Source organism: Schistocerca serialis, chromosome 2 (genome assembly GCF_023864345.2).
Source record: "Schistocerca serialis cubense isolate TAMUIC-IGC-003099 chromosome 2, iqSchSeri2.2, whole genome shotgun sequence".
Lineage (NCBI taxonomy): Eukaryota > Metazoa > Arthropoda > Insecta > Orthoptera > Acrididae > Schistocerca > Schistocerca serialis.
This window is the reverse complement of record NC_064639.1, coordinates 1,021,530,888-1,021,602,976: the sequence shown is the minus strand read 5'-3', so window position 1 is coordinate 1,021,602,976 and position 72,089 is coordinate 1,021,530,888.

Sequence of the window (72,089 nt, the reverse complement as noted above, 5' to 3'; positions counted from 1 at the left end):
GCTACTCAGATTGTAAATGACTGCATCATCTGCATGCAGTCTAAGACGGCTACTCAGATTGTCTCGTAAGTCGTTAATATAGATCAGGGACAATAGAGGGCCTATAACACTTCCTTGGGGAACGCCGGATATTACTTCTGTTTTACTCGATGACTTTCCGTCTATTACTACGAACTGTGACCTTTCTGATAGGAAATCACGAATCCAGTCACACAACTGAGGCGATACTCCGTAGGCACGCAGTTTGATTAGAAGACGCTTGTGAGGAGCTGTGTCTGGAAATCTAAAAATATGGAATCAATTTGACATCCCCTGTCGATAGCACTTCTAACTTCATGAGTATAAAGCGCTAGTTGTGTTTCACAGGAACGATATTTTCTGAATCCTTGATGACTATGAGACAATAAACTGTTTTCTTCGAGGTACTTCATACTGTTCGAATACAGTATATGTTCTAAAACCCTACTGCACATCGACGTTAGTGATATAGGCCTGTACCAATAATTCAGCGGATTACTCCTACTTCCCTTTTTGGGTGTTGGTGTGAATTGAGCAATTTTCCAGTCTTTAGGTACCGATCTTTCTGTGAGCGAGTGATTGTATCTAATTGCTAAATATGGAGCTATTTTATCAGCATACTCTCAGAGGAACCTGACTGGTATACAGTCTGGACCGGAGGCCTTGGCTTTATTAAGTGATTTAAGCTGCTTTGTTACACCGAGGATATCTACTTCTATGTATCTCATCTTGGCAGTTGGCACTTTTGGAATTCAGGAATATTTACTTTGTCTTCTTTGGTGAAGGAGTTTCAGAAAACCGTGTTTAATAACTCTGCTTTAGTGGCACTGTCATAAGTGACTTCACCGTTGTTATCGCGCAGTGAAGGTATTGATTGTGTCTTGCCACTGGTGTGCTTTATGTATGACCAGAATCTCTTTGGGTTTTCTGCCAGATTTAGAGACAGAATTTCGTTGTGGAAATTATGAAAACTATCTCGCATTGAAGTACGCGCCATATTTCGAACTTCTGTAAAACTTTGTCAATCTTGGGGATTTTGCCTTCTTTTAAATTTGGCATGCTTTTTTCGTTGCTTCTGCAACAACGATCTCACCAGTTTTGCGTACAATGGGGGATCAGTACCATCACTTATTAATTTATGTGGTAAATATATCTCAATTGCTGTTGATACTATCTCTTTGAAAACATTCCACAACTTTTCTACACTTACATGATCAGATCGGAAGGAGTGAAGACTGTCTCTTAAAAAGGCGTTAAGAGCACTTTTATCAGCTTTTTTCAAATAGATATACTTTGCGTTTCTTTTGATGGTTGTAGGTGTTCCGGTATTTAGCCTAGCAGCAACTGCCTTGTGGTCGCCAATCCCTGTATTCGTCACAACACTCACTATTTGTCCAGGATTATTTGTTGCTAAAAGGTCAAGTATGCTTTCGCAACCATTTACGCTTCGAGACGGCTCATGAATTAATTGTTCAAAATAACTTTCTGAGAAAGCATTCAGTACAATTTCGGATGATGTTTTATGCCTATCGCCGGCTTTAAACGTATAATTTTTCCAGCATAACGAGGGTAGATTGAAGTCATCACCGACTATAATTGTGTGAGCGGGGTACTTATTTGAAATGATTCACGTTTTCTTTGAACTGTTCAGCAACTATGTCTTCTGAGTCGGGGGGTCGGTAAAACGACCCAGTTATTAGCTTAGTCCGATTGCCAGGTATAACCTCTACCCATACTATTTCACATGAACTATCTACTTCAAATTTCGCTACAAGGCAGACCATTACTGACAGCAATAAATACTCCACCACCTACTGTATTTAATGTAACCTTTCTGAACACTGTTAGATCGTTCGAAAAAATTTCGACTGAACTTATTTCCAGCTTTAGCCAGCTCTCTGTACCTACAACTATTTGAGCTTCAGTGCTTTCTATTAGGGCTTGGAGCTCTAGGTCTTTCGCAACACAGCTACGACAATTTACAACTACAATACCAATCGTTTCTACAACTACCTTACTGTGTTTTACCTGCCCACTTTCTGACGGAAGCCCCTTCTGTGATTATCTGACATCCTCTAATCTAAAAAAACTGCCCGGTCCCTTCCACACAGCCCCCGCTACCCGTGTAGCCGCCTGCTGTGTGTAGTGGATTCCTGACCTGTTAATCGGAACCCGGAAACCAGCCATCCGATGGCGCAAGTCAAGGAATCTGCAGCTTACACTGTCACGGAGCCGCCTGAGCCTCTGATTCAGACCCTCCACTCGGCTCTGCACCAAAGGAGCACAGTTGGCTCTATCGACGATGCTGCAGATGGTGAGCTCCGCCTTAATCTCGGAAGCAAGACTGGCAGTCCTTACCATTTCCGCTAGCCACCCGTAACCAGACAGAATCTGCTTCGACCCAAAGCGGCACACGTCATTGGTACTGACATGAGCCACCACCTACAGTTGGATGCACCCTGTACTCTTCATGGCTTCCGGAAGCACCGTTTCCACATCCGGAATGACTCCCCCCGGAATGCACACGGAGTGCAAACTAGATTCCTTCCCTTCCTTGGCAGCCATTTTCCTAAGGGGCCCCCATTATTCGCCTAACGTTGGAGCTCCCAACTACCAGCAAACCCACCCTCTGTGAATGCCCAGACCTCGCGGGCCGAGAAGCTTCCTCTGGAACAGGGTGGACGACTGCATCCGGCCCAGAGACATCGTTAGCCACAGATAACGCTCGAAACCAGTTCGTCAAACGAACCGGGGAGGCCCTACGTTCGGCCCCACGGAAAGTTTTTCTCTGCTTGCCAGACTTTGAAATGATCTCCCACTCGACCACGGGTGAGGGGTCAACCTCAGTGCAGGCAGTACCCGGGGGGGGGGGGGGGGTCACAGCAGTGGACAGATCGGAGGACACGTGGGACGTGCTCGACGTCCCTCGCATCCCCGCGTCCGATCTCCCACAGTGACTTCCCTTGGCAGCAACCTCAAGCTGTGTGATGGAAGCCAACGCAGCCTGAGGCTGTGAGCGAATTGTTGCCAGCTCAGCTCGCATCTGTACACAACAATCACAGTTCCTGTCCATTAGTGCACTCCTCCTGTTTGAAGCTCGTAAAAATATGTAAAAAGTAGTAGCAGGAACTAGCGATGCGCTCTCTCTGACGGTCTAACTGACACTGATCTGTTCTAACCAAACAAACAAAAGCCTGCACGATACGAGAGTCGATACAACGGTCGATAGCAACGGCGGTATTGTACACTGCACTGTTATTAAAATAAAGGTTTGTGCCTAGTAAGCACTCAAACACGCATGAAATTAAAGAAATAAATTAGTAACTACACAGATAACTGAAAATAAGTCGCTCCTGTTTTAATCTCGTAAAAATATGTAAAAAGCGAAAGGTGTACTTGCCTTAGTAGTAGCAGGAACTAGCGATGCGCTCCCGCTGACGGTCTAACTGACACTGAGAAACTTCCGCTATGCCTACGTGATACAAGTTGCCTGTCTTTCAGAACCGAAGCAGTTCTGTCCAGTTAAAGCTGCTGGCAAGAGACGGTTTGATCCTCTTCTGAAACTGCTAGCGAGTTCACACCATCGGTTGCAGCCAATAGCGTGCGTCGGGCCTCCGAAATAAAATCACAGTCCCGTAACCATCTCTCATGAAATGCGGAGGGAATTGTACACGGTGACGGGTAATATTGCTAAATTTTTCTATTGTCTTGATCTTTCGTCAAAGCCTCAGGCAGTGGAGTGAACAACTACGTTAGCTACTGTGCGGTATTTGCGGTCGGCTCTGACGCTATTTCGCGGAGATACGGACGCCACCACTGTATTGCTGAGCGAGAGACGCCAGCTTTCTGCCACCAACCCGCAGTTGGGGGCACTGGTTGCCCTCACCTGAGGTACGCATGAGGGTCGTCGAGGCAGTGGCCACAACAGCGGGTCACTCTCTTGCCTGCCAGCTTCCTCAACCTCTGGACATATCCACCATTCCTTCCTTTTTTTTTGGTCATCAGTCTACTGACTGGTTTGATGCGGCCCGCCACGAATTCCTTTCCTGTGCTAACCTCTTCATCTCAGAGTAGCACGTAGCACTTGCAGCCTACGTCCTCAATTATTTGCTTGACGTATTCCAATCTCTGTCTTCCTCTACAGTTTTTGCCCTCTACAGCTCGCTCTAGTACCATGGAAGTCATTCCCTCATGTTTTAGCAGATGTCCTATCATCCTGTCCCTTCTCCTTATCAGTGTTTTCCACATATTCCTTTCTTCTCCGATTCTGCGTAGAACCTCCTCATTCCTTACCTTATCAGTCCACCTAATTTTTAACATTCGTCTATAGCACCACATCTCAAATGCTTCGATTCTCCTCTGTTCCGGTTTTCCCACAGTCCATGTTTCACTACCATACAATGCTGTACTCCAGACGTACTTCCTCAGAAATTTCTTCCTCAAATTAAGGCCGGTATTTGATATTAGTAAATTTCTCTTGGCCAGAAATGCCTTTTTTGCCATAGCGAGTCTGCTTTTGATGTCCTCCTTGCTCCGTCCGTCATTGGTTATTTTACTGCCTAGGTAGCAGAATTCCTTAACTTCATTGACTTCGTGACCATCAATCCTGATGTTAAGTTTCGCGCTCTTCTCATTTCTACTACTTCTCATTACCTTCGTCTTTCTCCGATTTACTCTCAAACCATACTGTGTACTCATTAGACTGTTCATTCCGTTCAGCAGATCACTTAACTCTTCTTCACTTTCACTCAGGGTAGCAATGTCATCAGTGAATCGTATCATTGATATCCTTTCACCTTGTATTTTCATTCCACTCCTGAACCTTTCTTTTATTTCCATCATTGCTTCCTTGATGTACAGATTGAAGAGTAGGGGCGAAAGGATACAGCCATGTCTTACACCCTTCTTAATACGAACACTTCGTTCTTGATCGTCGACTCTTATTATTCCCTCTTGGTTGTTGTACATATTGTATATGACCCGTCTCTCCCTATAGCTTACCCCTACTTTTTTTCCGAATCTCGAACAGCTTGCACCATTTTATATTGTCGAACGCTTTTTGCAGGTCGACAAATCCTACGAAAGTGTCTTGATTTATCTTTAGCCTTGCTTCCATTACTAGCGGTAACGTCAGAATTGCCTCTGTCGTCCCTTTACTTTTCCTAAAGCCAAACTGATCGTCACCTAACGCATTCTCAATTTTCTTTTCCATTCTTCTGTATATTATTCTTGAAAGCAGCTTCGATGCATGAGCTGTTAAGCTGATTGTGCGATAATTCTCGCACTTGTCAGCTCCTTCCTATTGAGGGCGAAACGCTCTTTCCGTACCCTGTGCGGTTCACTCTGCGGCCGTAGCCATTTTTCGTGAATATTGTACCTCGTAGTGATAGTTCTGGGAAATAAAACCCATATTTCTTTGAATCCTGGAATTTCTAAATTTACATGTAGGAAAAACACCTGAGTTCCTGTCTTACGATCTATACATAGCGATCTGTGCTAATTCACATTTCTCTATTACATCTGCTTCACAGTGGACATTAATGGTCATCAAACTCATCCGTTTAACTGGTATATTGTACGTCAGGTTGACAAATGATTTACGCACTGTTAAGCATGGGATGTCCTGGCGGATGGCCAGAATAACTTTGTCTTGAAACCCCCAAGAGTAACACCCATTCGTCTGTGACACTTTTCCCCTCAGATAAATACTTACAAACATAAAGTGGCTAACACGAGCAATGGCACTGTGACATAAAGTAATTCCTCTTATCGCAGTTGAGCTAAGCATGGACCACAGATGGCTAAACTCATCAGTGCTCATAACGCGTTATCCTCCGTCAGTTTCAGTTATGGGAAATAGCAATACTTTGAAGCTTGTTGGAACAAGAAAAAAATGGTTCAAATGGTTCTGAGCACTATGGGACTTAGCATTGGAGCTTATCAGTCCCCTAGAACTTACTTAGAACTACTTAAACCTAACTAACCTAAGGACATCACACACATCCATGCCTGAGCAGGATTCGAACCTCCGACCGTAGCGGTCGCGCGGTTCCAGACTGTAACACCTAGAACCGCTCGGCCACTCCGTCCGGCGCTTGTTGGAACAAGACACATCTCTTCATTTACCCCACATTCGCTTAAGAGCTAAAGAATAATCACTCGGTCATATTTATATTTACAAGATATTTACAGATGCATCTCTGTAATTTTATAGTACTCTTTCTCCAAGTCTCTCTAGTAGGTATCTCTGACTAAAAACTAAGAGTCAAGTCCAAGCGTATGCAATAAGTTATTAATTCCTTATTTCCGTGGAATATTGTTTCCTCAACGTAGTTTTAAGTTAAGGTCGGATGTATAACGTCCTCTTAAAATTACTATTTATAGTGTCCAGTGAGGGCCTTGATTTCCCTGATTCTTTCTCTACTATTATGAAAAACCTTAAATTTAAAGAGACTGCTACAGTATGCGTAATAAAATATCTATTATACAAGGAATACCTACATATTAAGGTTTATTTGTGCTGCACCATTCCTTACTAGATTAGGTAAATAATGCACAAGGAATAACGATAATCTCTGAAAAATACATATGTAATACATAAAATTAAATGGCATTGATTGCTTAGCACTACATTACTATTAATATCTTTTAAGATTTGAAAAGGGATGTAGTCCTTTTACTTTCTTGGTTTCTTGTAAAGCTGTTACAATGTGGTATTCATATTATTTTATACAGACAAGAGTGTCACAATTGCCAGTTATTATATTTCTGATGCCATACAGAACACTTAAAATGTGTCTTTAAGAGTACGAGGTCACCTATGATATATTTGTGAGTCTGACCAAGATGCCTATCATGATATTTGTTGTGCAACGTTGCGGCATCCATAAGTGCAACCACAGTTAGCCTTAACTTGTCTTCCCAAGGTATGTCAACCATAGGAAGCTTCGGCAGTGGGTCTACCCACGCATTGCTCTCTTTCACCTTTTCTCTGATTTCGGTTAGAGTGTATGTAGTTGAGCTAATTGTTAGTTGATTTACTGTTTCTTCAAAAAAGGCCAAGAAAGTTACATTCTGTCTGTTGAATGGCCACTGAAGTTCTAATAACACGATTAAATTCCTTAAGTACTCTTCCAGCTAGGTTCACTGAAGGGAGATAAGCACATGCTTAATCCAAAGTTCTTTCAAACATTCTCTCCATTTACGAATAGTTAAACTGGCCGCATTGTCTGGCAGTAGGATGTTAGGTTTCCCAACAGATCCAAAGTTGTTATTCATCTGGTGCCTAATAATGAGAGCTGCAGCTGAGGAATTGCGGGAATGAAGCTTAACATATTTGGAGAAAATATCATAAATGGCTAAGGTATATTTGATACAAGTCTACTTATGGAGAGGGATCCTGCAAGATAGACAGGTTCTATATTGAATGGTTTTGTAGGACTAGGCTGGAGTTCAGTTTGCCTGCTAGTATTGGTGGATGTAGTCCTTTGACACAACGGACAGGTTTTCAATAGTTCAATAGTACCTACTGATGTTTGGGAAATAACAATACAAGCTTATTTTCTTTGTACACTTGTTCACCCCATAAACTCAAAATGAGCATGCCGAATCAGCTTATGTTTATATGCCTCTTGTATACATACACAACAATTGAAAGACAGAATGTTACACAAATAAAAAACCCGTGCTGTATTGAAAAATGTTTTCTAATTATGCCATCTGGTTCTTGAGTGGCCGGCCATAGTGGCCGAGCGGTTCTAGGCGCTTCAGTCTGGAACCGCACGACAGCTACGGTCGCAGGTTCGAATCTTGCCTCGGGTATGGATGTATGTGGTGTTCTTAGGTTAGTTAGGTTTGAGTAGTTGTGAGTTCTAGGGGACTGATGACCTCAGAAGCTAAGTCCCATAGTGCTCAGAGCCATTTTACCATTTTTTTTTCGTTCTTGAGTATTATGACACATTGCAAGAAAACATAGTCGATTCTTAGTATCTGCAATTAAGAATACAAGAAGTTCTGAAACATGCTGTAAAAATCAGAAAATTCCGGAATGCCTTGAGGTTGATGGGATAGGGAATATGCGCCTGTGTTGTGTTTCCAACTGATATATATGATTTCATAATCATACTCTTGAGGCAGTAAGGCCCATCGAGCAAGTCAATGGTGTATGAACTACCAAGATGCCAGGAAACTAAGGGTCTGATGGTCACAATTCACTTTAACATGTTTTCCTTATGCAGAATATTTAATTACTTAACTGCCCAACCCGTAGCTAACATTTATAATTCTGTGGCTGAGTAAACGCTTACACATTCTGACAGTTTTGTACTCGCAAAACTTATGACATGAATTTCCTGAGTGTCCTTGTAAATTTGTTGCCATTGGAACAAACAAGCCACCAGCCCCATGGAGGAAGAGTCAAAGGCAATTCAAAATTCCTTGGACACTATCAGGGTGATGTAGTATGGGAGAACTTGCCAATGCTTGCTTCAAGTTGTTATATTCCTCCTGATAGTGCTTACTCCAAACCCAACAAGAATTTTTCTTTAACAGGTTCAGCAGAGCATTAATATTTATTTTAGTTGTAAGAATAAGTTTCGATACCTTTGATTTTGTTGGGGTGAGATGTGATGCTCTCAAGGGGAATGGTATGACCCAGAAATTTGATTTTATCTTTGCTAAACTTGATTTCTTTAAGTTCGACATCACTCTTGTTTGTGAAAAATTTTCCACAATATTTCCCATGTAAAGCCTCAGTACACAAAAGATGTACTATAAATTCTTGGCCCTTAGCCAACAGCATTTAGTTGAAGAAAGGTCAATCTCTGCGTAGCTTTCTCTAAGAAAATAAGGCCTGAAAATGCACCCTGTAATCTATTTATCTTCTGCAAGAAACGAGCATTCAATTACTCTTTTTCCAAATTCTACTTTTATCCAGACTTGCGACCTTAAAGATTGTGACCTGCTGCCAAAAGTACCAACAACTCGACAGTTCTGTACTGGATACTTAGGGGCTTCATTACTATTATTTATCTTGTCAAGTAAGTCCTGGGAAGCCACACCGATAAGTCCACCTCTATCAAGAATGACAACTCTAGGGGTATTGCCTACCACAGCTTAGTTACTTGCTCGCACAACGCTTTTGGCTTTCTCTACACTGTTATTACATCCTTCCAGAAATTCCTGTCTCATATCGGAATCATCACTGTATCACAAAAGATTAACATCTTTAAGCATTTGACCCTCACTCCATTCCTCAGTCAACATGTGAGCGTAACATCTAGGCTATTTTAGTCCATCGAATTATTCACCTGACGACATGACTCCTCAGCAGTTTGTAGTATGTTTGCCAGTTCACTTAGAGATTGCCAGTGTGGACTGTAATTGTTGCTCATCGCTGGGTTATGCACCATGTGGACATTACTATTATTATTGGTTTTCTCTGGTATATTTCCTTCAGGAGGACACCAATATTGACCATAATTACCATTGTTACTACTACTATGCTAGGAAACGTCGCAAAGTTATGAACTGTAGATTAAAAATGAAGAAACTGCAAAAAGTTGGGAATGTAAGGAGATGGGACCTGGATAAACTGAAAGAAAAAGAGGTTGTACAGAGCTTCAAGGAGAGCATAAGGGACAATTAACAGGAATAGGGGAAAGAAATACAGTAGAAATAGAATGGGTAACTTTGAGGAATGAAATAGTGAAGGCAGCAGAGCATCAAGTAGGTAAAAAGACGAGGGATTGTAGAAATCCTTGGGTAACAGAAGAGATACTGAATTTAATTGATGAAACGACGTAATACAAAAATGCAGTCGGTGAATCAGGCAAAAAGGAATACAACCGTCTCAAAAATGAGGAAGGAAGTGCAAAATGGCTAAGCAGGGATGGCTAGAGGACAGATGTAGGGATGTAGAGGCTTATCTCACGAGGGGTAAGACTGACTGCCTACAGAAAAAGAGACCTTTGGAGAAAAGAGAACCACTTGCATGAATATGTAGAGCTCAATGGAAACCCAGTTCTAAGCAAATAAGGGAAAGTAGAAAGGTGGGAAGAGTATATAGAGGGTCTATACAGGGGCGATGTTCTTGAGGACACTTTTGTGGAAATGGAAGACCATGTAGATGAAGATGAAATGGGAGATATGATACTGCGTGAAGTGTTGGACAGAACACTGAAAGACGTAACTCGAAACAAGGTCCCTGGAGTAGACAACATTCCATTAGAACTACTGACAGCCTTGGGAGAGCCAGTCCTGACAAAACTCTACCGTCTGGTGAGCAACATGTATGAGACAGGCGAAATACCCTCAGACATCAAGAATAATATAATAATTCCAATTCCAAAGAAAGCAGGTGTTGACAGATGTGAAAATTACCGAACTATCAGTTTATTAAGTCACAGCTGCAAAATACTAACGCGAATTCCTTACAGGCTAATGGAAAAACTGGTAGAAGCCGACCTCGGGGAAGATCAGTTTGGATTCGGTAGAAATGTTGGAACACGTGAGGCAATACTGACCCTAAGACTTATCTTACAAGAAAGATTAAGGAAAGGCAAAGCTACGATTCTAGCTTTTGTAGACTTAGAGAAAGCATTTGACAATGTTGACTGGAACACTCTCTTTCAAATTCTGAAGGTGGAAGGGGTAAAATACAAGGAGCGAAAAGCTGTTTACAATTTGTACAGAAAGCAGATGGCAGTTATAAGAGTCAAGGGACACGAAAGGAAAGCAGTTTTTGGGAAGGGAGTGAGACTGGCTTGTAGCCTCTCCCCGATGCTATTCTATCTGTATATTGAGCAAACAGTAAAGGAAACAAAAGAAAACTTCGGAGTAGGTAATAAAATCCATGGACAAGAAATAAAAACTTTGAGGTTCGCCGATGCCATTGTAATTCTGTCAGAGACAGCGAAGGACTTGGAAAAGCACTTGAACGGATGGACAGTGTCATGAAAGGAGGGTATAAGATGGACATCAACAAAAGCGAAATAAGGATAATGGAGTGTAGTCGAATTAAGTCGGGTGATGCTGAGGGAATTAGATTAGAAATGAGACACTTAAAGTAGTAAAGGAGTTTTGCTATTTTGGGAGCATAATAACTGATGATGGTCGAAGTGGAGACAATATAAAATGTAGACTGGCTATGGGAAGGAAAGCGTTTCAGAAGAGAAAAATTTGTTAACATCGAGTATAGATTTACGTGTCAGGAAGTCGTTTCTGAAAGTATTTGTATGGAATGTAGCCATGTATGGAAGTGAAACATGGGCGATAAATAGTTTGGACAAGAATAGAATAGAATGTTTTGAGATGTGGTGCTACAGAAGATTGCTGAAGATTAGATGGGTAGATCACATAATTAATGAGGAGGTATTGAATAGAATTAGGGAGAAGAGGAGTTTGTGGCACAACTTTCCAAGAAGAAAGGATCGGTTCGTAGGAAATGTTCTGAGGCATCAAGGGATCACCAATTTAATACTGGAGGGTAGCGTCGAGGGTAAAAATCGTAGAGGGAGACTAAGAGATAAATACACAAAGCAGATTCAGAAGGATGTAGCATGCAGTAGGTACTGGGTGATGAATAAGCTTGCACAGGATAGAGTAGCATGGAGAGCTGCATCAAACCAGTCTCAGGACTGAAGACCACAACAGCAACAACGCCGCAAGGTTGAGATGCCAACCGCGGTAGCCGCGCGGTGTAGACGGGCAGTCTGAGGCCTCTTGCCTCGGTTCGCGCGGCTGGCCCCGTCGGCGGTTTCAGTCCTCCCTCATTCATGGGTGTGTGTGTTGTTCTTGGTGTAAGATGATTTAAGTTAGATTAAGTAGTTTGTAAGCCTAGGGACCGATGACCTCAGCCGTTTGGTCACGTAGGATCTTACCACTACCAAGTTTGAGATATCCCGAATGAAATCTACCGTCAGATATACGTTCTTTATAAGAATTTCCCGCACTCAATTGAGGGGGTCTGAATTCTGCCACACAGGATTGAAAAACCTGCCCACCACCGTTCACAATGGGAACAGGTGTCCTATACTAATAGTAACGTGGTGAACATGCAACATTTTGATAACCTGAACCATTACCATTAGTACAATCACCATTTCGTACATGTTTCATATCGTCATAATACACATCAAGGCAGTCAAGAACAGAAAAAAAGTGTGGCACATCGGTTATGATTTCATTGATGAGCTCTTTCATAGTATCAAATATAAATTAGTTCTTAGTATCGTCAATCATCTCGTTGCGAAATTGGTTCACTCCAATATTTTATCTTATTTAGATACCCCTTAAAATCTTTCCATAAATCACCGTTCTTGATATTGCATCTCTCAGGCTTGAAAACATGTTGTCACAATCAGTGGTTAATAACTTGCGACAAGTACTTAGCAAGAAGATCTTGATCAAACCGTTCAAATGATTGACAGTATTCAATATTTTCAGTTGCTCAACCTCCATTGAGTAAGGCCTGCCACGTATTGTATTTTCTGTCGCTCTGACCACAGATTTACTAAACTACCCCTAAATTATCCTATTAACACTGCAGGCTGCATACTACGTGTTTCAGGAATGAAGATTTGTGAGTGAAACTTCTGTAAAGGGTTTCGTCCCGTAGCCCAGAAGACAGTGTTGGCTTTGCCGCCATATTGTATGCAGGAAAAGCAGGAGACAAATTGTAATCGTCTGCTGTTCCCCAAGGGAAACACTCACTTCACTCACTTGGTATCACATGATCATTGAAATCCTAAGTTCTGTTTGCTAAACTGGGATTATCATTACCTATTTCCCTAACCTCCGTACAATCCCTTTTGAAAATTACCGAGTTGGGTATTAACTGTATCTCTCCACTCTGGCATCTCTTTATTTAGCGGTTCCTTAATGTGACTGATATTCTTCTTAAGTGAATTCTGTGCATCTGCCTGTTCTATGGGTATGTCATCAATAGAAGAGCGGATAGGTTGCTTTAAATCTGAAGCTACTGCCTCGTTGTGTTCCTTTCTACTTCCAGAATTCAATAAATTTTTGTTCTTGATTAGCAGAAAGCCGTTCTAAAGCATCGCTAAATTCCTGAATATTAGTTTTCATCGACTGTTGATCGATCTGTATAGCAGTCACCTCTTTGGAAAGTTTTCTGACAGCTACCAGAACTTCACGGTAAGCAACTTCGGAATTAGATATATCACTTTCTACTGCCTCTTTGCCTTTTCGTATGCCTGACAAAATGTCTCGCTATTGTCATCATTTGTGCTGACACCGTCTTTTGTACCGTGTTAATTTCCGCCAACTGAGATGCCACGCCTTTCTGTGGGGCTGTTAACGGAACAAGTCAGAACGTATATGTTCAGCAATCTGGTTAGTTACATTTTCGGTTAGCTCATCTTTTTCTTTCAGTTGAGAATACAAACATGTAGCCAATTCGGTTTTCAATTGATAATACTGCTGTTTATTTTCATTCCTGAACTGATCCACGAGCTATCTTATCCGACTGTTGTCTCATCATTCCCATAAGAATCATCAAAGAAGAAGCCTATTCGGCCTTTGTAGTTTCCTCAAGTAAACCAGAAACAAGATCTCTGATTACTATTGCAACCTGATTGCTGTCCGCGAGAATTCACATTGATCTACCTTAGTGCTCACGTTTTCGTTTCTATATTCAGCGAATTTGCCATCTGTTGCTTCAAGATTATCAGCATTCGACACTTGAGACACCATGGTTACTAACTGCCAACTCGTTCTCCCCATATTCATTAACACAGCACCAGTACAAAAACATTTATCACTTAAGGTTAAGTGTTTGGTGTGTCAACAATTAACATGCATAATTAACATGAAAACAACAACCCTCTTGGCGGACACAGCAAGAATATCTCTGATCACTTTCCAAACTTTACTGTTTCCACCATGTTGTAGCAAGCAAACAATTAAATTTTTAAATATTGCGATCTTGCATACGATCATTATGAGCACTGACAAATTATTTTCCTAATAGATTTTCCTAACGATAATAGCACAAGGCGCGAATGGCAAAGAAAAGCTAGACTAGAAATTATTGTTACGTACCCGCTGTGCCAGGATGTTGTATTTCGAGAAAATATTCTGTTTGAGACAGACTGTCGAAATTGTTAACATTTGTTCACTTGCTCCGCTTTTTATTGTTTCTAAATTCTTGCAACATTACTGCAAATAATTTCTCCGGCAGCGGATGCAGTCACAGAGCATGAAAAATTAGACCAAGTTCTAGTACATACACAAGATAAAATTTTATACTTACGTAATTACATAAAATTATCTATGTCAGTCGAGCCACGGTTCGGGCGCCACTTATGACGTTTCCGTAAATAGGAGAACGGCAAGACAAAATTTTCCTTGATTAAAGTTTAAATTTGTACTGAAGATACCGCAGGGCAGAAACGTTATGATTAGCAGTCCCATTATGTTGCGTTATGTATGCTCTTTCTAATTAGCAGTTCAGAGTACCTAATTTAGGTTCAGTTAGACACAGAACTGCTAAAATTTGAAAAGATTCCTTAACCTATTATTTTCATTGAAAGTTATAATGAGGACTCTGTACAATTTTTATCCAGCTATTCCTGCTCAGGCATAACATATATTGTTAAGACTACGTCAGTAATTGACTACGCACAGGAAACTTTCACTTCTGTGCTACATGAATATTGGCTAAGAAAAGATCTGATTATTATCTACTACATAGAAAGTAAATTTACTCTTAGAACAAGTTTTATACTTTAACAAGATTCGATCTTGTTGGCGTCTGATCTAATATTCTAGTCAATGTAATGCTACGAAATTCTGATGAGCTACAAAGAGATTCTTGTTAACATTTATCAACAGTGTCAAACTCCTTGATATAAAATGGGTTATTACCTTAATTAATTATTGCTCACCTAACGAAACTGCACTACTCGACGAAAGCAGGTGCTTGCATGCTTGGCTCAAGATACCGAAGAGAAGAGAACAATAGTCGGTAGTAAAAATTCATCGTCCGAGTTCACTAATACCAGATCAGTCACATCATGGGTAAGTTGCACAATCTCCGTTTCGCAGCCGGGTAAGCTCTATTCTCAGAATAGCACGAAGAACACGTTGTACAAACCCGGAATAACGCTAGTCGGTAGTAAATTTTCATCGTCCGAGTTCACTAATACCAGGTCAGTCACATCATGGGCCAGTTGCACAATCTCTGTTTCGCAGCCGGGTAAGCTCTATTCTCAGAATAGCACGAAGAACACGTTGTACAAACCCGGAATAACGCCTAACCAGGGAATGATCTCGAGATAACTTAACCGCCAGTTTCTGGAAGGTTAGTGAGCTTAACCGGGGAATAACATGGCTGGGATAGTGGCAGACACAGTCACCAATGACGAAATTTTGCTCATGAGAATGAGGAAGGAAAAGAAAGAATGACGACGCTGATTTCGAATTTATATCCGTATTTTGCTTATCAAAGAAAGCCGTACTTCATCTTGTCAGTCTTGTACGTGAGAGATCGGAGCATACGACAGACAGGTGAAGCCATTTCTCTATTTTCTTAAATAATATTGCTTATTTGTAGTAATATGCATTCGATTTTAGTACCTTGTGAATTCCGTCGTGTTATTTATATAAATCAAGCACATTAAAATGACGATTATTACAAAAATAGTCTTGTTTTTCTGGTGTGTGTTACAACTGCTGTAGTAGCCAAGAGATATATTTATTTTATTTAGCTGACAGTTCCACAATAGACTTCATCAAATCAAAAAACCACCAAAAATAAGTGCACAATTTTCATTAACAGCTTTTTCTGTATTTCACGAAACATCGATGCTTCGTGTTGCAAAATGTTTTGACAAAACAATAGTGTTCCATTCCCATCAATAGCAGAAAATATTGATCCACTCTGTTTTCTATTGGGAGTGCCCCTTTTTGCAAACACCACAGCTGTGTCAAAACAACTTTCCACCTTTTATTGAAAATATTAAGATTACAGGCCCATTAATGCTTCAGGGCAAGAAGATTGTCTCCCACCTACCAGTATTCATTGAAGCCTGTGTACTATTTGTTCTTACTCCGGCTAAGTTTAACACAGTAACATTAATAGGAAGGTAGTTTTTTTAAAAAAAAGAAAAAAGAAAGCTATAGGAGATAGCTGTTGTATTTCTCAGTTATTAGTATTACCCACATAACCAAATACATATTTATCATAAAGCAATTATCTCTGTGTTACAAGAACATAGCCGGCCGATGTGGCCGTGCGGCTCTAGGCGCTGCAGTCTGGAACCGCGTGACCGCTACGGTCGCAGGTTCGAATCCTGCCTCGGGCATGGAAGTGTGTGATGTTCTTATGTTTGTTAGGTTTAAGTAGTTCTAAGTTCTAGGGGACTGATGACCACAGATGTTAAGTCCCATAGTGCTCAGAGCCATTTGAACCAAGAAATGACTGTTCCACCAATGAACCAGCTACTACAGATACTCTAGTACGTTGCCTGTGGTGATTTCTTTCTGCACATTTGAGACTTTATTGGTACTGGCAGGGGGACAGCCAGCGTGATTATTAAAGTGCTGTACATGACACTGGACAATATGGACAAGAGACAGTTTTTTAATTATTTCAGTTCTCTGATGTAATTAAAAGTGAAGAAAATAAAATAAAGACATGTAAATGGATTAATATATTTTTATTCTGAAATTATTCGTATTAATTTTTGTTATCTGATCCTAATTTTGAGCTTTATGATGCTTTTTTAAACAGTACAGTTCTTTCTCCCTTCCTGTGTCTTGTCAAACTACTTTTGAAGCAGCACCATCTGCAGCTCTGCTAATTCTTCTACATTTGAGAACAGGTATTTTTATTCTGAAAACAAAACTGACAGTTCTATGATGAGATGACAGGAAAAGTAGGAAGAACAAAGGTGCCAGGCCTCTGGTTACTTCTCCTTTGACTTTACATACGGGTGCCAGAGGAGATTCACAACCCAAAATTATCTATGAAATAGTTTATCAACCATTTATGGTAGATACAATAACATAAACACCCCAGTTTGGTATGTGCCGTAGGTACATTTCCACATCAAGATTATAAAAATGATAATGGGTGCTTATTGTTTATGTTGGCACGTTATTCTTCATATATAGCAACAATATAATTAATAATCATCACATCACAGAAACACGATTTATATATGCCCAAGAACTGCAAAACTGGATGCACAAATAGTGTACAATACTCACGCCCCGTCCTTACAGCTTTACATCTGCCAGTACCTCGTCTCCTACCTTCCAAACTTTACAGAAGCTCTCCTGTGAACCTTGCAGAACTAGGACTCCTGAAAGAAAGGATATTGCGGAGACATGGCTTAGCCACAGCCTGGGGGATATTTCCAGAATAAGATTTTCAGTCTGCAGCGGAGTGTGCCCTGATATGAAACTTCCTGGCAGATTAAAACACTGTGCCGGACCGAGACTCGAACTCGGGGGCTTTGCCTTTCGAAGGCAAGTGGTCCCGAGTTCGAGTCTCGGTCCACCACACAGTTTAAATCTGCCAGGATGTTTCATATCAGGGCACACTCCGCTGCAGAGTGAAAATCTCATTCTAGCGTACAATAATATAGAAGGGCATTTTCTGTATAACACCTACTGCTGCCGTAATGAATGAAACATTCTAAGACGCAAGTACAACAGCAAGCTAGCCAGTAACACCTTTCCAAATTTTCAGTCAAATCGATTCCCAAGATTTCTATGTTGTTACAGTTTGGTGGATAGACTGTAAAAACCAACTATTTCACAAAGCAGACCGCATTTCACAGTTGTTTCTGTTTATGTGCCTACTTACAGTTCAGTTCACCATCTACCCTACAGCCACAGTCGATAGAATACTATCTTGCAGAAATGTTGCGTCTGAATCGAACTGACTTTGCCTTCTTTCTGGCGTCAACTTTATCAAATCGTGTATTTCATTGTACACAATTTGAAACTTACATTCCACATATGAGGTGCCACCAACCTACAGCCCCTGTTTCCTTTTCTGTGTTTAATATTTAGGTGTTTCATTACTTAAATATTAATAATAAGAGTAATAATAATCGTATGTCTGTTGTAACTGCTCTGTCGATCCATGTGAAGTCGTTTGTGAATAGTAACTGTTGCACAGTTTTTCGTACACTTTGTTCACAAATCTGGAAAGATCTTCTTACTGGTCAAATAACAAATACCTGATCATTTAACTAAATTCAAGATAGAAAGTAACACATATACGTACCCTACAAACTTAGTTAAATGTTTTGCACTAATATTTTCACTGAATGAGACTACATCAGTTTTCGTGTTTTCTACCATACAGTTGAACTCATTCACAGTATCCACAAGCCTCAAGAAAACCTCAAGCGACAAGTTTGGAATGTGGAACGTTTATCGCTCATGTTTGTCACGCTATTCTTTTAGACGACGATTACGTAAATAATAATGTGAAATGAATATATAGCGCATAGGGCCAGATCTACAATCTCGTGATAAATCCAGGCCTAGCTAACCGAAGAATAGGCTAACCGCTGGTTAACTCGGAGTGCGCGTTGTACATCGCCATTTTATACCCGTAATAGCGTTTATGTCGTGCTACGTTGGCAACAGAATATATATATATATATATATATATATATATATATATATATATATATATATATATATATATATATATTCGAAATGCTATGCAATCATATTATGGTCCTTCGCTTGATTTTCATAGAATAACAATTCAAGTTTTGGAACAATGAACAAAGTAATGATTATCACTTTCCAGTCGAGTATTCATTGTCGATGATTCTATAGAGAAACTTCTAAGTCTATTCGGAGGCGTTATAAGGTCTAAGAGAGTTCAAGGATACAAATGTAAATACGTCTTCTGAGTTCATTACAGTTCTTTGTGCTCATCTAGTTAGATGGTACAGTTGGTTAACCAGCTACTGGGATTAGATTTGATTTCTAGTGCGTTGTGTTTAGTTCCGATGCATCTGTTCAGAAACAGAAATGTTTCGGTAACTCAACATTGCTTGTTCTTTTCCAACTGATCCAAGATTCCAACCTCATAATCTCATTGTTGATGTTCTGCCAAACAAAATAACAAAATAGAACAGTTATAAAGAGAAAAAGACATGCATATGAATATATTTGTTCTTGATTAATGATCAGCCTAGTCACAACTGACGCACTGTATATCTGCTTCAGATTTCATGTCGCTATAAACAATGACAGATGCAAGGTGTGTCAATGTCATGGCCACGTGAGCCCGGGCAAAGGAGGACAGCTGTGCCAGCAGTGGTCACAACTAGGAAGCTCCGACCGGGGACTCACTTCGCTTTCCGCCCACTCCTCCGAACGGAAATTAACTGTGACCGACCGAAGGTGGGATTAGATTTGCGCCAGCTTTGCCCGGAGTGTGCCGGCCTGGCGCCGTGAAAGTGAGATTTATCCCCGGGGCCAGAGAAAGGCGGGGCCGCACTAATTGCTTTATTTTGGAGGCTTCTGGCCGCCTACGGAGCAACGCCAGTAAATCACCTCTGCCGCCTCAGAGGACGAGGAAACATCGGACCCCCGTTCGGAAGGAGAAGCCACGGACGTATTTCCCAGATGGCACTGATTGTAGTGACTGTCCGTACTTTTGCCCCATTTCAAGGAAGGTTTATACCCAGGCCACAAGACGACTGAAGATTTCTTGAATAAATTAACAATGACAGTGACCAGAAAATAGTCAACATTGTGTCAAGTTGGAAGTTTTACAGCTGGTTATTTGACATAATTTCATTTTCCTGCTCGCCTGTGAATACGCTGGGAGTACTAGTGGCTGAAATCTGACAGAAAACTAGAGAACTCAAACCGGTCACCAGCTGTACATCAGCACTGTGCCATCTGCTGAAACATGAAGTCGATCTAAGAGACCTTCTTGGATACCTCAGCTGTTATAGATCAACAAAACAGGTGTAAAAGACATCAATAGGTATCTGAAATTGAGCTTTCTTAACAGGATTTGTTGTTGTCTGATTTATATATGTGAAAGTAGTAAGAAGCTTTTTTCCTCTTACGCAGGTAGATAATAACAAAGTCACTGAAGATGCTAAAACTTCAGCGATACATGTCTGCTAAATAAAAATAAAAGTTGTGTTTTCCTCATGGCTGGCACTCTCCAAAAACAAATATTTGGCATATTTACATTCAGTACCTAAAACTCCTAAAATATTATGCCCTTAAGATGGTATGGTAACAATACAAATACAATAACCCTCCTACCACCAGTCTCCTTGTGTTTCACTGAGTACTACTGATGTCATAATTCCTCAACTAATTTACATTAGATATACTTGTGGTAGTTCAAAGAACCAGGCTAAAAATATGCATTACAGCTGTTCAAAATAAGAGTCAACATTGCTTTTACAACTATAACGTTTAGACTGGCGTTATATTGACTCCCAGTGGTATTAACTTCAAAATGCCATGGATAAATTGTAATGTGTTATAGATTTAAAACTGAACAAAATATCGTTGGATACTATTGACCCAGAAGGAGAAAGTCATATATTTCGAGAACAATAGTTCTGAAACAAGGAAAATGATTATTTCAAAAGTTCTTCTAAAGTCATGTTGACTTCAGCGGTACAGGGAAGACTACGACAATAGCTGAGCCAAAATCCCAAATAATGGTTACAAAAATAAGGGGAAAATAATATTTTCATTGTTGCAGGTATTCCATATAATAACTACGCAACGTAACGGTCATCATTCTATTTTCATAAATATACACTGAAGAAACAAACAAAGAATTTAAATTGTTCAAATGGTTCAAATAGCTCTGAGCACTATGGGACTTAAGTGCTGAGGTCATCAGTCCCCTAGAACTTACAACTACTTAAACCTAACTAACCTAAGGACATCACACACATCCATGCCCGAGGCAGGATTCGAACCTGCGACCGTAGCGGTCGTGCGGTTCCAGACTGTAGCGCCTAGAACCGCTCGGCCACATCGGCCGGCAATTTAAATTGTGGTCATACTGACAGAAGCATACACAGTTCAAAAACACTGAATAAATTTTAAAGTCCTGTAAACATGAAAATGAATAAAACGTCATAGGACACAATTAACTGAGAGAATAAAAGTCGTATATTTTGAAAACAATAGTTCTGAAAACAAGATAATTATACATATCCATTCTGCTTATGGAGTCAAAGGTCATATGAGGGCTGATATGCGAGGTGTCCTAGCTAGCTTTCAGTGCAAACAGGGGAGTCGGGGCAGATCAAGAATCTGGTATTTTGTATGCGTCTCGTCCGATTTCAGAGCATGTGTCCTTGCGACAACGGACATGAACTCATTCAGTAATTAAATTGATCTTGGTGAGTAACAAAGACAATCTGTGCCTCTGCTTCGATACGTTTTTGTAGACTTGCATTTGTTGTGATGCTTACTTTAAAAAATGTTGATAATAGTATCTTAAGAGTATATCCAGGAGTGCTTAATACGCTGTATTATTAGGTGGGTAGTATGAAGCCTGTGTTGATTTTCAAGTGTAGAATTCCCAGGTTTGTTCGCATCTTAAGTGGTTGATCAGATATAAAAGAGACTTTGTTTTCTACAGATATGCTGTTTCTCAGTCTATTGGTGGCGTCCTGATGGCACCAACGCATGCAGACGGTGCACATGATGTCATGGACGCCTGTGCCATTCTCAAATAATTTTCATCCATGACTAGTAAACAAGAAATAAATATTTGTGGGTGGCAGGTCAGTCTGTAAGGAAGATTTTTGAGTGGTGTGCATCGCATTTATTACAGTTTCTGCAGTGTGACAGCTGCAATACTGGGCCGACCTTTCTGAAAGATACGTGTATTAGTGTAGCGTGTTATTTTCCGCTATAAGAAGGTCTAACCTCAAACGATAGTAGTAATAGCCTATGTTACGCAGGCGGTGTGACGCTTATGCTAAACAAAATGCCAGCCAAGGCACCCGTACCAGCCAACAGTCGTGTCTCAGTTTTAATTGGGGTTGCTTCACTCATCCTTCACCGCACTTTAATGGCATGTTTTGAATAAGACTCTTCCCGGGTGACTACGCAACACCAATATACAATCCCTTAGCTGCTGACTTTGTTGAGAGCCTGTCACTAATCTGCAGACCTTCAGTTGTAAGTCGACGGACCTAACTTGTTGCGTGTAGGTTGGCCCATAAAAAGGCTGGACTCGATTCAAGACACAAATAATTAATTCATTAATATAATCACAATTTATATTTCATGTGACTGATAAGCTACACTCTTCTTGGATCGCCCCATGTTCGAAAGAGCTATACGCAAAAATGCGATTTTCCGGGGGGGGGGGGGAGGGGGAGGGGAGGGGATATATATCCGATTCTAGTGATCACAGAGATAAGACACCAAGCGTTTTAAATAACCACTTGTCTACTGACCATTTGTACACCTGTTGGATGAACGGGCGTACTGTAGCCATCTCAGAGTACAGTGAACAAATTGAAGAATTTCACAGTTCCTTCAGCCCAGAGGAATTAAGTAATTCGGTTGCTCCTTTTGCATTAGATGCCGTTGGAGGATGGACCTTTGGCGGCTTATAAAAGCACCATTTATCATGGGCGGTTGTTGCGAAAACCCCTGAAAAACCAAGACTTTTGAGAAGGACATGTACCAATTGCTTCTATAGTTCTATGCTAGATCATCGAAATTTTTACCTTATGTTCTTAAGATGCTATTCACGGTGAACGTCAGTTTATTAAATATCATTATCGAGAGGTTGAAAGTTGCCATATTTAGGCAGAAAACCGCAAAAACCGGTTCTTAGCCATTTTTGCACCGTTGGCCGCAGTCATTTAAATAACCAACCAGAGCAAATAGAAGTCATTGTACGTATACTTCTAGAAAAATTATCCCGTTTTCGAAAATCTATTTCCTTTATCAAGATAAACAAGAGGAGCCGTGATTTTTTGGTACCAAACTTATCAATTCAGGGAATGAACATTTCTATAACCTGTATTCATGACAAATCGTCGAAAATCTTACCATATTTTGTTAATACCATGTTCTCAGGTAACCAGATACTAATTTCGTAATCATTGTCCGTTACCGTGATCCAGAGGTTCAAAGTTACCGTACTTCTGCATGTAGTGTGCGGTCTGAGGTGTAGATGTTGTTTTATGTGACTTAGAATACTAGCATCAAATTGACTGAGAATACTAATACTGACTAACAAATACTAGTATCAAACGTACGTCTAAATTTGAGGAAGATGTTTCTGAGAAAGACTTCTGGGACGACTATGGGAAATCCAGAACAGAAAAAAATCTAAGCATTTGAGATTTGATGCTGCAGACAAATGTTGAAAATTAGGTGTACTGATCAGGTAAGAAATGAGCTGGTTTTCCTTAGAATCGAAAAAGAAAGGAATTTATTGTGAACACTGACAAGAACGAAGGACAAGATGATTACACATCTGCTAAGACCTCACGGAAAACTTTCATGGAAGTGGAGGGAGTTGTAGAGGGTAAGAAACAGTAGGTGACGGTAGCGACTTGATTACATCCAGCAAATAATTGAGGACGGAGGTTGTAGGTGCTACTGTGAGATGAAATGGTTGTCATTGGTGAAGAATTCGTGGTGGGCTGCAGCAAACTAATCAGAAGACCTTTTAACATTTGTCGTATCAATCGTTGTACTATTTTGTTTACTATCTACTGTTTCACTACTTGCTGCCATCTTCACAGAAGATAATAATGTTCACCAACTGGCCAAAAATACATCTCAGCGAGATATAGTAGCATGAAGTTTGAAATGTGACGAATTATCACAGTAATTGTTTCAGAAGACTGCTGACTCAAAAAAAAGTGATTATATGTCAAGGGATCGAGGGTATTCTTAAAGGTTCTGAGGTCACCAAGCTATGATTTTGGCTAGCACGAAGCCTGCGTAAATACGCCACGTGGCAATGCAGTGGTGGTATTCAATTAACCATACACATGGGTTCCACGGATTTAAACCCGTCTTCTTCAGGACAAGAAACTAACTTCACAATAACGAACAGTCAGTCAGTAATGTGTTTCTTGTCTTCTGAAAAAGACGGGTTTAAATCGGCTGAAACCATGGTTAAGATTAATTGACTACCACCACTTATTGCAACTGGTTGGCTCTCTTATTCACCTGCTGACCTGTGACCATTGCTGAAGAGCAGTCATGTTTAAATTATGCAAACATTGTGTAAAACTAGAAAGAGTGTAAATTCAGTAAAATATTTCTAATAACTATTTCATTCTTTTAAGATACAAATAAAAAGCGATGTGTTATCGATGTAATGTGATCGATGAGCAAAGTATCCAGAAAAAATAAAAAGCAAACTATTTTGCGTTCAACTTCTATAACGCGTACTTATTTCTTGCGTATACATGTCGAAGAATATACGTGCTTGGAAGTATATAAACAAAATGACATAACCTTACTCAACTGTAGAATTCGTTTCATACAGGGTGTTTCCGTAAAAGCGTGCTAAAATTTAACAGGACAAAGAGGAAGCTCCACTGAACAATTTGAGGTAGGGAATCTGGAATCGGAGAAGCCAGCCTAAGCAGATCTTTTTGTTGTTGTGGTCTTCAGTGCTGAGACTGGTTTGATGCAGCTCTCCATGCTACTCTATCCTGTGCAAGCTGCTTCATCTCCCAGTACGTACTGTAGCCTACACACTTCTGAATCTGTGTAGCGTAGTCATCTCTTGGCATCCCTCTACGATTTTTACCCTCCATGCGGCCTCCAACACTAAACTGGTCATCCCTTGATGCCTCAGAACATGTCCTACCAACCGGTCCCTTCTTCTATTCAAGTTATGCCATCAACTCCTCTTCTTCTCAATTCTATTCAATACCTCCTCATTATTTATGTGATCTACTCATCTAATCTTCAGCGTTATTCTGTAGCACCACATTGCGAAAGCTTCTATTCTCTTCTTGTCCGAACCATTTATCGTCCATGTTTCACTTCCATACATGGCTACACTCCATACAAATACTCTCAGAAACAACTTCCTGACACTTAAATCTATACTCGATGTTAACAAATTGCTCTTCTTCAGAAACGCTTTCTTTGCCATTGCCAGTCTTCATTTTATATACTCTCTACTTCGACCATTATCAGTTATTTTGAACACCAAATAGCGAAACTCCTTTACTACTTTAAGTGTCTCATTCCCTGACCTAATTCCCTCAGTATTACACGGAATTTCTACGGAATCCAAACTGATCTTCCCCGAGATCGGCTTCTACCAGTTTTTCCATTTGTCTTTAAAGAAATCGCGTTTTGAAGCCGTGACTTATTAAACTGATAGTTCGGTAATTTTCACATCTGTCAGCACCTGCTTTCTTTGGGATTGGAATTATTATATTCTTTTTGATGTCTGAGGGTATTTCGCCTGTCTCATACGTTTTGCTCTCCAGATGTTAGAGTTTTGTCAGGACTGGCTCTGCCAAGGCTGTCAGTAGTTCTAATGGAGTTTTGTCTACTCCTGGGGCCTTGTTTCGACTTAGGTCTTTTAGTGCTCTGTCGAACTCTGCACGCAGTATCGCAGTATGGTATCTCCCATTTTTATCTTCGTCTACATCCTCTTCCATTTCCATAATATTGTCCTCAAGAACATCGCCCCTGTATAACCACTTTGAATAGTCCTTCCACCTTTCTGCTTTCCCTTCTTTGCTTAGAACTGGGTTTCCATCTGAGCGCTTGATATTCATACAAGCGGTTCTCTTTTCTCTAAAGGTCTCTTTAATTTTCCTGTAAGCAGTATCTACACTCCTGGAAAGTGAAATAAGAACACCGTGAATTCATTGTCCCAGGAAGGGGAAACTTTATTGACACATTCCTGGGGTCAGATACATCACATGATCACACTGACAGAACCACAGGCACATAGACACAGGCAACAGAGCATGCACAATGTCGGCACTAGTACAGTGTATATCCACCTTTCGCAGCAATGCAGGCTGCTATTCTCCCATGGAGACGATCGTAGAGATGCTGGATGTAGTCCTGTGGAACGGCTTGCCATGCCATTTCCACCTGGCGCCTCAGTTGGACCAGCGTTCGTGCTGGACGTGCAGACCGCGTGAGACGACGCTTCATCCAGTCCCAAACATGCTCAATGGGGGACAGATCCGGAGATCTTGCTGGCCAGGGTAGTTGACGTACACCTTCTAGAGCACGTTGGGTGGCACGGGATACATGCAGACGTGCATTGTCCTGTTGGAACAGCAAGTTCCCTTGCCGGTCTAGGAATGGTAGAACGGTTTGGACGTACCGTGCACTATTCAGTGTCCCCTCGACGATCACCAGTGGTGTACGGCCAGTGTAGGAGATCGCTCCCCACACCATGATGCCGGGTGTTGGCCCTGTGTGCCTCGGTCGTATGCAGTCCTGATTGTGGCGCTCACCTGCACGGCGCCAAACACGCATACGACCATCATTGGCACCAAGGCAGAAGCGACTCTCATCGCTGAAGACGACACGTCTCCATTCGTCCCTCCATTCACGCCTGTCGCTACACCACTGGAGGCGGGCTGCACGATGTCGGGGCGTGAGCGGAAGACGGCCTAACGGTGAGCGGGACCGTAGCCCAGCTTCATGGAGACGGTTGCGAATGGTCCTCGCCGATACCCCAGGAGCAACAGTGTCCCTAATTTGCTGGGAAGTGGCGGTGCGGTCCCCTACGGCACTGCGTAGGATCCAACGGTCTTGGCGTGCATCCGTGCGTCGCTGCGGTCCGGTCCCAGGTCGACGGGCACGTGCACCTTCCGCCGACCACTGGCGACAACATCGATGTACTGTGGAGACCTCACGCCCCACGTGTTGAGCAATTCGCGGTACGTCCACCCGGCCTCCCGCAAGCCCACTATATGCCCTCGCTCAAAGTCCGTCAACTGGACATACGGTTCACGTCCACGCTGTCGCGGCATGCTACCAGTGTTAAAGACTGCGATGGAGCTCCGTATGCCACGGCAAACTGGCTGACACTGACGGCGGCGGTGCACAAATGCTGCGCAGCTAGCGCCATTCGACGGCCAACACCGCGGTTCCTGGTGTGTCCGCTGTGCCGTGCGTGTGATCATTGCTTGTACAGCCCTCTCGCAGTGTCCGGAGCAAGTATGGTGGGTCTGACACACCGGTGTCAATGTGTTCTTTTTTCCATTTCCAGGAGTGTATCTTACGCCTAGTGAGATAAGTCTCTACATCTTTAAATTTGTCCTCTAGCCATACCTGCTTAGCCATTTTGCACTTCCTGTCGATCTCATTTTTGAGACGTTTGTATTCCTTTTTGCCTGCTTCATTTATTGCATTTTTATATTTTCTCTTTTCATAAATTAAATTCAATATTTCTCCTGTTACCCAAGGATTTCTACTAGCCCTCGTCTTTTTACCTACTTGATCCTTTGCTGCCTTCATTATTTCATCCCTCAAAGCTACCCATTCTTCTCCTGCTGTATTTCTTTCCCCCATTCCTGTCAATTGTTCCCTAATGCTCTCCCTGAAACTCCGTACATCCTCGTGTTTAGTCAGTTTATCCAGCTCCCAGCTCCGTAAATTCCCACCTTTTTGCACTTTCTTCAGTTTTAATCTACAATTCATAACCAATATATTGTGGTCAGAGTCCACGTCTGCCCCTGGAAATGTCTCACAATTTAAAACCAGATTCCTAAATCTCTTAGCAGATAATAGGAATAAAATGAAAATCATCTCAGTATCCACTCGGATCTCACACACAAGTGAGATTAGATATAATCAAGGGGATTTTGATCTGGTGATCTTGCAGGCCGTGGGATAGGACCTCCCCTTTCAATCCAGCGACCAGGGGATACTGTATGGGAACAGTTCCGTCGTATTGTACTGTACGTCTCTGTATAGTCTGTCGTTGATTCATAGCACTTTATGTCATGGGAAAATGGAAATAAGATACCAGAGAGCCACCTTGTGGACAAGTAAAGTCAACAATACCTGCGTCATGGCTTCCTAATAATCGGGCTCGTCACCCTTGTTTCCTTGCAGGAAATAAAGAACGTACATGTGAATAAACAGTGCATGTAAACTTTTTCGCATGTTAGTTGTAATCAAGCTGACAACAGTAATGGTAACGAAGCGGTAGATCAGTTCACTTCCATATCTCCTTAAGTTGGCTTCTCCAACCCCTGGTTCCTTTCCTCAAATTGTTCAGTGAAGCATTCCCTATGTCCTGTTACATTTTTGGACTTTCTTACGGAAACACTCGCTGTAAGCAGCACACTCCGCTATAGCAGGCAAAATAAGGCAACTAGACAAAAGAAAGCTCCTGTCGGAGCACAAAAAAGGCAAATATATTCGTCTTTAAAAGACTCATGCTGAAAAGTGGAGAACAAACCACTTCAATCCTCATTTCGCCTTCCTCACAAAAAATTTTGGCATAGGACAATATTTGCACTGTTTTGGGCTGAAAGAGAACAGCAAGAATACACTGACAATGGAAGAGTGATGAGGCAGTGCCAGTTGGAGGGAAAGGGAGAAGTGATTATGGGAGAGAGGAAGAGTGACAGTGAAAGTAGAGGACAGATGGACGAAGATAAAGCAGTGGGAGCCACACAGAGATGGGATATTGACGGTTAGTGAGAGACAGTGGCAGTAACAGTGAAAGAGAGATGAAGATAGGACACGTGGGAGCGAAAGTGGGAGGAGACAGTCCAAATGAAAAATACAAATAAGTAGAGACCGGAAATCTTTAACTCGTAGGTAAAGGGGAAGTGCATTTTGGACCGAAATTTTAAATACGGCGGTGTATGGGAAAAAGTAAGTCGACCTCGCAGAATTTTTGACCTATCGAGGTATGGTGGAGGTAGTGGTAGTGAGAAAGGAAGACAAAAGGAGACTGTGTAAGTGAGAGAGGACGCAATGGAAAGGAGAGAGTGGGAGATAGACACATAGACTTTGTAAGTGAGAGGGAGATGCTGAGTATGAGATCTAAACACAAACAGGAATTAGGTAAAGAGATTTAGAATGTTCTGTGTTGAAAGACTGTGAATATGGTTGCATGGAAAATTTTTCGTAAATAAGACAAAATGACGATTGAGACAGATGGTTCCCTTTTTTTCTGTCAGTCTTTATAAGAGGAACGTATTCATCTTTTCTGTGTTACGACAGGGGTGCATTCCCGCTGGTGGTTATTTAATTTCAGCATCAGCGCTTAAATTTTTACTTTGTAGCGTACAGCATGTAGTAACTAACGAGTCATCCTAAGGACTTTAACTGCATTTCAAGTAGACGGTACAGATCATCAAGTTTTTTTTCTTCCTTTATTGAGTTTCGATTCCCCCTGAAGGGGGCGGGCTGGCAGCAGCTTATTACACCGCTCTTCATCCTACAGAATTTGTTTTAAAAAGATGAAGATAATGAAAAAATAACAGTTGGCGATAAAATCGGTGACTTAAAGGTAAATTGGCAGAAAATTCTGGAACTTAAAACATAAAACACAAGGTTGATGATGCTAATAAAATACACAGGAAGCAGAAAAATAATAGACAGACAGTTAAAAAAAAACGGCGACAGTCTGGTTTCTGTTCGCAAGAGATATAAAATGCACACCCAGCGACAGCATGATTTCTGTTCGCAACACTGTAGAAAGACGCACAACACTGAACACTCACTTAAACACTGCACTAAGAAGTTGGCACCAATATGACATACCACAGCCGAGAGCGGGTGGGGGGAAACTGGACAGATGACGGGAAAAAAAGGTGGGAAGGAGAGGAAAAGTGAAGGGGGGAAGGGGGAAAGGAGCCAACGGAAGATGAGGATCCATAAGAGGGGTGGGGGGTGCTGAGCAGACGTGCCAGGGAGTGGGGAAGGCAGAGGAGGGGAATACAAAAGGACTTGTGGGGGGGAGAAAGGAGATAGGGAGAGGCTATGTGGGGAGAAAACACAGGATGGAAGGGGGGGAGGAAGACGGAGCCCAGGGAAAGGATGGAGGAAAGGAGGGGGGTGAGGATCAGAGTTGATAGGAGGGATAAATGGAGGGAGAGAGGGCATCATCCGGGAAAGGGAGTTGATGGAAGCCACCTTGGGAAAGGAGAAGTAGGGTGTAGAGATGGAGGGTAGGGGGGATACAACAGTCAAGTCGTGGCAGGGGGCAGAGAGGGGAGAGGGGAGGGGCAACCAGGGGGTGAGGGGGTTTAAGGCAGCGGGAGGTGTAGAGGATGTGGATATGTTCGAGGAATTGGAGCAGATGGGGGAAAGGAATGAGATCATAGAGGATCCGCGTGGGGGATGGGAGGCATATACGGAAGGCGAGGCGAAGTGCATGATGCTCAAGGATCTGGAGAGACATATAGACTTTGGGGGGGGGGGGCAGATATCCAGGCAGGATTGGCATAACAGAGGATGGTACGGATTAAGGATTTGTAGGTGTGGAGGATGGTAGAAGGGTGCAACACCCACGTCCAGCCAGAGAGGAGTTTGAGGAGTCGGAGGCAGTTGTGGGCTTTGGATTGGATGGAGCGGAGATGAGGGATCCAGGTGAAGTGACGGTCAATGCTGAGGCCAAGGTAGGTGAGGGTGGGGGTGAGGCGGACAGGACGGGCGCAGACAGTAAGGGAGAAATCCAGGAGCCAGAAGGAGCGAGTGGTACGACCTACGATGATTGCCTGGGTCTTGGAAGGATTGATTTTCAGGAGCCACTGGTTGCACCATGCAGCAAGAAGGTCAACGTGATTCTGGAGAAGGCGTTGGGTAGGAGCGAGGGCGAGGAATGCGGTGTTCAAATGGTTCAAATGGCTCTGAGCACTATGGGACTCAACTGCTGAGGTCATTAGTCCCCTAGAACTTAGAACTAGTTAAACCTAACTAACATACGGACATCACAAACATCCATGCCCGAGGCAGGATTCGAAACTGCGACCGTAGCGGTCTTGCGGTTCCAGACTGCAGCGCCTTTAACCGCACGGCCACTTCGGCCGGCGAATGCGGTGTCATCAGCAAATTGCAAGAGGTGTACTGGAAGGGGGGGGGGGGGTTGGGGCACATCTGCCGTGTACAGGAGGTAGAGGAGAGAGGAGAGGACAGAGCCCTGGGGCACACCTGCAGAGGGGTAGAAGGTGTGGGAATTGGCATTATGGATGGTAAAAAAGGAGGGGCGGCGGGAGATGAGTGAGGCCATCAGATGGATGTAGTTGATAGGAAGGGCGTAGGTTTGGAGTTTAAACAGGAGACCAGGATGCCAGACACGCTCGTAGGCCTTTTCGAGGTCAAGGGAGACAAAAATGGCAGAGCTGGAGGGATAGGAGATAAGTGAGGCAGAGGAGTTGGTCATCAGCAGTGAAGGAAGGTCGAAAGCCACATTGGGTGTTGGGGAGGAGGTGGTTTTTGGCGGAGGTGGTGGTGGATGCGCCGGGAAAGGATGGATTCCAAGAGCTTGCTGAACACCGATGTGAGACAGATAGGACAATAGGAAGAGGCATCAGATGGAGGCTTGTTGGGTTTGGAGAACATCAGGATAGGGGAGGTTTTCCACAGGTCAGGATAGAAGCCAGTGGCAAGGATGACATTGAAGAGGGTGGCTAGGATTGAAAGGAAGGAGGGAGGGCAGTGTTTGAGGTGGTGGTAGGTAATGCAGTCGTGGCCGGGAGCAGTGCGGAGTGTGAGGCTGATGTCCTGTGTAGGTGTGAAGTTCAGATGGTGGTGTGTGGCCCAAGTACTGGAAGCTAGGAGCAAGGGGAGGAACAGAGGCATTTGTATGGTCCATGATGTCAGGGCAGAGGGAATAATCAAAGTGAGGATCATCTGGGATGGAAAAAACATTGGAGAGGTGAGAGGCAAAGTGGTTGGCCTTACTGAGGTTGTCAGGAAAGTGACGGTCATTAAGGAGGAGAGGGTACTGGCGGGTGGGGCGGTTCCCAGTAAGGCGGTGGAAAGCAGACCAATACTTGGAAGAGTTGATGGGGAGCGTGGTGTTGAGTTGTGTACATGTCTGGCGCCAGGCACGGCGTTTCTTCGCAGTAAGCAGGTTGCGGATGTGTCGTAGTAATTGCCAATGGTGGGTAAGTGTATCCCGGTCACGAGTGCTGAGAAAAGAGCGGTAGAGGCGGCGGGACTCTCGAAGGAGAAGGACGGCCTGTGGAGGCAGGGCGGGGCGGTGAGGGTGGATGGCTTTGGTGGGGATATGGGTGGCGACGGCGTCAGACATGGTCTGGTGCAGGAAGGCAGCAGTGCGAGATATGTCATCAGGAGATTGGAGGCTGAGGTCATGGCCGTCAACCTGGGTGTGAATGGAGTCCTGGTAGGCATCCCAGTTGGCACAAGAGTAATCATGGACAACTTTAGGAGGGATTTTGGGGCGAGGAGCATTGTGGGGATGGCGACCAGTAGAGAGAGTGAGAACAGGAGCATGGTAACTGGCAATGAGGTCAAGGACATCTGCAGTGATGCACCCAAGGAGGTTGGGAGAGGCAAGGACCACATCAGGAGTGGTGTTACATTCCGGTCAGGTGTGCTGAGGCAGGGGAACCAGGTCTGCCTGGAGGGTGGTGAGAAACTGATGCCACCGCTGGATGTCGGCAGGATCACGGCTGTGGATATTGAGGTCGGCAGCAATCACGTAGGTGGAGAAGGTGCAGTCAATGTGGGCCAGGAAATCGTATGTGATGGGAGTGCGAGGGCGGACATAAATGGTGGCACAGTTGATGGTAAGGGTGGGGAAGAAGAGGCTGAGGGTGAGATGTTCGGCAGGATTGTTAAGGAGAGGTTGGGGCCGGACAGGGAGGTGCTTGAGGTGGCCTATAGCAACTCCGCCACACGCCAAAGGGTACGGGTTATTGGTGCGGTGAAGAGTGTAAGGAGCTGTGGAGATTGAGAGATGGGGTTGAAGGAAGGTTTCATTTAGGACAAAGGCGTCCACGTTGTGCTGACGGAGGGTGTGGAGGAAGAGGAGTTTGTGGGTGGGCAGGGAGCGAATGTTGTGGTACAGAATACGGTAGGGTTGTTGTACCATGAGAGGGGAGAGTTAGACGAGGGTGGTGAGGGGGGTGAAGGTTAAGTGGGCCTGGTTGTGGGAGTATGTGGCATAGGTGGTAAGATGTAAGATGGAACGGGCAGCGAGGGCGATTTGAGAAAGGGTGTGGGAGCGCTGGAAGGGGTGGATGTTTTGGAGCACAATGGTGATGAAACGGATGATGTCCTCGGCAGTAGGTGGAGGGCGGAGCTAGTTGTTGGGGTGGATGGGGTCATCAATAGGACGGACAGGGATAGTGAGCTCAGGGTTGACTGGAGGAGGTTTCGCTTTCCACTTTGAGGCATAGGTCAGAAGTGGTTTGTTGCAAGTGTTGCAGGAGGGGGGAGAGGTGTGGTTGGAGCAATTCTTCAGGAAGTGTGAAGCTTTGCAGTGGGGACAAGTAGGGGGGTTCTTGCAGGCAGAGGTAACGTGGTCGTTGAATGTGAGACAGCGTTGGCAGCGGTAGGATTGGACTGGGGAACGGGAGGGATCCACCTTATGGCGGCGATTGTAGATGAGGGCTCCCTCGGTGAGGAGGCGGTCAATGGAGGAGGAGGATTTGGTGAATATCCGCATGAGAAAAGTCGGCCCGGCATCATTGAAGATGCGACGGGCCGAGCGGATTTCAATGGTGTGCCGGGAGTTGAGTTCCGCCAACACCTCAGCCTCTGTGATCAGGGGGCTAAGCTTCGTTATCACAGCGGTGAAGGTCAGCGGACGGCGGGGAGGTAGAGGCTGATGGGGAGAGGACGGGGTGTGGTAGGGGGTGAGGGTTGCACTTTGGCCAAATTGGATACTGGGGATGCGGGAGAGGAGAACTGTGTGGAATGAAGCATTGGGGGATTTAATGCGGACCGAGTCCTTGTGAGGAATCAGAAGGGAGATGGTGGTATTGGGGTAGTATTTCCAGATGGCGAGGGTGAGGGAGTGGGCATCAAGGAATTGAGGGTCAGGATTGGAGAGGACAAAGGAGTGGGTGGCAGGCATTGTGGGGGTGGGGTTCGGGGTCGCGTCCAGGGGGGTGGGTGGGTCACAGGGATTAGGGACTTGTTTGGAGGAGATTCCGGGGGAAGGGTCAACATTCGGGTGCTTTGAAGGTTTTGTGGTCACGACCAGGTGGCGAGGAGGGTGGGGGACGTTTTGCAGGGGGAGATGGCGGGGGGCAGGACCACCCTGAGCAGAGGATGACACAGAGGGAGAGGGCATGGGTGTCACAGAAACTGTGGAACGTCGAGCCGAAATCCGTGCTGGCTTGGAGCCCGTCGGACGGGGCAGGGAGTAGTGGAAACTCAGTAGCTGTTGATGGGACGACCGTGATAGGGGAGGGGGAGTTGGGGGTGGTAACAGCCAAAAGTGGCGCAGGGGTGGGGTGGACAGGGATAGAAGGAAGGACAGGAAGGGGGGTGGGGGATGAGCTCCATGTGATGGTGGTTGGAGCAGCGGAGGGAGAGGTGAAAATGATAATGGTGGTGGGTTGGGACATGGTGGCGGCGCGCGAGAAGGGCGGCGGCGGCAGCGTGGCGGTAGGCGGTGACGACGGCGGCGACCGAACCGCGGCGGCGGAGGCGGCGGCGGCGAGCACCGGCAGGCGGCGACCAGGCGGCGCGAAGGTAGGCGGCGACCAGGCGGCGGCAGCAGGCAGCGACCGAACGGCGGCGGCGGCGGCGGCGGCGAGCCCCGGCAGGCGGCGACCAGGCGGCGGCGAGCACCGGCAGGCGGCGGCGGCGGCGGCGGCGGCAAGGAGGACTGTACGGCGAGCAGTAGTGACGGCGAGCAGACTACACGGCAAGGAAATGGAGGGGGTCTTCCACGTCGAAGATACACCCTGGGAGTAGCCCAGGCAGTGAGAGTCTTTGATGAAGATGGTGCTGAGCACTATGGGACTTAACATATGTGGTCATCAGTCCCCTAGAACTTAGAACTACTTAAACCTAACTAACCTAAGGACATCACACAGATTCATGCCCGAGGCAGGATTCGAACCTGCGACCGTAGCAGTCAGACAGTTCCACACTGAGCGCCTAGAACCGCGAGACCACCGCTGCCGGCTTCGATGAAGAAGTGAGGGAATCCAACCCTCGAATGGATCATCAAGGTAAATAGTAACCTTTTAAGAAGTAGCATCTAGTATAGTCATGCACCATTCACTGTTTCCTGTGATGTTTACATCAGTACATTTCCAGTTCAGTCACAAAGTTTATATCTTGGCTACAGAGAATTACAGTACCTAGTCTCCCTCTCCTCACAGCGTTTAGCTATTGCGCCCTTACAGGGAATTTGTAACAATTGTTTAATACAGTAATTGAATTGACAGTGCCGAATGCGACCAGGCCCCAGACATCGAAGAGCCAAGAGCGCCATCTGCTTGATTGTTTTCATTTCATGGTCGTTACATGTGAGGTACAATCCCACTCCTCGTACGTTTAATATCAGGAATGCAGCAATTTTCTACAAAATGTGATACCAAACGCTCCTTGAATAACTACAATTTCTGGTCCCTATCATTAATTTTCAACGCACTCGGTGATTAAAATTTTATACATACAAATCTCACTTGTAAATTATTTCATTCACATGTTATACGACTATTGCAGCAAGGAGGAATCAAGGACAATATACGAAACTAAAAATCACAGACAAAGAGTATCGTTCCTAGCATAATTCTGTTGTTACTTTTTCTCTTTTCCTCTTGAGTCATCAGTATTATGACTCCTTTGATGTGGCCCACCAGGAGTTCCTCTTCTGCGTGCCAACCTTTTCATCTAACTATTGCAACCTACGTCCTTAATAATTTTCTGGGTATACTCTAATCTCTGCTTCCTCTACAGTTTTTACCTTCTGCAGCTTCCCCTGGTACCATGGAAGTTATTCCCTGATGTGTCAACAGATGTCCCATCATCCTCCGCTTCTTCGTGTCATTGTTTAACCACATATTCCTTTTGTGGCCGATTCTGTGGAGAACCTCCTCATTCCTTACCTTATCCGCCCAACCACTTTTCAGGTTCCTTCTGGAGCACCCTATCTCAAATGCTTATATTCTCTTCAGTTCTCGTTTTCCCACAGTTCATGTCTCACATGCATACAATGCTGCTTTCCAAAGGTACATTATCAGTAATATCTTTCACTAATTAATATCTGTTTGATACTAGTAGACCTTTTATCAGTGCTAGTTTGCTTTTTGTGGCCTCCTTGCTCCATCCATCATCAGTAATTTACTGCCTACGTGACAAAATACCCTTATTTTTACTACTTGGTGATCAACAATTATGATGTTACGTTTCTCACCGTCCTTATTTCTGCTACTTCACACTACTTTCATCTTTCTTCGATTTAGTCTGTACTCATTACACTGTTCATCCAATTCAAAAGAAAGTGTAATAGTACTTCACTTTCACTGAGACTATAATGTCATCAGCGAATATGAACATTCCCTTCCTTTCGTCCTAAATGTTAGCCCCATTCTTGAACCTTTCTGTGGTGTGCGTACTGTAAGACCTTCGGTACACACACCATCACATTATTTGACTTGTCGCTCTAACGAAGTAGGCGAGTGTGAGCAATATGTCTCGAGGTCTTATCGTGGCATGTTTATCTTCTGCTAGCAGATTGACGGTGACCAACTTTAAACAGAACTTGATTAATTTTCACACACATTTATTAAAATAATAAAAAACATAGACATTACGTAACTTGATTGTGGGTGCTGTTTACAATTGACAATCTGAAGTTGCTTTGGTCTAAAATGTGACGTAGCATGTGAAAGTTGCTGGATTTGGACAGGTTACTCTTGTAACTGAAATATCAGATCTGAAGATGGTTCTGAATGAAACGAAACCGGTCTTATGAATAAAAAATTTGCAATCAAGACGGATTTTAAGTAACATAATAAAATAGGACAATTTTTTATACTATGTCAGTGGTGGCTCGTACTACATTTTCACAACTGTCTCTTCTTACTAGACAGGAGTATGGGAATTGCTATTATTTTAATAGTAAAATAGACACAGATATTTCAGTGACACTCTTTTTAATGACGCGTTTCGAAAATATCACCGTGAGATTCTGAACAGAGGTTTTACAAAACCTGTTGCAAGTTGCGAATACATTGTACAAATGTGGTATAGCCAGATATTATACATACAAGCTAGGGGAACACACACACTAAAATATACCGTGTGAAATTAGCTGTGTCATATTGAATAGGAACTCAACACCGTGGCTGGAGAGCCACGCAAGGAAACAAAGCGGCCGCAAGATGGGAGCATGTCAGACACAACAGAAGTCAACGAACGTCAACAAACGCATATAGATAGGTAATAATCATAAGTATAACGGTAACAAGGGTCATGTACATATAGTTTCATATATTGTAGTGAAAATTACAATTAAAGTAAAAAAAAAGTCATGTAGTGCCTGGGCATGGGTAGGGCCAATCAGAAGCGTTTATTTACACTCGCAGACTATTCTTGGGAAGACACGAATCATAATGACAGGAATATTTGCATGTTCTTATTACTATACAACAGTAAAATATAGGCAAACAATAATGCATGCACACGGAAATATCATAATGTATATAAAAAGATAAAATAAACTTCTGGGCTTCATATTTCTATGATTATACAATCGCATGCAGACCATAGGAATATAAAACATAAGAAACAAAGAGTACAACTGATAGATATGTAAATTAAATAAATTTTTGTACTGGCCTGTTGTTAGTGGCCTTTTGCTGTGTTACTCAAATGAAATGCAGTGTGCAAAGCGAGACCTTGCGCTATACATGCTGGTTATGAAGTACAGTTTGTACAAAAATCTATACAGCATTTATTTTATAATTTTGTATAACTGAAAATGACATTACCCCAACTAAAGGGATACAGTATGTAGTAAAATAGGAAAGCTTCAAGAACAAACCCCTGTTCTTGTACACAAGTATACAAATGATAAAATATACTATAATAAACTGTAGCTACGACCCGTAAAAGTGCATCAAGTACCAAGTTATAGAACTAGCCAGATGTTTACAGTGGAACGAACCAGTAATGATTACGAAAAATTGAAGTCATTTACAGGCCTTACAGGACGTTGTCTACGCAAAATGGGATAATTAGAGATTAGAGTGAGGCTACGAACAGTATGGACTCCAACAATTACAGATTTGATTAAAATATATCAACAGCTTCATTCTATTATCTAACAGGTGTTTTGTCTATTACACCACGAATGTGAAAGTAATGGCGTACAAAATTTATATAGCCATGCTTATAGTCTACAACAACATGATATCATAAGCTCTCCAGCCGCAGATGATCAGTTCCTATTCAATAATCCACACTTGACTCCGTGCATTGTACTGTGTCTCTTCCCTTGAATGCTACGTATAATATCTGGATATAGCATATTAGTACAATGTGTGCGCAACTAGTAATTGGTTTTGTAAAAACCTCTTTTCAGAATCTGATGATGACATTTTCGAAACGCATTGTTAAAAAGTGTGATCTCAAAAATATCTATAGCTATTTTACTATTACCATAGCGTCCATAATAGCTATTCCCATACTTCTATCTATGATGGGCGCACACCTCGTTCGCGATTTTACATCGCAAATGCAACTTATATCTTCTTGTTTCTACTTTTAATATCGCATACTTTCACTCCTTTACCTCTTCCGCTATTAGTTAAAATCCAACCACTGTACCCCCACCAGACTGGTCCACTTCATCTTACTTCATACTGGAAGCAGAGTCTATGCCCGTACATATGCAGGCAGTGTGTTGACAGTGAAGGGAAGATTCTGAGAACAAGAATAGCTCTCCATCTTGAGGATTGCTGGGACACACTATTGTGCATTCTTGTACTGTATTTGTGTTGGTGTTCTTGAATGCGTTATGATTACATGATAGGGCTACACTACATTGGCTGGACATGTTGAACTAAATCAAGGTATAATGGCTACGAAGTGCATTGCGTTTGCATTGTTTTGGAAGAACTCGCATTGAGGAATAGGACATGACGTCGACCTATAATCCACCACTGATGAATAAAATAAGAAATACAGCGAGAGGAGCACTAAGTTTAATGTATCCATCAAGTACGTGGATTAGCATCAGATGAGTTGTACGCCACTTGTTCACTACCATTGTCTTTGAGTTGTTGACGGAACTGTAAAGGTAGAGTTTTCCTATGGAAGAACAGGGTAAGGATTTTGTTATTGCTGTTGAATGTAAATACCATGGTCTTCTTATATAACAATAAAATACAATTTTTAAGCACTTTAATTACAGTCACGCGTTAGTCTCTCATCGCTACGTCGATTCGTTCGAAATTAAATTTGTGTTGTTGATATCTACACGTACTTCGTCGTGCTAATACATGCAAGTCTCTCGAGAGCAACTGCGCTTATCGTGAAAGGTAAAAACAATGTGCTCAAAGCAGAACGTGGTTGGCTTCATTGGAAGCCTGATTAACTCCTCGCCCTGTAGATGGAAACCTGATGATAAGCATGTTTAGCATGCTCCTCACTACTTTTGTTTCTACAGCTCCCATGTGTGAATTAGAGGTTAAAGCCTACAAGATTTTATGGGGAACTTAAACTTACTTGGACGTCGTTGCAGACGTGTTTCGGACTTAGAAGTCATTGTCAAGTGATACCGCAAAGCAATCAGTCGTGACAATCTGCTGCGGCAGTCAGTTGTCACAGTCGGTTGTGGCAGTCATCTTTCCAGTCGCCCAGAATTGTTTCAGCCGACGTATGTGGTTCCTTCTCGTTATCAATAAAAAGATATTGTCTAAGACTGAAATCTCCAGTGATGATGTATATGTAATGTTCATTCTTCAACAAATGCGTATAGTATTCGGAAGGGCTGGACTTTTTAAAAACCTCTAAAGCCAATTCGCGAGAAAGTTACATTTAGCAGTGCCGAATACAGTTCCGTCCTTTCCCAAACGCGCCAGTACAGTATCGACGGCGACAATACTCTCAAGTTCTCATTCTCCTCCCTTCCACAAGTAAAAAGGAATATGAAACTTAAGCGAAGATAAAGAAACAGCATATGTACACACCGCAGAAAGTTCCTTGCTCAGTTACATTGGAGTACACGTCGGAGAGAGCAGTTTCGATTGCTTTCTCCGAGTTTCGGTCGTATTTTCGACGAGAAAGAAACTCCGAAAGAAGTTGAAATTGCCATTTTCCCACCTGCAGATTTGAAGCGAGAAAGGTTTTTTTTTTCCCAGCTAGTTGACTTTGCTTTTCTGGCTATCGGTTAGTTAGATATTCAGCCACTATGACGTGGTAACTGAAGATAAATTGCAGAGGTCAGTGGTAGAGTCTGGGATATCACGTGAATTGCTGTACAACATTGAACCGAGAAGGCAATTGACGTCCCGCTTCGGCGTAGGTTTCATTCTAACAATGAATTTTATTGTACCAGTTCGAAGTTTTGCTGGATCAATCTATACTTTCAGCGCCATGTGAGGTGTATACAAAACTACTAATTTCCAAATTCTTTAGCCCAAATGATGACAGTACACGAACGCAGTAACAAATCAAGAAAATATGAAGCGATGTAGACGGCATTATTTTAAAAAAATGATCGCAGACTCATTCAAGGCGATTATTCCCAATATGGCTTAAACGGGTAAAAGTTTTGTATGGGGCAATGAAATGAAAACGTGAGACATGGGAAAGAACGTAAGTAAACTGTTTATTATTTCAGACGAAAATCTCCATTACTGTTGAAAGCATTTATTCCAATATGAAATAAGATGGTCTGTGTCTTCACGGAAAATTTTTTGCGGTTGCCTACGGAAACATGATTGTACCTGGGCGTGCACCTCTTCGTCCGAAGCAAATCGACAGCAATGATTGTCTTTCTTCTGCGCCCCAAAAATACGGAAACTGCATTGTGAGAGGCCTGGACTGTATGGAGGATGTGTAAGGGAGTAGGTTGACCACATCAAGCTTGACATTTATGGGGGGGTTGAATGTTGATTACAGATATTCGAGATGAAGTGGGGAGACTAGCGTGCTGATTTCTTTGATCATTGGCCCTTTTCGTCTTTCAAGGTAATTTCTCCTACTTCTTTCTCCTGTTTGTTATCTTTATGTACACAATAATCCTTCGGACGGGCTCTGGTTACTGATTTATCAATGTCCTTCACAGCTGGGAAGTCGAACATTGTTGTTTCGGCTGAGAAGAAATCTTCTTTCGTAAACACATCCTGATTATAACGTTAAAAATCATATGTCATTGCAAGAAGCTACAGCTTTTACAGTAGTTGCCACTCCTTCAAACGTTTCGCGAAATAGAACGGAGACTTATATCTGAATAACAGCTCTCTCTGGATTGCTGCAATGCTACTTCTCACTTTCTTCTGCATAAAGTTTCTTGACTGGGCCAAATATGACTTAACTAACGGATGTGACATATGCATTGCGTAAGGTAGTACACGTAGAAATTCAATATGATGTTGTCTGCAAGTATCTACAACCGAGAGGTCCAGACGAGAGACACGGTTATCAAGAACCACTACGACAGTATCGTCCACAAAAGGCTGAACATCAGTTTCGAACTGCTGCTTCAAAATTAGGATAGGTTTAGAGTACATGAACCTACTTCGTTCAATAGGTCAACAGCTCCAACTGGAGCATTGATCAGTAGCTCTAGTTTTTCCCTTTATGAGGAAGATAGCAATGCATGTGATTCGCAATGCCCAGTGAGATTAAGACGGGATGTGGTTGTTACTAACTGACCTCGGTATGCTCATTTACACTCCTGGAAATGGAAAAAAGAACACATTGACACCGCTGTGTCAGACCCACCATACTTGCTCCGGACATTGCGAGAGGGCTGTACAAGCAGTGACCACACGCACGGCACAGCGGACACACCAGGAACCGCGGTGTTGGCCGTCGAATGGCGCTAGCTGCGCAGCATTTGTGCACCGCCGCCGTCAGTGTCAGCCAGTTTGCCGTGGCATACGGAGCTCCATCGCAGTCTTTAACACTGGTAGCATGCCGCGACAGCGTGGACGTGAACCGTATGTGCAGTTGACGGACTTTGAGCGAGGGCGTATAGTGGGCATGCGGGAGGCCGGGTGGACGTACCGCCGAATTGCTCAACACGTGGGGCGTGAGGTCTCCACAGTACATCGATGTTGTCGCCAGTGGTCGGCGGAAGGTGCACGTGCCCGTCGACCTGGGACCGGACCGCAGCGACGCACGGATGCACGCCAAGACCGTAGGATCCTACGCAGTGCCGTAGGGGACCGCACCGCCACTTCCCAGCAAATTAGGGACACTGTTGCTCCTGGGGTATCGGCGAGGACCATTCGCAACCGTCTCCATGAAGCTGGGCTACGGTCCCGCACACCGTTAGGCCGTCTTCCGCTCACGCCCCAACATCGTGCAGCCCGCCTCCAGTGGTGTCGCGACAGGCGTGAATGGAGGGACGAATGGAGACGTGTCGTCTTCAGCGATGAGAGTCGCTTCTGCCTTGGTGCCAATGATGGTCGTATGCGTGTTTGGCGCCGTGCAGGTGAGCGCCACAATCAGGACTGCATACGACCGAGGCACACAGGGCCAACACCCGGCATCATGGTGTGGGGAGCGATCTCCTACACTGGCCGTACACCACTGGTGATCGTCGAGGGGACACTGAATAGTGCACGGTACATCCAAACCGTCATCGAACCCATCGTTCTACCATTCCTAGACCGGCAAGGGAACTTGCTGTTCCAACAGGACAATGCACGTCCGCATGTATCCCGTGCCACCCAACGTGCTCTAGAAGGTGTAAGTCAACTACCCTGGCCAGCAAGATCTCCGGATCTGTCCCCCATTGAGCATGTTTGGGACTGGATAAAGCGTCGTCTCACGCGGTCTGCGCGTCCAGCACGAACGCTGGTCCAACTGAGGCACCAGGTGGAAATGGCATGGCAAGCCGTTTCACAGGACTACATCCAGCATCTCTACGATCGTCTCCATGGGAGAATAGCAGCCTGCATTGCTGCGAAAAGTGGATATACACTGTACTAGTGCCGACATTGTGCATGCTCTGTTGCCTGTGTCTATGTGCCGTGGGTCTGTCAGTGTGATCATGTGATGTATCTGACCCCAGGAATGTGTCAATAAAGTTTCCCCTTCCTGGGACAATGAATTCACGGTGTTCTTATTTCAATTTCCAGGAGTGTAATTTTCTTTATAAATTTGTTACAGTTTGTTGCCAGAACTTTGGGAGTCTTACCACGAACGGTAGACACTCCAGTTTCGTCCATGTTGCAAACCCTACGAGGATGGAAGTTGTACTTTTCTAGATTTTCTTTCAAATTCTGCCAGAGCCTTTCTACTTTTCTTAACGCTGTAGCTCATCCTAAGCTGAACTGCTCTGGCTTACGTAAAGAGAAACCAGAATCATGAAGGAAACGGAACATCCAGTCTTTTCCTGCAACCTTCATTTCATTGTTAAAGTGATGCTGTAGCCCATTCTGCCCAACAATTTCATACGCCACTTTCATGAGTGTCTGACGGGTCATTCCGTAAAATCTACATTGGAGAGCTTTAATATTTTTGGGTAGCTGTGCTTCCATTTCCTCCTTGAACACTAAAATGTGCGTTCCCATGGAATTAGCAACGGTACCCTAGATAAAAGAATAATTAATACCAACTAAAAATAAAACAATTATATTGACTATTAAATGTAATTTTATACAAATTTACCTAACCCGACGAACTGGATTAATGCTCTCCATTTGGAATCTCCTTCTGTTGGTCCACTGGAACAAACTTCCTTATGTCTTATTAATAAGTTTTCTCGCTTCACTGAATTGCTCTTTGGTGAGACATGATTTGTCGGTTTATTTTCCAATTTTTTTTAAATTGAAAATATATAAATATAAATAAGATCTCTCACTAGACATAAACGGTATTGCCAAACAAGCACATACATGAGGCGAAACGCTGCAACATACGTCTGCGACTTGAATCTGGCGCTAACGCTTGATCAACCGTACTAGGCACGCAACAGACAACTTACCTCGTCTTGCCGCTTCAACTACAGGAATATTCTGCATCCAGGAACACGCTAAAATAATTCAACAGAAATTGTGCGATCCATGCAGAGTGCAGTGCTTTGTCACAACTACTGATGCGACTAATGCCCTTTGTATAGGAACTGAATGATCAAGAAGGGTTTCGTCAAAAAGCCTCAAGGGGTGTGGAAAAATCAATAGAACCAATAAAAAATTGATTTCATATTTTCTGAAAACTGATAATTCAAACACAGACAAATTTTGCTCAGACCTTTCTTTTTCTTTGACAGTTTGAATAGCAAAAACTTTAATTATTCCACAATACGTGTAATCAATAACCACGTATCTCGTCACAACAACGATACGAATATTACATTGAATGTATGCATACACAAATTCTCGCGTCTATCCTGTTGCGGACCGCGGTATTTCTGGTACTACGAAGTGTCGCAAACCCCTCTTGTGTGGTATCTGAGTACACCATTATGTATTTTCCGAGGGTCTTTTAGTACACCATTATGTCTTTTACGGACTACCATCTGACATTAGGAGTCGATTAACACTCGAGTTTATGCCAAGTTACCTTCACATCTGTCTAGAGAAAATTGCTCATACATCATGCCTGTACTCGCGCCCTACGTCTCGTATGGCTGCACTATTCGGGTGACAGACATTGTACATCTTCGAATGGACCACTTTTCCCGTAAATCTTATCCACGCAGCTGTTTAAAGGCAAACCTACGTTCCTAGCATTTGTAGACTTAGAGAAAGCGTTTGATAATGTTGACTGGAATATTCTCTTTTAAATTCTGAAGGTGGTAGGGGTAAAATAAAGGAGCGAAAGGCTATTTACAATTTTTACAGAAACCAGATGGCAGTTATAAGAGTCGAGGGGCATGAAAGGGAAGCAGTGGTTGGGAAGGGAGTGAGACAGGGTTGTAGCCTCTCCCCGATGCTATTCAATCTATATATTGAGCAAGCAGTAAAGGAAACGAAAAGTTCGGAGTAGGTATTAAAATCCATGGAGAAGAAATAAAAACTTTGAGGTTTGCCGATGACATTGTAATTCTGTCAGAGACAGCAAAGGTCTTGGAGGAGCAGTTGAACGGAATGGACAATATCTTGAAAGGAGGTTATAAGATGAACATCAACAAAAGCAAAACGAGGATACAGAAATGTAGTCGAACTAAGTCGGGTGATGCTGAGGGAATTAGATTAGGAAATGAGGCAATGTAGTAATGGAGTTTTGCTATTTGGGGAGCAAAATAACTGATGATGGTCGAAGTAGAGAGGATACAAAATGTAGACTGGCAATGGCAAGGAAAGTGTTTCTGAAGAATAGAAATTTGTTAACATCGAGTATTGATTTAAGTGTCAGGAAGTCGTTTCTGAAAGTATTTGTATGGAGTGTAGCCATGTATGGAAGTGAAGCATGGACGATAAATAGTTTGGACAAGAAGAGAATAGAAGCTTTCGAAATGTGGTGCTACAGAAGAATGCTGAAGATTAGATGGGTAGATCACATAACTAATGAGGAGGTACTGAACAGAATTGGGGAGAAGAGGAGTTTGTGGCACAACTTGACTAGAAGAAGGGATCGGCTGGTAGGACAAGTTCTGAGGCATCAAGGGATCACCACTTTGGTGCTGGAGGGCAGCGTGGAGAGCAAAAATCGTAGAGGGAGACCAAGAGATGTATACACTAAGCAGATTCAGAAGGATGTAGGCTGCAGTAGGTACTGGGAGATGAAGAAACTTGCACAGGATAGAGTAGCATGGAGAGCTGCATCAAACCAGTCTCAGGACTGAAGACCACAACAACAACACATTTGTTTAAACCTTCTATATAGATTGTTCTGCTTTTGTGTCTCCCTCGTTAGTATCAAATTTGAAAACGAAAAAGTACAATGACTGATACCGAGCTTCCCCCTACCGAGCTTCCCTGTACACGCAGCCAGTTTGGCTCAAGTACGAGTAAATTAGCCACAGAAAAGTTACGGTTACGGTAGTGCACACATGTAATCACATTCTTTTAACAAAAATGGTTCAAAAGGATCTGACCACTTTGGGACTTAACATTTGAGGTCATCAGTCCACTAGAACTTAGAACTACTTGAACCTAGCTAGCCTAAGGATATAATACACATCCATGCCCGAGGCAGGATTTGAACCTGCGACCGTAGCGGTCGCGCGGTTCTAGACTGAAGCGCCTAGAACCGCTCGACCACACAGCCTGTTAACAGTAGCTACAGAAACAGATGACACCATAGAAGCATTACTTAACAGTTTGGTGTTCGAAACACACTTCTTCCAGATGGCTGAAGATACTGCGTCACCCCGTCGTATGAGAGACACTGGACGAGTAAACGAGCACGGAAATGCAGGGTAGAATGTGTCCAAGTACCAATACAGTAGGTCAGGAGTATGTAAAACTAATTGTCAGAGTGTATGGTTAAAAATTCTATGTCAAGATCGTTAAATTTCTTTCACTGATTACTAGGTAAGCTAATTGACCAGCCATCTTTCATTTTAAAAAGGTAGTTAGTTTTAGATATGTGTGTTCATGCTTGTAAAAGCGGCAACTGTTTTACCAAGTTAAAATACCACCAGTGCCCAGACGGGGCCCACAAAAAATACAGACTTCGCAACGAACTTGTGACGTCATACCAGGTGCCTTGCTCAACACACAAGGCGAATGCTCGGCCACGTCCGGAGCCTAGTGGGAGATATTTATGTCAATAAAAATGTACACAGTAAAGTTGTATCTCAACGAAAACGTACACGATAGAGTCGGCACATATTGTCGAGAGCATGAACGTATTTAAACACGCAGCTACGAAGTGTAAACGGCGTCTGAAATAGCAACTCGCCTACGCCTGCAAACGGTCGCTGCAGCTCCTGAGACCTGTCAGTGTCACGTGCTGTGACATACGTCACAGGGTCTGTATACCCCCTTAGACCCTTGCCAACGCGAATGTCCTACATGGCGTCTCGCTTAAATATGTTAGCTTCGTGCACTTTGATAATTACGCTCATGACTACGTGAAAATATGTATATGTCTCAAATGTGTACGTTGTACATACTTTCCTTTCCAAATACTGAACCCTAATGAAGCGTACGTTTAAGAGGAGTTATTTCATTATGGCTGACGATTAATCCATGCCTATTTACAATACAGATTGATTTTAATAGCATTAATAGCCTATTAGACGTTCAACATGAAATGTATATAAAAGCTCATAAAAGAGAAGCTTATAATTTTATTTTGTAATTCCACTATGTATTTTTAAACTTATTTTAATACCTAATTTCAAATTTTAGACTTGTGTCTGTTAATGCCGAAAAGCAGCGGATACGTGTCGCAGTTTAATGCCTTTTTTCTGCGTTACACTTCTCCTAATGGTGTAGTTTCGACCAAAGCACACACAGATAGCACTTGCTCAAAAAATAACTGACCAGAAAGCTTACGTTAATGGTACATAACCACCTTATTAAATTTTATTTACGATGCCGGTGCAATAAACAAGTAGATATACACTGAGGTGACGGGATCATGGGATGACGATATGTACACATACGTATGGCGATAGCATCGTGTACAAAAAAAAAAAAAAAAAAAAAAAAAAAGGATCAAATGGCTCTGAGCACCATGGGACATAACATCTTAGGTCATCAGTCCCCTAGAACTTAGAACTACTTAAACCTAACTAACCCAAGGACATCACATACATCCATGCCCGAGGCAGGATTCGAACCTGCGACCGTAGCAGTCCCGCGGTTCCGGACTGAAGTGCCTAGAACCGCACGGCCACCGCGGCCGGCAGTATCGTGTACACAAAGTGTAAAATGGCAGTGCATTTGGTGGAGCTGTCCAAAGGTTTCCGACGTTATTATGGCGACACAAAGTGTGTTAACAGTCTCTGAACGCGGAATGGTACTTGAAGCTAGGCGCATGGGACATTTCATTTCGAAAATAGTCACTTAACGACCAAGAGCAACTGCGTTTGCTTATTGTTGTCGGTGGTAACAAACTAGCAAAGGCGAAATAACCGCATAAACCGATGTGAAGCGTACAACTGACGTATCAAATTTAGGACAGCGTGGCGAAATTTGACGATAATGGGCTATGGCAGCAGGCTAACGACGTCAGTGGCTTTGCTAACAGCACTAAATCGCCTGCAGACAAAATGGAAAACCGTGGTCTGGTCAGATGAGTCCCATTTTCGAGTATGACTCAGAACCATTGAAGCCATGGACTCAGCTGTCAACAAGGCACTGTGCAGACTGGTGTGGGCCGTGTTCACACGGAACGGACTGTGTCCTCTGGTCCAACTGAACCGATCACTGACTGGATATAGTTACGATCAGGTACGTGGATGCATTCTGCAGCCATTCTTGGGCCTCAAGTTCCCAAACAACGACAGAATTTTTGTGGATGATAATGCGTCGTGTCCCCATGCCACTATTGTTCGCGATTGATTTGATTCTGTCAGTTCGATAGAATGATTTGGCCACCAAGATCGCCCGACATTAATCCGAGCGGACATTTATTTAACATAATCGAGAGGCCATTTCGTGTGCAAAAACCTGCACCGGAAACACTTTCTCAGTTATGGACTGTTGTAGAGGCAACATGGCACATGACTTCCAAGGACTCGTTGAGTCCGCGTGAGCTGTGGTAAAAAATTGCTGGTTTGAAGAGCGCGTCGCAGCGTGTTGTGTGAAGCAGTCGCCCTACGTTTCTGGCGGTGGCGCCGCTGTGGCAGTCGCAGCTTTGGCGTCTCCCTCAGGTGGGAATGCGGAAAGGTTGCCTGTTCACGTGCATTTAAGGGGCGCTATCAGCTCGGCAGATGGTCCGTCGGAGTGACGCTAGGTTAGTCTCGCGTCACCACTTGCTGGTCTGTCTCTCGTTCGCGTTTGTGCGGCAGTTAGTGTTTGCCTGTCGTCGGAGTGCGAGTATGTCTGTCGTTTGGATCAAATTTTAAGCCAGAAAATGAGAGTCTTGCCACTCCGCCAGTAACAGAACTCAGCTAGTGGTCGCCCGGTCGACGCTGAGTTCCTGCATGTGAGTCTGCGCGTTAGGCCGCCAGTCTGCTCGAGTTGCTCGGACAACGGTCATTGGCGGTTGAATCGGTCGGTTGGTCGGTCGTGCACTGACAAGGGGAGGCCGCCAATTGTGAAATTCAGATGCATAATAAAATCTCATGGCCACAGGTGTAATGTGGCAAAGCATCAAGATGCATTTCTCAGCCGTTGTCGAGAAAATCGACAGTTAAACGAAACCGTTGCGGTGAAATACTCTCGACGATTAATAATTTTCTACAGCGTAGTGGCGCAGCGGTAAGCGCTCGGGTTCGTAATCTGAAGGTCGCCGGATCGAATCTCGCACCATGCATTTTTTTTATTAGTTCTTTGTAATTCATATATATATATATATATATATATATATATATATATATATATATATATATATATATATATATAAAGTATTAATGAATTGCTGATGCATGTTGGTGAAGGCGGATCGCTCTCCAATTGTACCGCCTCCATTTTTCCGTTTTTTTTAACAGTGTGTACCAAAGCTCTCCCCTCCGCACTGATTTTCGACACTGTTATAAGTTGCGCTAGGGCGCATCTACCTTCTTTCGAAGTTAGCAGGCAACTACGCTGTTATGCGGCGGCTCGTTTCGGCCCATTCAACATCTGTCATTCAAGTGTAACGAGCGAGTAACGGAGTTTATATTTCATACCTGCCACAGCAAATTTGTGTTCGTGGGGTCTCTATCCTAATTCGACCGTTTGACTTACACTTTACGTATTCGTTTCGGAATATCGTTTCTACGTCTTCCGTTAACTATACGTGGTTAATATTATGAAGACAATTAATAACATTCGTGAAATCCAACTTTGTTTGCGGAAAACATAATGATGTTGGAAGTCGCCAGTTTTTCCACGACAAATGACTTTCAACAACTTATTATATACATAATTGTTGCAACTGATTGCCGGGAATTATATGTATAAATTATAAAAACAAATACAAAAAAAAAGAAGGTTGCATAGCGCGAGATTCGATCCGGCGATCTTTGGATTACGAACCCGAGCGCTTACCGCTGCGCCACGACGCTGTAGAGAATTATTAATCGTAGAGAGTATTTCACCGCAACGGTTTCTTTAACTGTCGATTTTCTCGACAACGGCTGAGAAGTGCATCTTGGTGCTTTGCCACATTACATCTCTGGCCATGAGCTTTTATTATGCGCAGTATGAATCGAATCTGAATTTCACAATTGGCGGCCTCCCCTTGTGAGACACGAGATGACTTGTCCGCCTTGAGCGTCGGCGCATGTGAGGTCTACACGTAAGTCCAGTGGGCCATGCCGTATGGATAGGGGTAGTGGCTTCGCGGTTGACACGAGAGCAACAGGAGTGAAACCACGACATCGGGCTGGTCGGGGCGAGCTGCGACGTCGCTAGGCGGGAGATCGGCGCGCCTTCCTGCGTCCGTCGAAGCGGCTGGCAGCGGACGGTTCGGGAGAGCGTTTTGGGGAAGCTGCGCCAGGTCCTCGCCAGAAATCACACAGTTTATTAGGAGTTAAGTGACTGGAGATATGTTGTTTCATTTACTTGTTAAATTCTACTTGTTTTCGTGGTGAGGTCACCAGCCGCTTTGTTTTGGGGTCGTCCCACCATTCTTCTCCGTTTGCCCATCCGCGGGAAGGCGGTTATTTTTGAATTGGGTGGTCCGTTTTTCCCTTGTGGAGTTGGGGAGGGTTAGAGCAACCTGCTGTTCAGGTTGTTCAATAATCCCCTGTCAATCTGCCGTACGTTAATAGCTTGTTTGTAGGATTCGGTGTTAACGAATTTATAGAATTAAGGTGCAAAGGCCGAATTCCTGTAATATGTTTTTATCTTGCCTATCATCTTGCGAGGCGGTATATGTGTAATGTAGAGCATGTTGTAAATTTGATGTAAGTCTGAATTTCATGGGTCTTATTTAAATAGTCATTTTCATAAAGTTGCCACCCTTCCACCGTAGGAGTCCTTTTAAAAACAAATTGCACTTTCGGTGGCAAATAATTTCTTAGTGTGAGCGTTTGTACCATTTCCATCCCTCCTACGGGTTGCATAGTTAACGTGTTGGTGTGAGTTGTTAAAATTTTTAGTTTAAAGTAATCTGGTGTGTTGCAGATTGCACCATTGTAGTCATTCAGAGGTTGTTGTGAGCGGTCGTGACTACGGCTGTGTTGAAAGGGAGCGGCAAACTTCTCAGCCCGAAGACTCATACTGTCAATATTGTTCTTTCTGCCTCTAAATAAATTTGTAGCTTGATATTTCGAGAATGGCTTTCTGCTTAAAAATTTTTAAATCTGTTTTGAAAAGGCTTTTATGAATAAAATTCCCATTTGTTAAAGGTAATTTCATTTTCATCAGTTAGTCCCTGGCAACTACTTCCACGCTCACCTAGCATGACTCAATGTGTTAATGTTCTTGATGAATCGCCAGTAAATAAAGTAAATTCTTTAAGAAAAGATTTTGAAAGTAAATTCCCGGTTCACCGTGCTACATCGAGTTGTCGCTCTACGCCTGTCAAAAGGAGGTCCGACATGGTGTTAGCAGATATCCAAAGTCTTTGGTCACCTCTTAGTTGCTTAGTGTAAGTTATCACGTTCCCAGTTGAATCTGTTATTTCATTTTGTCTGTGGTGGTGTAAGACATTTTAACTCCACAGATCAGAAGTAGTTTGCGTCTGTCAAATGAAATATGTCAACAGAGAAAAGTCACATGCGACTCGTGCCTGGGATATAATTTTGATTTAGAAAGTGGGATATGTTAAAATTGCGTCGGGTAATATCGATTATCAGGTGGGAGTAGATTAAGACAAATACTGAATCTGTTAAAAACGCATCATGTCTATCGCAGTAGTGATGCATGTGCAAACTGAATGACCTCGACTGCACTCGAGTTAGAGCGTTATTGCTGGAAAGACGAACTGCGATAGAACCATTCGCATAACACGTTGATTACGGCTACCGTCTTTTACATACGTCTCAGGTTCGTTACGGTGGGGATGGGCCTTTCAGAGGAACGGGTAGAGACGTATTTTAGACTTTCACGGATTCTCCTCGAAAAGCTGCGAAGCTGAATAGCGGGAAAACCAGTTGGAGAAAGAGTGGGGGGTGGGGGGTGGGGGGTGGCGGTGGGGTAGGGAGAACACCTGGCTAAGAAGACCCTGCGGTACAGTGGATGGGCGGTGTCCCCGGGCGAGCTGTGGGCGTCTGGCCCGGCTGCTGGCGGGACGCGCCCGGCACAATTCAATTTCGCATGGGAGGCGCTTCCGTTACGGCAAACACAGCGCCGCCGCTGCCGGCAGATGAGCCGCGGAAGGCAGCCTCGTGCCTGCGTGGGCGGCGCGTTCTCTGAACTCCGCCTTCCCGGAGTTAACCGATAAGTGTACCGCACCCGCCCCTGATATGGGGAGGATGTTGCACACTGAAACATCTATCACATTCCCACCAGTTCTTTTCTTACATACCCTCTCAGCATCACATGAAAATATCGTTTTCTAGATGTTTACAGCTGTATCACCTCACTATTGGAAAGAGCTCAAGGACTTACCAATGAAGGCTATAAAAGAAATAGCTTGTGCTTCTAATATAAGATATTTCGTGCTGTTACGCAACGTTAGCGACAGCCCCGGACGGTGCACAAGTCCCGCCCAATCACCCCCCTTCACAACAATCCATATCCTAAGCTCCGCCCGTGGTCTGCCGCATATTCCAACATCAAAGTTGTTCGTATCACAGATATGCCTGTCATAACAAGGGAGAAAATCAGTAGTTAGTACGAAATACAGTTTTTCCGGTACCATTGTGAAAAGAATTAGAGATATGTTCATTAAATATGCGAGTTGAAAAATCATCAAAAAGAAAGAAAAATAAAAATGTTATCCACCCTGTCTTTTTTATTTCATCAGCTTTCATCTGCACTATATCAAAAAATCTGATATTTGTTAACTGCAGTGAGCGCAAATTTCCGTCATCTCGCGTAATGTAAGAAATTCTGTTGGTAAATATTAATTGGTTGTATCTCCAACGGGAGAACACCTAGATTGTCTAATGTCAATGCTGTGCATAAAGAAGGCAAAGTCGATGTCTTGGTTTGTTTCTCATTACTGTATTAAGACTAAAGAATATAAGAGTGGGATAATGTAGAAATGCGTAATGCAAACAGGCAGATATTTATACAGTGACATTCTTCATTAATATTTGCCAGTGTAATGAGTGAATTTTTACTTGTGAACTCTTATGACTGCTTGCTTATAGGAGACACGAGATTACTTTGAGTTCATCTTCAGTGTTTGAGATCTGTAGAGCTGCCTATTGTTAAACATATGTACGTAATTTCGTCAGTGTCATTCCAACACATCTAATCGTACTTTAATGTCTGTTAGATATCAGTTTTGACAGCAGTTGGCCACAACTGTGAAGATTAGGTATCTTGTGTATGATAACTTTATTGAGAGTGCATATCTATGTTTCATTTTGACAGTATTACACAAACTGCTAAGAAGTACTAACAGCACAACACTGCTAGTATGAACAACGCGGTAAAACAAAAAACGACGAACAAAAACACGACAGCGACGAGGACTACCAAAGATCATATTAATGCGAACTTGGTTGATGTGGCGGGGGGTAGGTGTGGAGGGGGGTAAATGGGGGGGGGGTTATGCAAATACCCGGGCTGTCGCTAACGTTTCCTGTGGTGTTTGGACAGCAACCAGCCGCAAATTTACTATCAGTTTCTTTACTCAAAGGGTACCGTTACCGGTTTCGAATCGTTGTGATTCATCTTCAGACGGTTTACACGCTTTCCTCATGACATGAGGTGTGTTTTTTACAGATTAATTGGTAACTTGATCAAATCTGCATTTGCAGCCCATATTGTTGAAGAAAAGCATTGAGTAGGAAACATTGAGAACAACTTAAAAATTTTACCTCTAGCAGAAAAAGGAGCCACTATGAGTATATTAGAAGAAATAGAGATACACACACACAATAATGGTACCCCAGACTATATTGTTAATGAACAAACAGAGTTAGTTAACACCGCTTTCCTGAAAAATTTCCAAAAATTATGTTCCAAACTCCAAAGCAAATAATATTAGTACGCCTATCTGCAGATCAAGTAGCAAATTTATATGTTACTATAATTCAAATGATGCGAAATATAATTAAATAATGTACTATTTTATCTACACAGTACTAAAAGAAAAACAACTTTATAATTAATGTAACAGTAGCAACTCAAAAAATCAATGTCTCTGTACTAGTGTAAAAGGCATTTCACTTGCGTAAGTGAATATGTGATCCTTTCCAAACATAGAACATCTTCAGATGTTACGATATGTCATAACATCTTTGATATTCAAATGTTTGTAAACTGTTTGTATGTATCAAAACATGTGGTCCGTGATATAAATCTTCTCAGTGACAGTTCTAAAGTGTTCAGTGAGAAAAATTTACGTGTGTAACAATAAGCACGCAGTGGGAGTGTATTCACATCTGTTGGACGAGTGTTATGAAAACAAACACTCCAAACCGACAATTCACGTAAGTCACATGCAACGAAATTCTGTAATGCAGCCATCTGTGTGTGGTGTGCTTATAATTATATATTATTTATATTTTAGGACAATTACTCTATAAAAAACACACCACATGTCATAAGGAAAACGTGTAAACCGTCTGAAGATGAATCACAACGATTCGAAACCGGTAACGGTACCCTTTGAATAAATGAACTGAAAGTAAATTTGTGGCTGGTTGGTATCCCAACACCATCAAAATTTGTCTTCAAGTAACAGCAACGGTCTCCATCATGTCGTCATATGACAAAATTGCAATAAGATATTTAGTTTTACACTCTGTAGACCAAGCCCGAGCGTTGGTTGGGCCACAACTTTGTGTTAAAAGGACTGCTCCAGATTTTCTTAATACGCAACCATCACACAGCTCGGGAGCTAGGGATGGAGAAAAAAAAAAAAAAAAAACTACCGTTCAAACCAACAATTTCGTTAAACCCATACTTTAGTTCTCAACATCCGGTATATTCTGCTACTTGATTTTTGTTATAACAGGTGTTTCTTAAATTATAACCGAGTAAAAACACCGAATTATCAATTGCCATAGCAACAGTGCTAAAATTTTTGGTTTTGAATGACCCTTCTTTACAAAAGTGGTAATCTTCGTAAAATTTGCATTTGTTTGAAACATTGTATTATTGTAGAAAATAGGAAGAGCGATCAATGTTATTTTAACATCAATGTTGACAGAAAAGAGCAATAAACACACGCCATCAGAAATGGTACAGCACTGCTGAGGCAATAATAACGTGACTTCAGGCACGCGTGTGCGTGGAGTGTGCACAGAGTGCCCCCTCCTTGTCGCAATTTGTCGTCGCTGGGCATCCGGTGCATTGCAGAATGATACCAAAAAGACTCCGGAAATATTTTTAAGAAATCGCGTAGTACAAACGTTCACTTCCTTTACAGGAGTAAATACTTGTCTGCCATTTCTCTAAAGCAACAAAAGAGGAGGGAAGTCATCGTAACAGTAATAAATTAAGAACTTAACAATAATTCATTAATAGTATACAATCAAAACAAAAAGTAGCGGATTTGCTGCCTGTGTCTGCATAATATGACTTTATCTGCTTGTAGCCCTTGAAAACGGAAAAACTAAAAGAAAAATTAGAGTCATTCAACCTCGCTTGGCAATGACCATTTGTAATACCCTAATAGTGACATGATCCGCGATTGTAACAAGATTTTTGAGCAGAACGTACAAAAATTAGAATTAATTTTTCTTAGTATTCAAGCACTTATCACTTTCGAGATAAGCAGCGAATTGTGGACAGCCAGTTGACAGACTAACTTTCTTTTACACTACAGGCCTTTAAAATTGCTACACCACGAAAATGTGCTACAGACGCCAAATTTAACCGACAGGAAGAAGATGCTGTGTAATGCAAATGATTAGATTTTCAGATTGGCGACACTTACAACGTGCTGAAATGCGGAACGTTTCCAACCGATTTCTTATACACAAACAGCAATTGACTGGCGTTGCCTTCTGAAACGTTGTTGTGATGTCTCGTGTAAGGAGGAGAAATGCGTACCATCACGTTTCCGACTTTGATAAAGGTCGGATTGTAGCATATCGCGATTGCGGTTTATCGTATCGCGATATTACTGCTCGCGTGGGTCGAGATCCAATGACTGGTAGCAGAATATGGAATCGGTGGGTTCAAGAGGATGATACGGAACGCCGTGCTGGATCCCAACAGCCTCGTATCACTAGCAGTCGAGATGACAGGCATCTTATCCGCATGGCTGTAACGGATCGTGTAGCCACCTCTCGATCCCTGAGTCAACAGATGGGGACGTTTGCAAGACAACAACCAACTGCACGAACAGTTCGATGACGTTTGCAGCAGCATGGACTATCAGCTCGGAGACCATGGTTGCGGTTATCCTTGACGCTGCATCACAGGCAGGAGCGCCTGCGATGGTGTACTAAACGTCGAACCTGGGTGCACGAATGACAAAACGTCATTTTTTTTGGACGAATCCAGGTTCTGTTTACAGCATCATGATGGTTTCATCCGTTTTGGCGACATCGCGGTGAACGCACATTGGAAGCGTGTATTCGTCATCACCATACTGGCGTATCACCCGACGTGATGGTATAGGGTGCCATTGGTTACACGTCTCGGTCACCTCTTGTTCGCATTGACGGCACTTTGAACAGTGGACGTTACATTTCAGATGTGTTACGACCCGTGACTCAACGTTCATTCGATCCCTGCGGAACCCTAAATTTCAGCAGGATAATGCACGACCGCATGTTGCAGGTCTGGTCAATGGTGGCCAAGCAACTGGCTCGTCACAGTACGCCAGTCACTACTCTTGATGCACTGTGGTATCGTGTTGAAGCTGTATGGGCAGCTGTACCTGTACACGCCATCCAAGCTCTGTTTGACTCAATGCCCAGGCGTATCAAGACCGTTACTACGGTCAGAGGTGGTTGTTCTGGGCACTGATTTCTCAGGATCTGTGCACCCAAATTGCGTGAAAATGTAATCACATGTCAGTTCAAGTATAATATATTTGTTCAATGAATACCTGTTAATCATCTGCATTTGTTCTTGGTGTAGCAATTTTAATGCCAGTAGTGTGTTTATCTATATAATTTAATATTTTGATTCTATGCATTTTGAAACTCAGTGAGTTCAAATTTTTCAATCTTTTTTTCATTTCCGCTTTTATTACAAAAGACAATAGGAATGAAAGGCCAAAAATTGGTTGTATCAGAATTTGGTTATTTTAAGCAGTTTTTAGGGCCACGTTAAACTGGTGTGGAGAAAGACGATAAAACGGGAAACCGGTTGTTTCTACGATATCCGACATCCTTATCGAAACATGGACTCAATGCCTATGAGAAAAATGTAAGGACGTCTCGCTACCTGCCTCTATACTGATGTTGCCACATAATGACAGGTCCCGGAATTATTAGGAAGAAACATGAGCGAACGTGTCGCGAATGGCTAAGCCAATATGATCGCGTTGACATAATTTCCTGTGTGCAACCGTTACGTTTCGCGGTTTCCTGTAGCTCTGCTAAAAATGAGTAATGTTTGGTGAGTGAGCAAAAAACTTTGGAAGCTCAAGGGTAAGGAAATTGCTCTATAACTGACTTCGCACTTATACTTTCTGTCACCATTGTATTAAAGTTTTTAATCTACCAAAGAACTGAAGCACGTGTGAAATACAAATCTTCAAACTTAGTCTTTTATAAGCGTACATTGCTCTTGAAGATGACTTCTTCTACATGTGCCAGTAATGCTATTAATAATGGCATAAATGGACAGTTTCTTATGCCCAATATTCTATAAATACGGCTGGTCTCCAAAGCGTTAATTAACAAAAAAAATGTGTGTGAAATCTTATGGTACTTAACTGCTAAGGTCATTAGTCCCTAAGCTTACACACTATTTAACCTAAATTATCCTAAGGAGAAACACTCACACCCATGCCCGAGGGAGGGCTCGAACCTCCGTTAATTAGCAAACATGACTAGTTATACAGTGTATTGCAAATAATAATTTACACCACCAGGAACGAAACTTAATACACCTGGAAAGTCGATGTCGAATTTGATCCAATGACGCAGCCCAGGTCTCATCGACTACACAATGACAAGACCAGCTAATCAACCTGCGACCGACGAGGACGAGTGGACAACTCAGCTGCCAACTGCGGTTTCGTCTATCTAAGCTTCTGGTGGAGGGAAACACGACGCAAACCGCAAACGACAACAGAATGGACTTCACAGCAGAGGATAGAAACGACGACGGTGCCATCCGCGGAAGGAAACTGCAGAGCCCGACCCCGAAACCATAGTCTTTGTCACCCGCTAGCTCCTTATAACAGCAGCTGCAGGAGGAACCACTACTTGACGACCACCGCCAATCACGCAAGACAGAAGAAACTGAGCTGTACCAACAGTTCTCTGACGGCGATGTCACGCGCTTCTAGAAAGAAGAGGACGTCTTTACTACAGTCCAGTATAAGAGGCACCAAAGGAAGAGTACAGACGTGCACAACTCACGCGGACCCTACCGCCGGAGGTTCGACTCCTACCTCGGGAATAGGTGTGTGTGTTGGATTGGATTGGATTCTTTAGGGGAAGAGACCAAACAGCGAGGTCATCGGTCTCATCGAATTAGGGAAGCATGGGGAAGGAAGTCGGCCGTGCCCTTTCAAAGGAACCATCGCGGCATTTGCCTGGAGTGATGTAGGGAAATCACGGAAACCCTAAATCAGGATGACCGGACGCTGGATTTAACCGTCGTCCTCCCGAATGCGAGTCCAGTGTGCTAACCACTTCACCACCTAACTCGGTGTGTGTGTTGTTCTTAGCGTAAGTTAATATAAGTAGTGTGTAAGTCTAGGGACAGTTTGGTCCCTTAGGAATTCGCACACATTTGAACAACCCACGAAAAAAAGCGTAGACGAGGTAGACATGACGAACAGATACCAAGCGATTGCGCTACAAGAGACACTGCCCAGAGAGTCTCAAGAAAAAGAAGGAGAAGCAGCTATTGAAACGCAAAAAGCCAACCACCTCAAACCACCCACGTGACATTGCACAGGATTACATTGATCCTAACATGGCGCTCAGCTCGCTTCTCGACGGTGGTCTGAAGGTCATTTATCAGCGGGACTGAAAAAATACCATTTCGACACGTTCGCAGACCAGCAAAAAAAAGCACATGTCCTTTTTCGCCAACCACAACATCCATTTGTAACGCCGGAAATGCATATCCTCATATTTCCATCTATTGTACTATAAATTTCTTTGTATATTGTAATTGTTTTACACACAGACATATATATATATATAAAATTATTATTATAACGATTGTTCCCCTTTAGGAGAGCAATTGAACTTGAATTCATAATTTCATCTTCGGATGTTTTTCTTCTTTGCTTCCCAAAACCTCCTCATCCTCTCAGACTGCTCCTTCTTCCGTTCCTCTGTCCATTTTTTACCAGGCTGACGCGATGTTCTTTCCCCAAACTTCACACTTGTGATTTTATGCCAGCACTCGGTGCGATCTTCGAGATTTTTTATGTTGATCTGCTGTAGATCCCTCTGGACTTCTTTCAGCTATTCTGTACCACATTGTTGTTGTTGTTGTTGTGGTCTTCCAGTCCTGAGACTGGTTTGATGCAGCTCTCCATGCTACTCTATCCTGTGCAAGCTTCTTCATCTCCCAGTACCTACTGCAACCTACATCCTTCTGAATCTGCTTAGTGTATTCATCTCTTGGTCTCCCTCTACGATTTTTACCCTCCACGCTGCCCTCCAATGCTAAACTTGTGATCCCTTGAGGCCTCAAAACATGTCCTACCAACCGATCCCTTCTTCTAGTCAAGTTGTGTCACAAACTTCTCTTCTCCCCAATCCTATTCAATAGCTCCTCATTAGTTACGTGATATAACCACCTTATCTTCAGCATTCTTCTGTAGCACCACATTTCGAAAGCTTCTATTCTCTTCTTGTCCAAACTAGTTATCGTCCATGTTTCACTTCCATACATGGCTACGCTCCATACAAATACTTTCAGAAACGACTTCCTGACACTTAAATCTATACTCGATGTTAACAAATTTCTCTTCTTGAGAAACACTTTCCTTGACATTGCCAGTCTACATTTTATATCCTCTCTACTTCGATCATCATTGGTTATTTTACTCCCTAAATAGCAAAACTCCTTTACTACTTTAAGTGTCTCATTTCTTAATCTAATACCCTCAGCATCACCCGACTTAGTTTGACTACATTCCATTATCCTCGTTTTGCTTTTGTTGATGTTCATCTTATATCCTCCTTTCAAGACACTGTCCATTCCGTTCAACTGCTCTTCGAAGTCCTTTGCTGTGTCTGATAGAATTACAATGTCATCGGCGAACCTCAAAGTTTTTACTTCTTCTCCATGAATTTTAATACTTACTCCGAATTTTGCTTTTGTTTCCTTTACTGCTTGCTCAATATACAGATTGAATAACATCGGGGAGAGGCTACAACCCTGTCTCACTCCTTTCGCAACCACTGCTTCCCTTTCATTCCCTCGACTCTTATAACTGCCATCTGGTTTCTGTACAAATTGTAAATAGCCTTTCGCTCCCTGTATTTTACCCCTGCCACCTTCAGAATTTGTAAGAGAGTATTCCAGTTAACATTGTCAAAAGCTTTCTCTAAGTCTACAAATGCTAGAAATGTACTTTTCTTAATCTTTCTTCTAAGATAAGTCGTAAGGTCAGTATTACCTCACGTGTTCCAACATTTCTACGGAATCCAAACTGATCTTCCCCAAGGTAGGCTTCCACCAGTTTTTCCATTCGTCTGTAAAGAATTCGCGTTAGTATTTTGCAGCTGTGACTTATTAAACTGATAGTTCGGTAATTTTCACATCTGTTAACACCTGCTTTCTTTGGGATTGGAATTATTATATTCTACTTGAAGTCTGAGGGTATTTCGCCTGTCTCATACATCGTACCCACCAGATGGTAGAGTTTTGTCATGACTGGCTCTCCCGAGGCCATCAGTAGTTCTAATGGAATGTTGTCTACTCCCAGGGCCTTGTTTCGACTCAAGTCTTTCAGTGCTCTGTCAAACTCTTCACGCAGTATCTTATCTCCCATTTCGTCTTCATCTACATCCTCTTCCATTTCCATAATATTGTCCTCAAGTACATCGCCCTTGTATAAACCCTCTATATACTCCTTCCACCTTTCTGCCTTCCCTTCTTTGCTTAGAACTGGGTTGCCATCTGAGCTCTTGATATTCATACAAGTGGTGCTCTTCTCTCCAAAAGTCTCATTAATTTTCCTGTAGGCAGTATCTATCTTACCCCTAGTGAGATAAGCCTCTACATCCTTACATTTGTCCTCTAGCCATCCCTGCTTAGCCATCTTGCACTTCCTGTCGATCTCATTTTTGAGACGTTTGTATTCCTTTTTGCCTGCTTCATTTACTGCATTTCTATATTTTCTCCTTTCATCAATTAAATTCAATATTTCTTCTCTTACCCAAGGATTTCTATGAGCCCTTGTCTTTTTACCTACTTGATCCTCTGCTGCCTTCACTACTTCATCCCTCAGAGCTACCCATTCCTCTTCTACTGTATTTCCTTCCCCCATTCCTGTCAATTGTTCCCTTATGCTCTCCCTGAAACTCTCTACAACATCTGGATCTTTCAGTTTATCCAGGTCCCATCTCCTTAAATTCCCACCTTTTTGCAGTTTCTTCAGTTTCAATCTGCAGTTCATAACCTATAGATTGTGGTCAGAATCCACATCTGCCCCAGGAAATGTCTTACAATTTAAAACCTGGTTCCTAAATCTCTGTCTTACCATTATATAATCTATCTGATACCTTTTAGTATCCCCAGGATCCTTCCAGGTATACAACCTTCTTTTATGATTCTTGAACCAAGTGTTAGCTATGATTAAGTTATGCTCTGTGCAAAATTCTACAAGGCGGCTTCCTCTTTCATTCCTTCTCCCCAATCCATATTCACCCACTTTGTTTCCTTCTCTCCCTTTTCCTACTGACGAATTCCAGTCACCCATGACTATTAAATTTTCGTCTCCCTTCACTACCTGAATAATTTCTTATATCTCGTCATACATTTCATCTCGTTCTTCATCATCTGCAGAGCTAGTTTGCATATAAACTTGTACTACTGTAGTAGGCATGGGCTTTGTGTCTATCTTGGCCACAATAATGCGTTCACTATGCTGTTTGTAGTAGCTAACCCGCACCCCTATTTTTTTATTCATTATGAAACCTACTCCTGCATTACCCCTATTTGATTTTGTATTTATAACCCTGTAGTCACCTGGCCAAAAGTCTTGTTCCTCCTGCCACCGAACTTCACTAATTCCCACTATATCTAACTTTAACCTATCCATTACCCTTTTTAAATTTTCTAACCTACCTGCCCGATTAAGGGATCTGACATCCCACGCTCCGATCCGTAGAACGCCAATTTTCTTTCTCCTGATAACGACGTCCTCCTGAGTAGTCCCCGCCTGGAGATCCGAATGAGGGCTATTTTACCTCCGGAATATTTTACCCAAGAGGACGCCATCATCATTTAATCATACAGTAGAGCTGTATTGTTATAATATTGAATAATTTCTTTGCTGTTCTGGAGTCTTCCATCCTGTAGATGTGTGTATAAAATTTGGCTCGGCGCTTTCTGATTTCGTCTGTTACTATGTTGATCTTTCTATAGAGTTCGTTTGTGGTCTCTTCATCCAAATGCCATTATTGTTGATTGGACCTTAACTCTTCCTGAGAATTTTTCTTTCCTGCTTTTCTATTTCCTTAATTTTTGAATGACCATCAACCTCCATTGTTTCAGCTGCATAGATTGGTTCTGGAAGAATCACTGTTGTATAGTGCCTTAATTTTGCGTCTGTCAAATTGCACTTCTTGTTGTAATGCGTCCATGTTAGCTTGTAGGCCTTCTGGATCTTGGTGATTCTTTGTTCATTGGCAATTCGGTTTAATCCTGAGGACTGTATAGTGTCACCGAGGTATTTAAAATGGCAGGCTTGTGCAATTTTATCATATTTTGTTATTAAAGGGGATTTATTTTTTGGCTGTCTTTCCATATATTGGTTTTTTTCATAAGATATCTGTAGTCCGGTTTTTTGTGAAATTTCATGTAATTTTTCCACTGCGTGAATCCCTTCTGTTCTGTTATTGGTGATAATTGCAATATCGTCAGCGAAAGCAAGGCACTTGACTTTAATTCGGTTCTCTTTCTTGATACCAATTGGGATATCCTTTACGTGAGGTTCCCATTCCCTGATTATCATTTCTGGAACAATATTGAAAAGGATTGGGGATATTCCGCCCCCCTGTCGGACTCCAGATTTGATTTAGAAGGGTTCTGATACTTCGCCCATGAATTTCACTTTGGCCGTTGTTCCTGTAAGTGTCTGTTCTGAGATTTTTCGTGTCTTTCGGTAGATCCCAAATTCTTCCATGATTTTAAACAGGGTTCCACGGTCCACTGAATCATGTGCTTTTCTGAAGTCGATGAATGTAACTACTGTGTTTCCGCATTTCCTCATTTGTGATATTGTCTCTAAGCACCAGATCTGTTCTGCACATGAGCGTCCTTTTCTGAATCCGGCCTGGTATTCACCAATTAGTGTATCTGCTTGGGATTCTATCCTGTTTAAAAGCGCTTTGGAAAGGATTTTGTAAGCGACTGGGAGCAGGAAAGTTCCTCTGTAATTGTTCATGTCTGTCTTGTCGCCCTTTTAGTGTAGCGGGTGAATTAGAGCGCATTTCCAGTCCTCTGGTATCTGCTCAGTTATCGATATGTCTGACATTATATGGTGTAATTTCTGCATAAGTATAGGATCGTTTAGTTTCCAGAACTCAGCAATGATCCCATCTTCTCCTGGTGCTTCTTTATTTTTCAACTGCTTGACAATCTCCATAATTTCTTCAAGATCCGGGGCATGTGAGTCTGGGTGTGTGAATACTGGAAAAGAGAAAACAAGTTTTTCTTGGGGTGGTTCGCAGTTGAGGAGGGAACTGAAATATTGGGCTAAGATTTTGCAGTTATTTTTCGTGTTGGTTTCCAAAGAGCCATCGGGTTTCTTGAAGCACAAGCTACGCGCTTGGTATCCCTGTAAGTTTTCTCTGAAAGTCTTATAAAAATTTCTTGTATTATTTTTGATGAAATCCAGCTGGATTTCAGAGTGTATGTTGTTGTCGTATTTTTTAGGTCTGTTTTTGAGTTTTAAGAAAGTTCTCCCAGTTTTCTTCAGTTTTGTGACTGCTAAATTTTTTCCATGCAGTTATTCGGTTGTCGACTGCCTCAACACAGGTTGCATTCAACCAGCGATGTTTCCTGTTGCGAGGGTGTTGTCCTAATTTGAGGGCTTCCTGAATTTTCTCTGTTAGTTTCTTCCAGTCTGTTAATTTTTCCTGATTAATTTGCATGATGATTTTTTCTTTGTTGAGTTGCAGATATTCCAGATCTGGTTTGGCACTTTTGGGTGGCCTTTTTAGCATTCTGTTGGCTTGGAATTTAGTTTTTATTTGGAGAAGAAGATGATCTGATTCAAAGACACCTTTGCTGGTTCTGATGTTTTGAATTTCTTTTATGTTTTCTTTGGAAATTGCGACATGATCTATTTGGTATTCACTCTGTCTAAGACTGGGTGATCTCCATGTGGTTAATTTATTTGCAGGTTTTTGAAACTGGGTACTCATTATTTTAAGTCCAAAGTTTCTGCAGAAGTCGATTAGTCTTTCACCATTCTTGTTGGTATGTTTGTGTTTGGTGTGGGGCCCAGTGGTATCTCTGAATTTTTTTCCTTCCCTAACTGTGCGTTAAAATCGCCTACTAAGATTTTCACATGGTGCCTAGGTACTTTATTTGTTGTTTCTTCTAGTGTTTCCCAGAAATTGTCCACTGTTTTAGGGTAGATTTTATTGTGGTGATTTGTGGGGGCGTGCACATTGATCAGAGTGTATGATTTATTAGCTGATTTTACTGATAACAGGAAGACTCTTTCATTGGGAGACGTGAAGTCAATAACTGAGTCGAGTACGGAAGTGTGTAGGGCGAATCCTGTTCCGAAAAGTGATAGTTTGTCTCTTACTTTTATGGCAGGTATGCCCTTGTAGATCCTGAAGTTCTCTGTGTTAAAGTGTCCTTCATCTGTGAATCTTGTCTCTTGCAGTGCAGTGATTATCAGGTTAAATTTTCCCATTGCGTTGGTAAGTTGCTTTAATTTGCCTGTTTTAGTGAGGGTGTTTAGATTAATTGTACCAATAAAATTTTTACGTTTCGTTTTGAGAGTGTGAGGAGTTTTTGAGAAGCTCCGATTCTTCTCCGCATGGTGTCCCTGATTCCCCAGAATCCGATGATCAGATGAATCCAGTCTGTCGACTGGTGCCTGGGGTAGTGATTCTGTGCTCGTCTTTTCCATCATGCTTTCAAGTTGAATTATAGTTTTTGTGGTGATCTCTGTTGAGACCACAAGTATACGGCTCGATTTTTGAGTTCGAGAAGATTTTGTGCAGCCGCCTCAACTAGAGGAACAGACGCTGGCCACTGGCCGCCAGATACTGAACAGACACCACTGGGTTTATTGGTTTTTGGTCTGCCGTAGGTATTTCATTTCCCCAGTACCACCTATATCTAGGAAGCTTTCCCCTGTCTGCCATCCGGGCAGGCGCCCGATGGGGTACCAACAACCCCACATGGGATATATATATATATATATATATATATATATATATATATATATATATGTGTGTGTGTGTGTGTGTGTGTGTGTGTGTGTGTGTGTGTGTGTGTGTGTCTCAGTGTATAATTGGTTTGTTTTGTAAATATTATTTGTATTTTTACGCTGGGTCTTGCCCAGGGAAAATTATGCTATCGAATGATGACATCGATAGGTCGTGTGGAGAACTAAAGTGTTTAGGATCTTGGGTAGTGTTAACTCTGCCTCGTGGAGCGCGGGAAGAGCAGAGTCTGGCTGGAATAGGGCGGTGGAGCAGGTGTGTTGAGTGACGCTCCCGCGAGTTGCCGCGCTTTCGGGGTTTGGCAGCATGTAATTGCGCTCGACTTACTATGATAGTTTCTGGCACCGTGTCGCGGACGGGAAACATTAGCTCGCACACATCAAGAGCCGGTTTCGGCTGGTGACCGTGTCGAGAAGAAGGAGCGCCAACATCCGGCTTCTGCAACAGTGACGGCCAACAATAGTGATTGTCGCCACCTCCTCGATCGACGGCTTCAAACCTTCAATCAACCAACAAGGAAGACTGAAAGCACGTAAAGTCTTAGAACTGTTTGGTATACCTCAGCATTTCAAACTGTTCCATTTGCATCACTAAAATACAGCTACTTAGCATGAAACTTTGTTGCTCATTGTCTCATTGAACCCGAGTGTCGTTGAAATTCAAACGCCTGCATTAAAGTAAAATCATTCCATTTCACTGAGTTAATTTCGAAGTTCAGTTAAAGTATTCATAGCTAGCTACAATAACCAAACACAAATTAAGAGTGCGAGTTTTGTTACCATATATTAGCTTACCTGTGACTGCAGCTCAGCTTGGTATGTACTAAATTTTACTATTGTTAATTGTTCAAAATCATTTAATTCAAGTTCAAAGCTAAATCTTGTATTTCTAAATTGCGTAGATTCAAGTTGCTTTTGAGATGATTGTTGAGGTAGCCCAATACTAACCTTATTTTATTTTATTTCGTAGTGCTTCATAAACAAAGTTCACTATTAATTTCAGTCACTAAATTAACTTTCAGTGTTCCAGTTTTATTAATTCTTTTGGTAAATTAAGTCAGAGTGTAGCGAAATTTATTACTTCTGACAAACATTCAGTTTTCACACAACACGTGTCAACCTTCAGTTTCCATGCTTTTAGTGCTTAACCTTTCTTTTTCAGTTATTATAGTAGTTGTCCACAGGACTGTCGACCGTAATTTTCCCCAAATCTCAAATATCTAAATAACGCCAGTTAATTGTTAACGTAACGACTGCACATTTACTTTCTTCGTTAACTTTACCCTTTTTCTCAATTAATTTCACCAATTTCATTTGCATTTTTTCTTTCATTTAGATGTAACCCTTCCTCCCTCTTTACCGACAGATTAACTTCGGTGACGATTGCTTTTCCCAAATTTCCAAGAGGTAAACGCGGTTTAATTTTTCACTGTTATTAAGGTCCATAAGTGAGGGGGAGGTTACACATTCCTTTTTTACTCACCATCTCTGGAGGACAAGGAGCTCAAAGCCGTCGTTAGACGCCTGCCAGAACAGATATCTGAGAAAGAAGTGCTCAATGTACTTTTAAAAAAAGTCTACGGGGTCATCGATGTACATAACTACCACAAGAGAGACGAGAAAACATAGGAACTCTTGTCGGAATCAGAGTACTGCGTACGGCTACCAAAGGGAAAAGATAACCACAAGATCTACACTGGAGTATCTCCTGAGCCCTGCCGGCTCCCATCGATCAATCGATCGCTAGATTGCGGTAGTGCGGCATGATCTTTCATGGCTCTCTGCACGAGGAGCTTTTACCGGCACGCAGGTTCACAGAATTGGCGGGCCGAAATGGAAGGAGAACTTGATGAGACTCTTTCTGTGGATTCTGAGCCTTGTTTTGTTGAAGTTGTAGCCGTTTCTCTTTCCCGGAACGTGTGCTGTGTTTGCTGTTTTATAAGGTTTCGCTATGTAACAACTGAAGTTTACATTAATGGAAGCAATTGCTTCATTACAGACGTTAATTGCAACTGTTTGTGAAATACGTAGAAGTTGCGTGGTCTTTGTTACAATATGCTAATAAAACTGCCTGTGTACATTGGTGTTTTTTCGAGTGAATCACTGTGAACCATGTAGAGGGCTGAACTGTATTGTTCTTCGTCTTAAATACAGTGAAGTCTAATATAGTCAGAGCCCTTTTTCTTCGTAATCATTTTAGTTAAGCATCAGCAAATTATTTTAGTGGGGTTAGTCTAATTTAAGCAGAGTACCTTTCATTGTAATCATTTTTATTAAGAATCTGTAAACTTTGTTGGGATTGTTAGTTGACCCATCTTGAGATTTTCCATGGTAAATGCTACTGAAATATGAATGTACTTTCCCATTGCAGTTGTGATAAATCAAGTTTGACGTCAGATACTCGGTTGATTAGCTATTTAAAATAGTGGACTTTACGTTGGTAAAGGCTGCCCGATTCATTACTTATGGCTAGTATTTTACTGCAAAACATTTTAGTCAGCAAGTTCGAATTTTTTACCATTTGCAAAACGACTGTTCCTGCTGCATAATTAGTACAAGTAACCGTTTGCAATTAATTTTGGGGCACATATACCTTATAGGTTTTTTCGTTCCTGTAATCAAAGTGCTACCCAGTTGTCAAGTGCTTTGTTGCTTATCACCATATTCACTGATTGGGTAGATGTTTGTTTCTTATGTATTTATGTTTGCTCTTAAATGGTAATACAATCAAATATTTGCCACCCTTGTAAACCAGTGCGCTGTACTAGTTTTCTACGGTTAGTTCTTAGTCTGCTGTAATTCGCATTGTACGGAAACTGCCCCGTCCACCAGACGCCCGTAGGTGGCAATTTCACACGGTCCAGTCTGTCTCTTCGGTTATCACACCTGGCAAGGTGCTGAATTGTATTTGTATAACTTCTCCTGAATCAGAGACCAACGGACATGACGAATTGCTTATGTTGGTACTGTTGTTACCAAGGATGCCGCAATCATTTGAAATGTTATATCTGAAAGCCACCTTAAAATCTTTGCAAGATTAAAGTTTTGATTATAAATATGCGGATTGGCTGACTTCAGATACCTTTTAATGCCTGAGAAATCCCATAGTTTCTTAATTGTTTAAATTTCCTTTTGCCGATGTCAATTGCTAATATCATTTTCTCGCTAATATTCGACAAGTTCTTTAATTTCATACTTGTTTTCGAAAGCTATTTTAATGACAAAATTGATGACTTTTAATTTAATAAAAGATTAACGATTTTTTTCCATTCCAAACGCTGCTTTCTTTTCTTCTCGCCAAGCCCTACCGGTCAGCAGCGTAAAAGCTGCTTTAGGGTAACTACACTATTGGCCATAAAAATTGCTACACAACGAGGATGACGTGCTACAGACGCGAACCTTAACCGACAGGAAGAAGGTGCTGTGATATGTAAATGATTAACTTTTCAGAGCATTCACAGAAGGTTGGCGCCGGTGGCGACACCTACAGCGTTCTGACATGATGAAAGGTTCCAACCGATTTCTCATACACAAACAGCAGTTGACCGACGTTGCCTGGTGCAACGTTGTTGTGATGCCTCGTGTAAGGAGGAGAAAAGCGTACCATAACGTTTCCGACTTTCATAAAGGTCGGATTGTAGCCTATCGCGATTGCGGTTTATCGTATCGCGACATTGCTGACGCTGCATCACAGACAGGAGCGTCTGCGATAATGTACTCAACGACAAACCTTGGTGCACGAATGGCAACACATAATTTTTTCGGATGAATCCAGGTTCTATTTACAGCATCAAGATGGACGCATCAGTGTTTGGCGACATCGCGTTGAATGCACATTGTAAGCGTATATTCGTCATCGTCATACTGGCTTATCACCCGGCCTGATGGTATGGGGTGCCACTGGTTACACGTCTCGGTCACTTATTGTTCGCATTGACGGCACTTTGAACAGTGGACGTTACATTTCAGATGTGTTACAACCCGTGGCACTACCCTTCATTCGATCCCTGCGAAACCCTACATTTCAGCAGGATAATGCACGGCCGCATGTTGCCGGTCCTGTATGGGCCTTTCTGGATACAGAAAATGTTCGATTGCTGCCCTGGCCAACACATTCTCCAGATCTCTCACCAACTGAAAACGTCTGGTCAATGGTGGCCAAGCAACTGGCTCGTCACAATACCATCACTACTCTTGATTAACTGTGGTATCGTGTTGAAGCTGCATGGGCAGCTGTACCTGTACACGCCATTCAAGCTCTGTTTTACTGAATACCCAGGCGTATCAAGGTCGTTATTACGGCCAGAGGTGGTTGTTCTGGGTACTGATTTCTCAGAATCTCTGCACCCAAACTGCGTGAAAATGTAATCACATGTCAGATCTAGTATAATATATTTATCCAACGAATTCCTGTTTATCATCTGCATTTGTTCTTGGTGTAGAAATTTTAATGGCCAGTAGTGTACACATGTTTCATCTCCTCTACAAGAGAATGCATGTATAAACCGACTACTCCAACGACGGCCCAGTCCAGTGCAAACTATGTGAACGATGGGAACACACAGCAACTTATTGGTGCCTCCCACTGAGATGTGTCCGATGTGGCGGCCATTAGAAATCAGCTGACTGCCAAATATAAAAAGAAGAAAAACCCACATGTGTCGGTTGCGGAAAGGACGAACCCGCGCCCAACAGCACCATGACAGAAGTCCTCTGTCATCATAAATACCATGGGGGAAGAACAACATGAATTCCGTTCAGCCACAAACCGCACTAGTGGCCGAATCGGTGACATCGCACCTGGCTACGCAAGTGACAACAACAGCCCGCCCTGACTCAGGACCACAACGATGTTCACGGTAACACGCAAACGTAACGCCATACGTGTACTACAGCCTCCAGAGAACCAGCGACGTTCCCCCATCGCACCAGCCTTCATGGATATCGCCTCACTACTGACCTCACTCCACCAAAAACTGAGCACCATTCTCCCACTGGTAGAGACTGTCATCAAAGCTTTCGTTTCGCCCTAGAATGGACCACGCATGTCCTACAACGCACCTCAAGATCTGCGCACGGAACGTGAATTGTATCAAAACGAAGAAGACTGAAATAACTGACTCCCTGAGTCGAGGATTGACGTTACGCTCATTTCGGAGACGCATTAAAGGAGTTGATCCAGTTCCGCAGACGTAAGTTGGATGTGTACCCTTCAGACTACGTCACTCAAAGAGGAGGCAGGACTGCCATCCTACCCAAAAGAAGAAATTCATCATGAGGACCAACTTCAAAGGCCGCGATAACGGGCTTGAGGCTAAGGCAGTCACCATTGCCACAGCCTTAGGAAACGTGACGTTTGTTGCTACATACCTTAGTCCAAACAGGTACTTATTACAGGAAGACTTATGTGACATCGTTTATCATTTCGACTAGGTACTGCTGTGAGGCGACCTCAACTGCATGCAAACAGCTTGGAAGCGAGAAAAACGATGTAAGTAGGCTGTTTAGGTTTTTGTATTGGTAACGCCACGTAGCGCTCTGTATGAAAATCACTGGCTGTGCTGTGTGCAGTCTGTGGCTGGTTCGCATTGTTGTAATATTGTATTGTTGGGCAGTTGGATGTGAACAGCGCGTAGCGTTGCGCAGTTGGAGGTGAGCAGCCAGCAGTAGTGGATGTGGGGAGAGAGATGGCGGAGTTTTGCGAGCGGATGATCTGGACGTGTGACCATCAGAGACAGTAAATTTGTAAGACTGGATGTCATGAACTGATATATACATTATGACTTTTCAACACTATTAAGGTAAATACATGGTTTGTTCTCTATCAAAATCCTTCATTTGCTAACTATGCCTATTAGTGGTTAGTGTCTTCAGTAGTCAGAATCATTTATTTAGCTGGCAATGTTGTTACTCGCTGTATTGCAGTAGTTCGAGGTAGGTTCGAGGTAAGTGATTCATGGTTCAAATGACTCTGAGCAATATGGGACTTAACTTCTTAGGTCATCAGTCCCCTAGAACTTAGAACTACTAAAACCTAAGTAACCTAAGGACATCACACACATCTATGCCCGAGGCAGGATTCGAACCTG